The sequence below is a fragment of the Gigantopelta aegis genome, chromosome 4, assembly GCF_016097555.1.
Source record: "Gigantopelta aegis isolate Gae_Host chromosome 4, Gae_host_genome, whole genome shotgun sequence".
Taxonomy (NCBI): domain Eukaryota; kingdom Metazoa; phylum Mollusca; class Gastropoda; order Neomphalida; family Peltospiridae; genus Gigantopelta; species Gigantopelta aegis.
In genome coordinates, this window is record NC_054702.1 from 75230689 (window position 1) to 75292940 (window position 62252).

The 62252-nt window shown below is 37.3% G+C and overlaps 2 protein-coding genes across 2 annotated transcripts; both read left to right on the forward strand.

Moving 5' to 3' along the window:
* The first annotated feature begins 4039 nt into the window (after positions 1-4039).
* On the forward strand, positions 4040-8005 carry LOC121369992 (acanthoscurrin-1-like). The gene is made up of 4 exons (XM_041495074.1): positions 4040-4110; positions 4855-4937; positions 6176-6471; positions 7872-8005. Exons 1-4 carry the CDS (start codon positions 4040-4042, stop codon positions 7989-7991), a joined length of 570 nt encoding a protein of 189 aa, XP_041351008.1. The 3' UTR covers positions 7992-8005.
* A 26134-nt stretch (positions 8006-34139) lies between these two features.
* Positions 34140-58381, forward strand: LOC121371092 (leucine-rich repeat-containing protein 74B-like). Its single transcript, XM_041496735.1, has 13 exons — positions 34140-35133; positions 42425-42905; positions 43486-43655; positions 44882-44989; positions 46910-47003; positions 48205-48254; positions 49177-49258; positions 51665-51750; positions 52164-52358; positions 53059-53154; positions 54017-54295; positions 55604-55689; positions 57581-58381. The coding sequence occupies exons 1-13, from the start codon at positions 35062-35064 to the stop codon at positions 57627-57629; spliced, it is 1848 nt and encodes a 615-aa protein (XP_041352669.1). The 5' UTR covers positions 34140-35061; the 3' UTR covers positions 57630-58381.
* Positions 58382-62252: the final 3871 nt, after the last annotated feature.

A 62252-nucleotide genomic window follows, 5' to 3' on the forward strand; every position in this document is an offset into this window, starting at 1 on the left:
CGTAATTTTCTATCATTTGCACCTATATAATTAGTTTTTATGTCTTTCGCATATAACGGTTACTTAACAGTTTTGCATTTCACATAACTGTAATAGTCTAAGAGGTAGATGGCTTCAATCAGACTTTTAGGTAAGGAAGGTTTGACAAGCCTACCTCGTGTAAAAAGTGGTACTGATTCCAATAATAGCAGTCTTGTTGAACCCACTTGTGACGGAACATGCGCTTAAATTTGTTTTCGCCTGTGGCGATTTTAATTGTGTTAGAGGGCCGTGTGCAGTTTAATTGCACTTAAGCGCAGGTGGGCAACTTGTTACGTAATACTTCGCGCGATCGGGCATTCCAATATGCACTTAGTCCAGCTGTGGAGGCCATGTGGCGAGTAGTTACGTAATACCTCTGCGAGTGCGGTTTTTACAACCGTGATTGGCGACGATGGCGTCAGTAAGTCTGACGATCAGAGAGAAATATAACGACGCTAGTAGAGGTGAAATATCAGATGATAGGGGGAGGTACCGCCTTGTACCCCCAGGCCAATTCTGATTTATAATAAATAGCTAGTTTTTAGAGATATCGAGGAGAACCAGAATAGGAAGGCTCCGAGGGAACGTTAGTCCGTTTGGACTTTGGTAAATATCATTTCTGCTCTGTGTATAACCTTGATGTGATTGATGTGACTTTAAATATTTTAATACTGTATTATACCAATATTCTTTAGACAGTGTCTTCGGTCATCTGACGAAGTAAATCGTAGACTTTTTGTTCTAACATTATACGAGTATTTGGTAATATAAAGCTTAGCCAGTCATCCTAGACGACCTAGGTAAACTGTAGGTTATTGTCTTTATTGTGATAAGTATTAATTCTGTGTTACAAGGTTACTGAATGAGTAGTTAGGGTTAATTAAAAATTAACCAGTTAGGAATAGAGCTGTAATTCCTTTATTAATTAAGTTCCCCTGGAAGCGTTCCTAAATTATCACACGTTACTGAACGAGTAGTAAGGGTTAATTAAAAATTAACCAGTTAGGAATGGTGTTGTAATTCCTTTATTAATTAACTTCTCCTGGAAGCGTTTCTCAATTATCACACGTGTGGGGTGTGGTGTAACGGTGAAGTGATTCGCATATTGTGTAACTAGACACCTAGAGATTAACTAATTAAGTGATCAGTTCTGGGTTGTTATTATTGCTGTTATTAATTAACTACTACGGCTGTACATTTGTCAGCGTAGATTAATACAGATTCCAAAGTGTATTGTGTTTTTGTTGTGTTTCTAGAGAACTAACGTGCTATATTAATATATACTTTATATAAGATCGTATCTCTGATCATACCTAGAGACGAGCCATACTAGGGTTTAACATCCTGTTACAGAGAGATCTAATAGATATACAGTTAGGAGAGATATTTTGATAATCGTGTTTTATTCAGTTACGGGTATTATAGAATCCCCGTGACACCACTTTACGACAAAATTCACATTTTGTAATTTTTTTGTTATATTACTGGTCTGGTGTTACCATACTGTATCTAATAAGCCTCTAAATACTTTATAGTACTATTTTGTGATCTAGGTCTGACCAAAGAATACTAATATCATCAATGTGGCAAATGTGTGGACCAAAATAGTTATTTGCCATTGTAATACTAATTATATTGTACTCGATATGGATAGTATGTAAAACAAAATCATGAAAAATCTCATTTATAAAGCAAAATACAAAACAAAATTACAATCTGATATTTTACAACTATCAGTGTTCAATTTTAACCAACATACTGTGCATGAAATATGCTAAATAACTTATATAGCAGGGTTTCTGCCAGGAGGTATGGAGGGTAAAATTATCCTACAATCTTGGAAATTAATATATACATTTTTATATTTTTAGCAAGATTAGAATAACAGAATTAATGTTTCAAATTTGTCAAAGTACATGAAATGTGGTGTCCAATTTCAAAAGATTTCAGACCTATAACACCTAACAGAGGCATTAATGATCTGTTTTGTTATCTCAATTAACTATAATATTAACATTCTGTCCTGGTGTTGTTTTTGACACCACTCTGAAATGGTGCATCTGGTGAGCATCCGTTTACAGCCGTTTTATAGAGAAGACACTGTTCTACAAGAACAAATAATTGGATGTTTGTGTTATACTAGGTACCGAATTACATGTATTAATAAATAATACTAATTTTTATGGCATATCTGAACCGTTTTTGACATAATGTATCTACCCATGAATGTAATACTTATGTTTATGCCTTTTACATACCGGTATAATGTATACTAAAACATTTTGCCTTTCACATAACGGTAAAAGAAAAGGTGTACTTAATTTACCTGTACACTGTTTTTGGTCACAAGAGTTGACCAATACCAACATACCATATTACAATATCTGATATAGTACAAGCACACAGTGCGTACATGACTGTAGTCTAACCAAGTAAAGAAAATGTCATTAATTCCACCAAGCATAAAACTGAAAACATTCACACCATTTGTTCATACAGCCCTATTAATGAAAGGACATAGATACCACCCGTGTCAATTTAGTTCCCCCAGAGATGTGCGTTAATGCCGTGCTTGCCAGCACTGCTGTTATTACGGAAACGTGCATAGATTATCAATAAAGCGTATGCTCAAAATAAGCAAACTCAAATGAATTACAAACATGTTAACATCAAAAGATTTCATATTAAAATCAATGGAATGTTTAGCTGTAATTAGATTAAAGTAACTTGAAATGCATTTGTGAATATGTACAGCATTTACCAATTATTATTAACATTACTGCACTAAAAATAAACTTGGTGTCCTTCGAACAGACAAAAAGCCTGTCGTTAACAAATGAGTGTGATCTAAAGCCTTGCACATAGCAGACGTTTGCTGTATTTTAGTGTTTGTCTAACAGAAAGGCATTAAGAGAACCACTAAAATATGGGATGTTAATGACCTGTCTAAGAGGTTCCTAAATGCTGACAGATGGTGGAACGTAAATGGAAAGTCCCAAAGCAAACACATCTCTATACTTTGCTTGTAGAGTGTTCTGCATCTGTGAAGCTGGATTGACTATAGCCAATATATAGGTCGTCTTCATGCAATGTTCTCCACAATTATAAGAAGAAACACCTTTGTACAATAATAAAACAATTAATAATAAAACAGTAATGATAACTCGGTATATTGAGAAGACAACGAGAACATTAAAAAGTTACTACTTGTGTCAAATTATTGTTCACTATTAAGAGTTTCAGTGTAATACAAACCATGTGTGAGATGAGTGGACGAATTGAAAGATGGACGAATCCTCTGTGGAAGAAAATGTACAATAAAAACGTGAACGCAGAGTAGAAATGTTAATTGAACACTAGGTTTGTGTCTTAGATAGTATACGTCTAGACTAAGTGTAATGTCAGTCATTTAATGGTAACTTAACATTAAGTTTGATTCTTAAATAGAGTACCACTAGACTAAGTGTAATGTCAGTCCTTTAATGCCACAGGAATAATAAATTATGTATGCAAAACTAATATGCGATCCTAGTGGACAAAACATGTATAATGGGCACACGACCACGTAAAATAAACTGACCAGTAACACTTGTAACTGAAGCTTTAGTTTGTTTGATATAGTGTACTACAAAACAATGATAATTAACTTCAGTATCAAACAAATAACCATTTAGAGTAGTTAGTGGACGAAATATACAGTTGATAAATCGTTTGCGCACGAAATGTACGGTGGACAAACCGTAGATACGTCACTTAGTCCACTTTGACAGCACTATACTCCACACTGATTAAACACAATCTCATATCTATACTTGCATACAAACACAAACCAAGTTTGAAACCGATGTCTTTCGTTCAATTGCATCTCTAGCCATGGGTTTCGATCAAATGGAAGGTGGTATATATTATCGTTTCCGCAAATACCAGTGTTTTCAAGCTGTCCTAGGTACAAATAACATTCACGTGTACTTATAAACAAACATTGTGGTTTACCATTATTCGTGGTTTTAACTTCAAAATGACCCAGCTTGACATTGCGTACAAACAAGATAAATACGTAAATTCTTCCGAGACAGCTAAAGGTGACATGTTAATACATCTTAATTACGCGCTTTGCACGTCTCACATTAATATATGGGTCACCTGAGATAGCCTTTGGCCTGTCAGTGGCACAAGGTGGACAGTCATTATAATTAACTGTTTGTAAATGTGAAATGTACTATATAAGGAAGGTGTTTTACGTTGGTTTCTTAAGACGAGTATCGCAGCTTGCAGTAAGTAGCATTATAGCATATCCTTAGAGAGAGGTTTTACAATTTTCGCTATCTTAGTTTTTTTATTATTATTATTATTATTATTATTATTATTATATAATATGGCTGAATTGTAATTAATATAATAATTTGGTTTAATTCTGAATTTTAATTGTCTTAAATATCACAGGTTTAATTGTTATATGATGAAACTGGTCATTTTTACAATAATGCACAGGACACTGGTCATTTATACAATAATGCCCTAGACACTGGTCATTTTTACAATAATGCACTAGACACTGGTAATTTTTACAATAATGCACTAGACACTGGTCATTTTTACAGTAATGCACTATATACTAGTAAATTTTACAATAAATTTCATGTTCTCTTAAATGCATGTCATATCTTTCATCTACTTGTTTGCTATGGTAACTGCATATTACATTTACGTAGGTACGTTTTTCTAGTCAAGGCGAACCACACATTATATTAATATATATTTTGTATTATCTATGTTTCTCAAGCAAACATTTTGAAATGTATGTAAAGAACGCTCTGTGTACTCTGTTTTCAGCACCAGTACAGGCATGAAGTTACCCGTTCTTCTTCTGTTTGCGTTGTGCGCCGTTCTCCTTGATACCAGTTCCTATGTACAAGGTAGGTTAACCTTCTACATAGTGGGTTGGGTTTTATCCACTCCTTAAACATAATTTGTTTTTAGTTGTCAGCTGATTGGATCTACGAAATAATACCATCACATTTGGTTTCAGACGAGAATTTAGCGGTACATTTACATACATTTACGTAATTTTATACCTAATGGTTTAAGTGTATTTATACTAAGGTATCTCGAAACATATTGTAAAGTTTAGTTTGTTTAACGACACCACTAGAGCACATTGATTTATTAACCATCGGCTATTGGATATCAAACATTTGGTAATTTTGACATATAATCATCAGAGAAAACCTTGTTTTTGAGGATATGTGAGAAATAGAATAATACATTCGTGTCCGTTAGAAACCATTTATCTCACAACTCTTTGTTTAAAAACGTATCAAATTCGCTTTCGCTCGTCAGATACATTTTAAAACTCGTTATGAGATAAATCGTACCTAAACGGCCACTCATGTATTATTTTCTATGTATTCCTAAAAGCTAAATGTTTTCATTGTGATCTGAAATGTAAACAGTTTCAGATTTCGGCTAAAAGAAACTAAATTGATAAAATAATATTCGATAGAGAATAATTAAACGATTGTCTTTAAAAAATATGATATAAAAAAATAGATATACTTTCATAAAATGAAGACCAAATAGATCTCAATCCACAGCACTTTTCCGATATATTATTTTTGTTAAAGGGACATTCCTGAGTTTGTTGCATTTGTAAGATGTTTCCCACTAATAAAATAGTTCTACGAATAAACTGACATATTAAATATATTTTCTTGTTTAGAATATCAGTGTCTGTATATTCAATGTGTTTCTGGTCATCTCAATATTTGTAAGAAGCCTAAACTGGGTTTTGTCTTTAAATAATTTCGTACGTACGAAAAAATAATTTTTAGGAAATAAAATGAAATTTAACCTAGTACAAATATTAGAACGACCAGAAACATGTTTAATATACAGCCACTAATATTTTATGCAGAAAAATATATTTGATATGTAATTACAATCGTTAAAAAGTCTCTGTTAGTCGATAACATCTTAAAAATTGCAGCAAACTCAGGAATGTCCCTTTAATAGTTGAAAATATAAAATGCTATTCGATATTTTGTTGTTGATTGTTTTTTTAATTATTTTGAATTTCGTGTTTGTTTTTGTGTCGTAAGGGTACATCTGTACTGTGTCAAAGTTATTAAACATATATAATTTTATTTCCTTTCAGGTCATAAACGTAGGGGTGGAGGCGGCGTTATAGGAGGTGGAGGCATTATAGGCGGTGGCATTGTAGGAGGTGGTGTCATAGGAGGTGGTGGTGTTATAGGAGGTGGTGTTATAGGAGGTGGTTTCATAGGAGGTGGTGGTATCATAGGAGGCGGTGGCATAGGAGGCGGTGGCATCATAGGAGGCGGAGGCATCATAGGAGGCGGAGGTATCATAGGAGGCGGTGGCGTCTGGAGAGGTCGTTCATGGCGTCGTCGTTTCTGGCGACGTCGTTTCAGGCGCCGGCACCCGTGCTGGGTTAGTAACTTTAATTTTCTATTTCTAGGGACGATTAACTCGGTTTTGGTCATTCTAACCAGCCTGTGTATGTACTGACCTGTCAACGGGTAACTGTAAATAACTGAACAGAGTACCAAAATAAACTGAATTTTAGAAAATGTAATCCTTTTTCCAAACACACCGGATACAAAAATATTACATTAAAGCGATTCATAAAAAGCTCTGTTAGCAACCGTTTGATTTTATAAATTGTACTCGGCACTGGGTTAGTAACATTAAGGTCCTGATTCAGTTTTGCCCATGATAACCAGCCTTTGTGTGTACAAATGTACAACTCTATCTATGAGGAACTGCATATGAAATATCTCTTGTTGCTATGTCGGTAGGAGTAAGTCTCTCTCTCTCTCTCTCTCTCTCTCTCTCTCTCTCTCTCTCTCTCTCTCTCTCTCTCTCTCTCTCTCTCTCTCTCTCTCTCTCTCTCTCTCTCTCTCTCTCTCTCTCTGGACACCTGAACGACAACAAATTGGAACCTTAATTGGATATACGTGCCAAAATAAAGTATAAGTTAAACAATGTAATCTTATTTCCAAACACATGGAGTGTGAACATATTACATTTAAGCGATTTGTAGAAAGCTTTGTTAGCAACCCTTGTACTCGGTACTGGTTTCAATTATTAGTATACCTTGCATAACAACTGTATATATTTTAGTTTACTTTTAACTTGATTTTTGTGTTTATATCCAATTAAGGTTCATGGACACACGCCCCAGATATCTGGGCTTCTGTCCAATTCAGTAAGTTACTGGTTTATTTGTTAGTCGTTAGTCAGGGGAAGGTCTCTGTGGTAGTCGTTAAAACACGATTCATTAAAATGTTTTAGTCATAACGAATCTTCATTAAAGGGAAATTCCTGACTTTGCTGCATTGTAGGATGTTTCCGACTAATAAAATATTTCTACGATTAAACTTACATATCAAATATATTTTCTTGCTTAAAATATCAGTGTCTGTATATTCAATGTGTTTCTGGTCGTCTTAATATTTGTAAGACGCCCAAACTGGATTTTATCTTCAAATAATTTCGTACGTACAAAAATATATATATTAGTCAATAAAATGAAGTTTAACATAGTACAAATATTAGCGCGATCAGAAACACGTTTAATATACAGTCACTGATATTTTATGCAGAAAAATATATTTGATATGTAATTACAGTTGCTAAAAAGTCTCTGTTAGTCAATAACATTTTAAAAATTGCATAAAACTCAGGAATGTCCCTTTAAAGAGAATACTTTTCAAGGAAAATGGAAATCCATTTATTCGTCCGTCTTTCCGTCTCTCTTTGTGTCTATCTATATATCTATATGTCTGTATATCTATCTATTTATTTATTTATTTATTTATTTATTTCAGCGCATGTTCTGTCCACGTGGAATGCGCTGTATCCGCCGAGGAAGGCGTGGTATCTGTGTGTGGTGGAGACGACCCGTGTGGCCACTAATGTTCAGTTCTGATCAGAGTACAGACTCATGACATCTTAACGTTACATAGGGTTGTGAATAAAAGTATTAATTATCAAACAGATTCAGTTTTGGTTTTATTTTGTTTTAAATGGTTTAATCCCAATTCCAGTATGCCTTTTACAAAATCTATTTGACCTATCCGGTTGTGTCAAAATAATGAATGAATGAATGAATCTTTAAAGACACCACAGCACAAAAACACAGATAGGCGTTTTGTGTTAGAGAAAGGTAAATATGTCCAAATAATGAACATATATCTGGGCTCAAACTGGTACACATTTTGTGTAAGCCAATTGTTTGAAAAAGATTAAAATGTGATTAATTTAAGGACTATTTTATTACCCAAATAGTAAATGTTGTAGCCACTTTGTATAAAAATTAACGATTGGCATAATTTGGCAACGTGCCGGGTGAGCCCTGATATAAGAGTGAAGGTCTTGAATGTTTGTGATATTAGTTACATTGTATAATTGAAAGAATCCAATCAGAATCTGTAATTAATGCATTTGTCGCATATAGTTAACGGAATTTCTGGTTCACATCGTGTTTATACACAAGACGCTCAAACTGAATGTTACATTACAGGAGCCAATTTTACATCATACGTTTACGTCTGCGACTAACAGCTACACCGGTCAGGCGTTTACATCGTCATGTGTTTGGCATTTATTTTACGCAGAAACATACACTATTACAAAAGATGGAGCATTTTAAGGACAAACGACAATGAAATATGTGTACTATGTTTATTGTACTATAATAGTAATAAGAATTGCGGTTTAGTCGTAAATGTACGTTTACGTGCAAAAGTAGGTTCACCATGTTTTGTCAAATTGGCCCGTGGACTTTGTTTCCCACTTCTGGACTGTGGTCTATGAGATCTCAGTTTTAGTTACTTCTAAACGCTGACGTGTGGCAAATTGTTTATTAACATATATTACCTGCACAACCTGTATGACTTAATTCAATAAACATTTGAAGGTGTGATGCTCTTGCATCTTTGTGACATTATTCCCAACGTCGTCGGTGAGACCATTGGGCTATTTCTCGTTGCAGCCAGTGCACAATGACTGGTATATCAAAGGCCGTGGTATGTGCTATCCTGTCTGTGGGATGGTGCATATAAAAGAGCCCTTGCTACTAATGGAAAAATGTAGCGGCTTTCCTTTCTACGAATATATGTCAAAATTACCAAATGTTTTACATCCAATAGCCAATGACTAATAAATCAATGTGCTCTAGAGGTGTCGTTAAAGAAAACAAATTTGAAGGTATAATTGAAGACATCGTTTCAGAATGTGTACTTTGGTGCGTTCTACCAGTGTAAGTAGCAAGGTCTATGTAGTTTATATCGTGTTTACCTACCGCGTGTTTGACGTATCATACTGGTCATATTCCAGTGATTTGTCCATAGAAATAACGTTCTAAACGCTCGTCAACCATTAAAGGCCTTATTCTTCCACTTTGGAGATGTGGGATGTAGCTCAGTGGTGTAGCTCTCGTCTGAAGTGAGAAGAGTCTCACAACTGATCACTATCTGTGGCCTCGTGGTTTTCATTTATAGTTATTTTCAGGCTTATATCCACTTATGTTCAAGCACGCTGTCCTGGACACACACGTCAGCTATCTGGAGCGTTTGTCCAGGAGAGTGGATTAGTTGTTAGTTGTTAGTGAGAGAGAAGTCGGTGTTGTGGCCTTACACATTAAGGCATTAATTTTGCTTTGGATGGGAGTCGAGCCGGTACCGGGAGGTGAACGAAGTTTCTACCAGCCTTACGACTTATGGCTTAACCATCTGAACTTGAGACAGTTATATGACTGAATTGAAAGCTACTATTCCACTAATAGAGAAATTCATCAAAATAGTATTATGCTGTTAGTAAATAACACTGGCATAATGGTAGTTTATCAAGTGGTTACGAGTGCTTTTTAACAATTTCAGGAACGATCAGCGTAAATACACATAGGGAACGAACTGATATATATAAGTCTATGGACATCCATTTGAATATTTTAATTGGGGAGGGAGGGGAACAAGAAGGAAGAAAGACGTTAACACTGACATTAACATGTTATTAAATTTTTTCAGATTTTATTTTACATTTTAGATCTGATGGGATGGTGCATATAAAATATCCCTTGTTACAAATAGACAAATGTAACGGGTTTTCTCTCTAAAACTATAAGTTAGAATCACCCAATATTTGGCATACTATAGCCAATGATTAATAAATCAACGTCTTCTAGTGGTGTCGTTAAACAAAAAACTATCTTTAACTTTTGATTCAGATCTCCCTTATTCCCTTTCGGACTCCCATTGCACGAGCGGAGTACATCTATGTCGGACTCTAAAACCTGCACGTGAATTTGAATAAGTAGTTACACAAGAAGCTGCTCACCATGGGTCGCTGTCACAATGGGAAGAAGATTTTTATTTTTATAAACTTTCTAGTGCACCACCCCTAGAGATTTTAGAATTCCCGACAGAACAAGAAGTGGGTAAAAATATGCTTTGTAGCTAATATCTACTAATAAACACCTTATTAATCCTCCCCGTTTACAAATAACTTAAATTAGGACGAAGTCCACAGTTCCCAAGTGGGAAAACAAAGGTCCGTAATTCTATAACGAATGAATACCGACACGATGGTGAGAGATAATGTAAGACGTTTTCTTCATTTATACCGCTGGCATTCTGACAAATATAGTCTTCTTGTGCACATTCTGACATATAGTCTTGATGTGCACATTCTGAAATATATAGCCTTCATGTCCACATTCTGACACATATAGTCTTGATGTGCACATTCTGAAATGTATAGTCGCCATGTGCACATCCTGATATATATAGTCTTGATGTGCACATTTGACATATATAGTCTTGATGTACACATCCTGACATAGTCTTGATGCGCACATTCTGAAATATATAGTCTTCATGTGCACATCCTGACATATATAGTCTTGATGTGCACAATCTCACATATAGTCGTGATGTACACATTCTGATATATATAGTCTTGAGGTGCACATTCTGATATGTATAGCCTCAATGTGCATATTCTGACATATATAGCCTTAGTGTGCACATTCTGATATACATATATATATATATATATAGCCTTCATGTACATATTCTGACATATATATATATATATATACATATATATATAGCCTTCATGTACATATTCTGACATATATAGCCTTCATGTGCATATTCTGACATATATCGTCTTCATGTGCACATTCTGGCATATATAGTCTTCATGTGCATATTCTGACATATATAGTCTTCATGTGCACATTCTGGCATATATAGTCTTCATGTGCACATTCTGACACATATAGTCTTGATGTGCACATTCTGAAATGTATAGTCTCCATGTGCACATCCTGACATATATAGTGTTGATGTGTAAATTGTGACATATATAGTCTTGATGTGCACATCCTGACATATATAGTCTTGATGTTCACATTCTGACATATACAGTCTTGATATGCACATTCTGACATATATAACCTTGAGGTGCACATTCTGATATATATAGCCTCGATGTGCATATTCTGACATATAGCCTTCGTGTGCACATTCTGATATATATAATCTTGATGCGCACATTCTGAAATATATAGTCTTCATGTGCACATTCTGATTGTTTTAATACAACGATCAGTATCAGCTATTTTCCTTTTATTGACAGGATCGAAGTTGTAACATAAATGTTGTTCAACGGTTACTCATGTAGTATTCTCTTCTCTACCAATGAACTTTGTGTACATAAATACGATAGTTAAAATTTGTTTTGGTTAACGACACCACTAGAGCACACTGAGTTATTAATCATAGGTTATTGGGTGTCAAATATTTTGACATTTTGACTTATAGTCTAGGAGAGGAAAAACAAAAAACAAACTGAATCTGATAAGCAAGGGATCTTTTTATTACACAACCCTACAGTAACGAGAAGACGTACCACGAGTCTGATATACCTCGTGGATCAGAACTGGAACATTAGTGGCCACAGACAGGGATCGATCTCAGACCACACACATCATACCACGCCTTCAACTAGGCGGACTTCCAGCGCATTCCAATAGGACATGGAACTTTTTAGTCAGAAAAGTAGAATGAATAAACTACGCAATATAATATGTAGTCGACAGACACTGTGGATGGATTCTAAAACAAAATTAAAGGCTACTACACATAGGTATTTTTCTGATTTAAAGAACCGGACGAATCAAATAGTCTTGCCCTTTTCTTTGATCAGTATTTTCTTTAATGCATTTAGATTCGGAATAACTTAAAACATGTGAATGAATGTTTTTATTCAATAGCTCCACTTAGACTTAGGCCACTTTTACGAAATGAAAGATGAACTGATTAACACGACTGTCATTGGGACAACAATAATCGCATTGTTGGACCCTCATGGGGATGTTACCACAAACAGTAAGTTAAACAGGTGAAGTAAAATAAAATACAGTGTGTGATTGGAAGGGGCACTAGTCCGGATGCCTTAACTCAGCCACGCCGAGTACATATTTATACAAATAAAAGGGTTGTTAACAGAGTGTTTTATGAATCGCTTAAATGTAATATTGTTGTACCCGATGTGTCATTGTAAATAAAACAAAAAAACCAGATTACATTAATTATTTTAATATTGGAGTCAACGAGGTTTTATGGACAACATTTTGGGTACGCTGTTCAGTAATATGCAGTTTTTCATAGAACAGGATAAGTACATACACAACCCTCATTAGAAATGTCCAAAACCTGTAATTCATCGTCTCTAGAAAGAGGAAACCAGGGTTACTAACCACAGCACGGGTGCCGGCCTTCCTCGGCGGAACAGCGACGTCGCCAGAACACGACGACGCCATGAACGACCTCTCCAGAGACCCACTAGCCTCCTAGATAGCCACCGCCTCCTATAAATGCCACCACCTCCTATGCCGCCACCTATGATGTCACCGCCTTTTCTTTAACACCGCCTCCTATAATACCGATTCTATAATTAAAACATGTAACACCGAATCCTTTAACACCGCCTCCTCCTAGACTTAACTCTTACTCCTGACATCACCGACTCCAATAACAAAACCTCCTATGACACCACCGCCTATAACACCACCGCCTTAAGTATAACACCGAAGTCCAATAAATACCTATAACACCGCCTCCAATAACACTAGCGCCTCCTATGACATCGCCTCCTATAAGGCCGTGTTTACGCTTACGTTTATGACCTGTAAAGCAAATATACTAATACATATTTTTAATAGTTTTTGCAAGAGTACAGATGTACCCTTACTATATCATTTGTAATTGGGTGCCGGCGCCTGAAACGACGACGCAAAAAACGACACGACACCGTACAAAAAACCAATCCAACCACCGCCTCCTATGATGCCAAAACAATTAGAATGTTCACCTCCTATGGCCACCTATGATGCCATATTTTCCAATAACACAATCCTATATGTTCAACTATTAACAAAAATAATATCCTATGAAACCACCGTCCTATAACATCCTCCTATATACACCGCCTCCTATCTATACCACCGCCTCCAATATATCTATACCTCCTATATGACACCACCGCCTATAACACCATATATGCTATATACACCGCCTCCTATAATACTATCCAATAACACCGCCTATATAATGTATATATATATATATATATATAAAGCAAATATAATGTACATATTTTTATAATTTTAGCATAGTACAGATAGATACCCTTACTATATCATATATAAGATAGGTATAGATATCAAAAATCATTACACAAAAGTATATATAGAGACAGATATAGAACAATAGATATAGATATAGATATATATAGACCACACATACATATAGACATACATACAGATATACAAGATATAAATACCATGTCAACAACATAATATAATCGAAGGACAAAACAATTAGAATGTTCAATAAGATATTTCCAGTAAACAATTTATATGTTCAACTATGTGTGTGTATATTATGTGTATATATATGTGTGTATGTGTGTGTGTGTACATACGTTTTAATTATCCTTTCCCGAAGTCCTACGTTACTTTTTTATGACTTAATTATGCAGCGATGTTATTTGGTTTCACAGAAAATAACTTGTCTCCAATGTATCGAACATTATTTTATACGTTTAGTTTCTTTTACCAAAACCTGAAACTGTTTACATTCCAGATCTTTTTAACAAGTCCCAATAAAAACAGTTAGCTTTTAGGAATACAAGTCATTTCAAATATTCCGAAATTATGGTGGTCCTTTGTAAAACAGCAATTTTTGTTTAGTCTACAGCTGACGCAAATTTTTTCGAGGGGCAGGACCTAGCCCAATGGTAGAGCGCTGGTTTGATGCGCGGTCGGTTTGGGATCGATTCCCGTCGGTGGGCCCATTGGGGTATTTCTCGTTCCAGCCAGTGCACCACGACTGGTATATCAGAGGCCATGGTATGTGCTATCGTGTCTGTGGGTAAGTGCATATAAAAGATCCGTTGCTGCATTAGAAAAACATGTAGCGGGTTTCCTCTAAAGACTATATGTCAAAATTACCTAATGTTTGATATTCAACAGCCGATGGTTAATAAATCAATGTGCTCTAGTGGTGTCGTTAAATAAACTAAACTTTACAATATGTTTCGAGATACCTTAGTATAAATACACTTAAACCATTAGGTATAAAATTACGTAAATGTATGTAAATGTACCGCTAAATTCTCGTCTGAAACCAAACGTGATCGTATTATTTCGTAGATCCAATCAGTTGACAACTAAAACAAATCATGTTTAAGGAGTGGATAAAACCCAGCCCAATATGTAGAAGGTTAACCTACCTTGTACATAGGGACTGGTATCAAGGAGAACGGCGCACACAGCAAACAGAAGAAGAACGGATAACTTCATATTTGTACTGGTGCTGAAAACAGAGTACACAGAGCCTTCTTTTACATACACTTCAAAATGTTTGCTTGAGAAACATACATAATACAAAATATATATTTTAATATAATGTGGAACTAGAGAAACCTTTTCTATGTGAATGCAATGTAAGGTTACCATAGCACAAAGTTAGATGAAAGATGCAGCATGTACTTAGGAGCACATGAAAATTATTGTAAAAAGTTACCAGTATCTAGTGCATTATTGTAAAAATTATCAGTGTCTAGTACATTATTGTAAAAATGACCAGTGTCCTGTGCATTATTGTAAAAAAATTAGTATTTTTACGGTTCAAAGTTAGGTAAAAGAGTATTTTGCTGACATGTACATGTATATATTTAAACTTGATCAAAATTATTGTAAAATGACCACTGTCTACTGTACCCAATTTTATTAAATAACAATTAAACCTATAATATTTAAAACAATTAAAATTTGGAATTAAACCATATATGTTAATTAGAATTCAACCATATTATATTATATTGTAGTAATAATAATAATAATAATAATAATAAATGAACGAAATTCCAAGACTAATCTGCACCCATAATGCTACTTACTGCAAGCTGCGATACTCGTCTTAAGAAACCAACGTAAAACACCTTCCTTATATAGTACATTTCACATTTACAAACAGTTAATTACAATGACTGTCCACCTTGTTCCACTGACAGGCCAAAGGCTATCTCAGGTGACCCACATATTAATGTGAGACATGCAAAGCGCGTAATTAAGATGTATTAACATGTCACCTTTAGCTGTCTTGGAAGAGTTCATGTATTTGTCTTGTCTGTACGCAATATCAAGCTGGGTCATGTTGAAATTAAAAACACGTGTAATGGTAAACTACGTAATGTCTGTTTGTAAGTGCACGTAAGTGTTCTTTTACCTATGATTGTTTAAAATCACTGGTATTTTCTTTAATAAAACCAATATTTGCGGAATCGTTAATGTACCACATTCCAGTTTACCATAGCTAGAGATGTAACTAACCAACAAACAAAAGGCATCGGTTTCAAACTTGTTTGCGTTTGTATAAAATCATAGATTTGAGATTGTGTTTAATCAGAGTGGAGGTTAGTGCTGTCAAAGTGGAATATATAATGCTAGGTTCAGACTACCAACTGCCAGCACAAAGCTGGCCAACTTTCTACTGTCACGACTTCTACGACTGTCCAGTTGCTAGTCTGAACGCTTTTACAATTCGATTCTCGTCGTATAACCCATTAGTTGTTAATCTGAGCGCACCCGTCTTAAGTCGGGAGTTGGGAACATTACAACGCAACCGTCGACTTGGCCAACTTCGTCGTTACAGCTGACAGTCGGAACCTAGCATAACGTAAACGTTTCGTCCCCAGACGATTTATCCAGCGTATATATCATCTGCAAATAATATGGCTGCACAGTCCATCAGCAATATCACTGACGTATACTAAAAAGAGAAACGGGCCCGTTATACATGTACATGTAATCTATTTTGTCCATTCGGATCGCATATTAGTTTTGTAGATATAATGTTATTCATATGGTATTAGAGCTCTTAGAATACACTTATCCTACTGGTATCCTATCTAAACACACACATTAGTGGTAAGTTATCATTTTCAATCGCTTTTTAAAGNCTATATTTCGTCTACAGATGATGTTCAACAAAGGCCATGGTTTCGTCTTGCCTGTGGGAAAGCGCAAATAAAATGCTGCAGCCCATGTAGTGGTCCAGCGGGTTTCCTCTCAAAATCTGTGTCCTTAACCATATGTCTGACGCCATATAACCGTAAATAAAATGTGTTGAGTGCCCCATTTCCCCCCCCCAATCGCCCCCCCCCCCCGTTCACCTTGCAATCCCCGCCTACGCTCCCACCCCCCGTCAGTGCTCGAGCAAATCCTCAAATTCGGGCAAAAACTATAGAAATATTAATGAGCTGGCCTGAAATCTTTTCAGCATGTATTTCCATCAGGGGCGGGGACGTGAGCCAGTGGTAAAGCGCTCGCTTGATGCGCGGTCGGTTTGGGTTTGATCCCCGTCGGTGGGCCCATTGGGCTATTTCTCGTTTCAGCTAGTGCACTACGACTGGTATATCAAAGGGCGTGGGGTGTGCTATCCTGTCTGTGGGATGGTGCATATAAAAGATTCCTTGCTACTAATAGAAAAAAGTAGCAAGTTTGCTCTCTAAGACTATATGTCATAATTACCAAATGTCTGACACCCAATAGCCGATGATTAATAAATCAATGTGCTCTAGTGGTGTTGTTAAACAAACAAACTTATTTTTTATTTCCTTCATTCCTCTCACAATATTATATTAATTGTGTTGGGTTTTTTGGTTATTGTTGTTGTGGGTGGTTTTTTGTAAAGTGTTTTTATGGGGGGGGGGGGGGGGGGGGGTATATGGGTTTTTTTTGGTTTGTTTGTTTTTGTCCTATCCAGGGCCTCAAGGTTGGTATATTACATTTCATGGTACATGTATATGATGGTTTTCTGTGTGGAAAGGTATATGTAGGAGAGAGAGAGAGAGAGAGAGAGAGAGAGAGAGAGAGAGAGAGAGAGAGAGAGAGAGAGAGAGAGAGAGAGAGAGAGAGAGAGAGAGAGAGAGAGAGAGAGACAGACAGAGAGAGACAGACAGAGAGTATATATGTGTGTTTGTCGGAACTTAAAATGAAAAAGAAGCTGGCGTCATATGATGTGCATATCGTCAGTATAAAACTATATAACCATTAGCATATCTAGAATTATCTTCCAGTGTAAGACAAAGATTAATGATCACCGAACACTGGCAGGTATTATTGTAATGGCGAAGAGAGTGTTAACACTGATCGAAACGTTTACATTATTAATACCAAGACGGTTATTGCTCCCTGTTGCGTGTCTTAAAGTGAATATGAAATTAGATTATTTAAAATCAGTAAGTTACAAGTCTGTGGTTTATAGCGGAAACAGTATCAGTATATACTGAACAACAACAAAAACGCCAATATTAATTTACTTCCCTCTAATTTATTTGAAGTTATTCAGTTTGAATCCTATTAGTTTATGTGCCCATTGGGCTATTTCTCGTCCCAGCCAACGCACCACGACTGGTATATCAAAGGCCGTGATATGTGATATCCTGTCTGTGGGATGGTGCATATAAAAGATCCCATGCTACTAATGGACAAATGTAGCGGGTTTCCTCTCTAAGACTATATGTCAGAATTACCACTTTATGTTTGACATCCGAACAGCCGATGATTAATAAATCAATGTGTTCTAGTGGCGTTAAAGAAAACAAACTTTGTTTTAGTTTTTGTGTCTATTAAAATGATCAGTGTCTTGTAAAAATATGTTTATTTTTTCGAATTAATTTTATCATCAAATATATATATATATAGATATAGATATAGATATAGATATAGATATAGATATAGATATATAGATATATACATACATTAATATTCACGATGCATTTGTTTGTATTTAACACTGAGTAGTATGTCCTATAAATGCAAGTATAGACTGTTCACTGATAAACCTTCAGAACCTTGTCACTGAACAGAAAGGTTTCAACCTGGATAATTCTACAATTACAAAAATATAGTAGCTCACAATCTGATTAAATCGTTCTATGTATAAACTATTGAAAACTTAACACAAAGTTACTGAATAAACTGGTAGTTTATTTAGAACGAACCCATGCTAGTCTAAATAGTAACAACTAGAAACTGTTGACCACAATATACGCACTGACCAAACTACGCATACTGGAAGTTGTTAAAGTGACACTGTGACACATTAAAAGATTTCTGCTTGACACGATCGCGTGTAGTAAATCACGTTGACGGTGTCCGAGTGTCCGGTGTAAGTTCAAGACGCTAATCTTGTCGTAATAATAATATTATAAAATGCCGAATGTGAGTACAATCCATCAGCAATGACCTCACTGTGGGGTCACATCCGGTAGAATCAATGGATCATAGATCAGATGAATATTATTACAATAGTAATGTTTTCGGGGATGATGGTTTGTTTTGTGTTTTGTATTTGAATCGGACAATCCTGAAAACGGGAATTGCTAAAAGGCGTGTGGTTAGTCCCTATATAAAGGTCCGAGTAACTTTCGGTTTCTAGACCAATACATCCCCAACCCATAATGTTTTAACTATACGACACGTGAGAATAAAGGTTCCAATTAGTTCAAGAGGGAATGGCATACAATTTCATATTACCTTTTTTCTTAAGAAATCCCAATATATTAACAAATATCTAAATATTATGCTCCCTTACGGTCTAAAAAACCAGGTGCAACTGTTTTGTTGGCTCTGCTTGTGGGGGGGGGGGGTGCAATCTTGCGTAATTAAACACTGCAAATGTACATAACAAAATCACGACACTACACTAAATGCATCAATATTACAAATATGTGTTGTGCCAATGCCTCCCATGATGACACTTGCATATACATTATATATTATGTACATAATATATAGTATCAAGTCGGAGTCATGATATTATTATTATTATTATTTATCCATAAAAAATAACCAAGAAAACAGTTTCGTCAAACTATATAGTACTGTAATTGTTTACAAGTTCCAACTGTATCAGCTTTAGCAGCAGTTGTTATGTAACAAACAATAGCTTTAATTGGTCGATACACTGCATGATGAAATGCTTCAGTCACACAGCTGTGGTATAAGGTGTGGGAGATCGGGCGATCGATCCTTTCGGTGTATCATAATAGTCAGTCTCACGGGTAACGCCTTTTTTCATACTATGAAATTTGCTACGTTATTTATTTCTGAGCCGATTGATTTCCAAATTGCATACACAAATTGTAAAAAGAAAAATTCCCAAAACACCTTTACTTTTCTTCTTATTTCAAACCAAAAACAAGAAACATTTTTGTAGGAGGATGGGACGGACTTCAGGTTATTTTTCACCACTAATATAATACAGACTGTTGTTTGTGTTGTATGAATAGTATTATTATTATTAAGAACCACAGAATGTTCCTAATCGAAATCTGACATTATAAATGTGAACGACAAAAACGTAATACATCGTCAAGGTCGTATATCTGCACAATGCTTCTCTTGCATCGCTAAAACGAGGACTGCCATTCCTAGACTAGTTTACTAAATCAAAACTAGCACCAGTCAGCGCTCATTAGAACATGCACTTATGAATCACTGTCATATCAGTAATAATATCAGGTGTTCGCGAAAGGTGAGCATATACTGCCTCACTGGTGACTCCCATCACAAATCCTGCCACCAGCTGTCGTCTGTTATTTTATCTATAAACACACACACACACACACACACACACACACAATTTAAAGTTTTGCAATTTTAAATGGAAATTTATGAAAATGAGAAATTGTTTTTAAAACGTTGCGTAACCTTTGACATTAATCTCCTCCTTCCCCTATATCGTTTTCTAACGCATCCCATCATACCCAACCCCTAGAGCGTTATGCAACCAACAGCTGAATGGCACCATTCCTCTCATTTTACGATGTTTTATGATTATTTTCAAATGAGCCTAAACTCTTAAAGATACTGAATTCAAAGTGAATACCCGTTTTAGAAAAGATATGAACACAAAATTGAAATGACATTTACATATAAATTACGCAAATGACTCGAAGACGACTGCGTGTACAGACAGACTGACAGACTGACAGACAGAAGATTAATATGTGAACTCTTCTGAGATAGCTAACTGTGACATACAAATAAATATGAATTACATGCCTTCTATGTCTCACTCTAATATATGGGTCACCTGAGATGACCTTTGACCTGTCGGCAGAATACTGTCAGGTGACACTATGCAAATTACACGAAAACAGCTAAAATGTAATATATAAGGAATCTCTGACCAGCGGGTTTATTGGAAGGATATGGCAGCTTAAGGTAAGTGTCCATGTATGTGTGTGGGATTTTGTTTTAGTCTTGCAAAATTAAATTATTTCAATTTTTAATCCACTGGCTTGCAATTAAACCTAAATGGTCAACTGTTCTAAATGATTACAGAAAGTGTGCTTTATGTGCTTATGTTTATACAACAAACAAACCGAGTTTTAATTTACGATACATAGCAATATTTACATATGTCTTGATATATCAACAAAATGGTATTGTAGTGTAATATAAACTTATTTTCCTATTACCAAAAATATTAATAAAGAATGCTCGTCCATAAGACGATTTGTCTGTATGTTACACAGCTTATACATGTACATGCATATTAAATTTATATTTCATTTATAATGTACAGAAAACTGAATATGTGCTGTTATATCATACTATATAAATGTGTCACGTGTGTTCGATATTTCAATATCTTGAATATATATATTACAGAATAATACAGAATTGCCATAATTCCTTTTTCAAAACAACAAAAAATCCATTCCATATGCATAAGTATATATGCATTTCCTGTAACTTTTTGCTAGAAACAATGGAACAGATATTTTATAACTGTTGTTATATGTGTATATCATCATATAATCATTTTAACAAATGCTTCTAACACTATAAAGAAGATGCATTTTGCAAACTGAAGTTTTCTTTTTAAAATATGTGATTTCTTTTTGGCACATCTATACAACAGTTAAGAAAACCAGTCGAATCTAACAACGAACTTTTAAAAAGTTTGCTTTTGTTTAACGACACCGCTAGGGCACATTGATTAATTAATCATCGGCTATTGGATGTCAAACATATGGTAATTTTGACATATAGTCTTAGAAAGGAAACCCGTTACATTTTTTCATTAGTAGCAAAGGATCTTTTATATGCACCATCCCATAGACCGGATAGCACATACCAAGGCCTTTGATATACCAGTCGTGGTGCATTGGCTGGAGCGAGAAATAGCCCAATGGGCCCAGCGACGGGGATCAATTCCAGACCGACCGCGCATCAGGCGGGCGCTTTACTACTGGGCTACCACTGTACAGAGGATATGGACTCGAGGATACTGGATTGAAATAGATGTATAATATTATATTATTTTCTCCATGTTACGATTTATTTATGTTTGTAGATGAATGTTTGAATTTAATTTCAGGATTATTAGAAGCATGAAGATAGCTCTCATTCTTTTGTTTCTTGTGTGTGTGGTTCTGTTAGACTCCGGTAGCGATGCACAAGTAAGTCAGGCTTATTCATAATGTTATGTGCTTGCTCGTTTTGTTGTATTATTTTCTTATTTTTATTATTATTTTATTTATGTTAATTTCGCACTGACTAGTATAACCCATGCGGTGGTAGTGAATTTCTTTTTAACACTGTACAAAGTTTCACAATTATTGTAAATTAGTTACCAGCCAGCCAGTCCATCAGAACAAAACAGAACTTTATAACGCACAGGCTGATACACAACGGCATATGAGATCCATGATAGAATGAATGAATGAATGACACCCCAGCACGAAAAATACATCGGCTATTGGATGTTAAACTATGGTAATACAAACAAATAAGGTGATGATCAACATCAATATAAAAATTCAAGATTTAAATAAAAACAGTGTAAAGAACTGTGCAAAAATACAAATATCACAGATAGATATTGACTTTTACTAAAAATTTCAATTTGTGCTGTATTGGCCATTCTCAAAGAGAAGAGATCTATGATAGATAATCTGTAGTGACAAAATAGGGTTTACAGGAGACAATAGTCAGTAAAATCAAATCAAATCACAGCAACTCAACACAACACAATCAGTCGATCAAGTAATCATTTCATTTTCATTTCAACTTATTTTCGTGCTTATATTCAATTTAGGTTCAAACACGCTGTCTTGAACACACACCTCAGCTATCTGGACTGTCTGTCAAGGACAGGGGGTTAGTGGTTAGTTGTTAGTGGTTAGTGAGAGAAAAGAGGGTGTAGTGGTTAAAACTCGCTCTGGGTAGGAGCCGGTTCCGGGCTGGGAACCTTGTACCTACCAGCCTTATGTCCCATGGCTCAACCACGACACCACTGAGGTCGATTTTAAGAAATCAATCCAGCAAGCAATCAATTAATTAACTCGTGCAAACATTCACTAAACTTATGTTCAAGCACGTCTGTCCTGTGCACATCCTCAGTTTCCCTGGTAACGTGTCCACGATAAGTATATGTCAGACACTCAACAGCCGCTCGTTGATCGGTGACTATTCCTTTGTATCGTCGAAGAATTCCTTTCCTACCTACATCGTTAAGTTAAAATGTGTGGGGTGGGGGTAACGACACCACTAGAACACTTTGATTTATTAATCATAGATAATTGAAGTCAATGGTAATTTTGTCTGGGACACATATTATGATCGTTGATATGTCAGCCGTGAGACACTGGTTGAGACGGGGAGAAACAACAATCCGGTTCGATCCTAAGACACAACCACCTCAGGCGAGCGCTGTAAATACCGACTGCGCTAGATTCTGCCCCCGATTGCAATCAAATTGTCAATGATCTTGAATTAACTGTGTGTAGATTGTTTGGACGTTAGTATGTACATCTGTATACCATAAAGTAATTAATTAACTAAGTAACGATACCAGACCACAGTAAAAACAAAGAAAACGTGGTGGGGTGGGGACACACAGAGAAACCGATCGGTAATATTTATGTCAAACGTTAGTACACGGATTTATTTATGATGGATTTTGATGACTTTTAATTAGGTCGTGGAAGAGGAGGTAGAGGTGGAAGAGGTGGAAGAGGAGGAAGAGGAGGTGGGGGAATGATCAAAGGGGGACGACGGGGACGAGGTGGAAGAGGGGGAAGAGGTGGCATGGGACGAGGTGGAAGAGGGGGAAGAGGTGGCATGGGACGAGGTGGTTTCGGGCGAGGCGGTTTCGGAAGAGGTGGCTTGGGGCGAGGTGGATTCGGGAGAGGTGGATTCGGGCGAGGTGGATTCGGACGAGGTGGATTCGGAAGAGGTGGATTCGGCAGAGGCGGTTTCCGGAGAGGCGGCTTCGGCCGAGGTGGTTTCGGGAGAGGAGGTTTCGGGCGAGGTCGTTTCGGGAGAGGTCGTTTCGGAAGAGGCAGATTCTGGCGCTGGAACCGCTGCAGGGTTAGTAAAACAGAGATATTTCATCATTCACATCGTTACTTGTGTAAGATATCCAGATTGTATTCAGGCTTGTTAAACAAAAATGTATATATAAACTTGTATGTGTTTTATACTATTTTAATAGTAATCGAATCATTAATAGTAGAGTAGTAGTGGTAGTGGTGGTTGTCGCCGCCGTCGTAGTGGTCGTAATAAACGCAGAAACAGCACAAGTAGCCAATGTCATCGTTTGCTGGGAGTTTGTGTGTGTGTGTGTGTGTGTGTGTGTGTGTGTATGTTTGTGTGTCTGCGTACGTGCTTTTGTGTTTGCTTTCTCGTGTGTGTGTGTGTGTGTGTGTGTGTGTGTGTGTGTGTGTGTGTATGTGTGTGTTTCTTTGTGTAGTTTTGTTTTTGTGCGTGCGTGTGTGTCAATTTATTGCTATTTTTAACATTGGTATTTCTAAAATTATTTTTGTAATTAAGCATATCATACAGACCACACTATTTAATGATATCAACTCTACTAAATATTTTATTTAAAAGTGTCGTATACATTGATTTACCAAAAAATAAATTCAAGTGATCAATAATCACAATGTGAATATGTGTTTATAGTAAATTATATGTTAATAAAATGTTGTTTGTTATTTATTTCAGTCCTGGCCCTGTAGAGGCGCTGGTGGGCGGTCGTGGAGAAGTCCGTGGTTGCAGGGAGGACTATGGCAGGTGCCCCTTATGTTCAGTTCTGACAAGAGTTCAGACACGAGTTCAGACTCATAAGTTTGTTCGTCATGGATCGGAATAAATCTATGCAACAAAACAATGCATTAAGTGTCTTTTCTTAGGGCTGGTCAGAAACTATTAAAAGGGAGCGCAATTAGGTATGGATGTTTCTAAAACTTTAAAGCCCATACCCTTGGACCCATGCTGCTAACTGAAAAATGTAGCGCTTTTCCTCTAAGACTACTTATACAATGTGTCAAATGTTTGACATCCAGTAGCCGATGATTAATAAATCAAGGTGCTTGTCACGGGGATCCTATAATACCCGTAACTTAATAAAACACGATTATCCAAATATCTCTCCTAACTGTATATCTATTAGATCTCTCTGTATCGGGCAGTTATACCCGAGTAGCTCGGCTCTAGGTTAATCAGAGATAAGATCTTATATAAAGTGTATGTAATATAGCACGTTTAGTTCACTAGAAAACACAACAAAACACAATACACTTTAGAATCTGTATTAACCTTACGCTGACAAATATATTTGCCGCAGTTAATTACTTACAACAACAATAATAATAACAACCCAGAACTAATCACTTAATTAGTTAATCACTAGGTGTCTAGTTTACACAATATTCTAATCACTTCACCGTGACACAACACCCACACGTGTGATAATTGAGAAACGCTTCCAGGGGAACTTAATTAATAAAGGAATTACAACTCTATTCCTAACTGGTTAATTTTTAATTAACCCTTAACTACTCATTCAGTAACCTGGTAATACAGAATTAATATTGGTACCTATCACAATAAAGACAATAACCTACAGTTTACCTAGGTCCTCTAGGATGACTGGCTAAGCTTTAATAATTTTAGCACAGTGAAGCCTACAATTTACTTCGTCAGATTACCGGAAACACTGTCTAAATAATATGTTTATAATACAGTATTAAAATAGTTAAAGTCACATCAATCACATCAAGGTTATACAACAGAGCAGAAATAATATTTACCAAGTCCAAACGGACTAACGTTCCCTGGGAGCCTTCCAATATGTTTCTCCCCGATAAATCTAAAATCCTAGCTATTTATTATAAAATCCCAGACTGGTCCGGAGACAGTACGCGCGACCGAATCTTATCGTGAATTTCCACCACTCCCAGAGTCGATATATTTTCTTAGATGACCAGACATACAGTCGCCAGTTCGCCAGAAATCCCCCGGTCATAAACCATTCTACCGGAGTTATTACGTAACTACTGGCCACATGGCCTCCACACCTGGTCCGGGTGTGTATTAGAGGGTACGGTCGCGCGGAGGTATTACGTAACAAAGTGCCCACCTGGTCTAAGCGCATATTGGGACTGCACACGGCCCTCTAAAACAATTAATATCGCCACAGGCGAAAAGAAATAAGAGCATGTTCCGTCACACACCTCAAAAAGGATATTTCCTCTACTCTAGGAATAGGGAAATATACTACAATAAAACAATGTGCGTTAACCGACACATCCGGGCATTTATAACACATAGTAATAAGGTGACTACCAGTAATCACACTGAGTCTCTGAGTCCCTGGTATACAATAAAATATATAAAAACAAAACAGAAATCAAGAACGTCAACACATTATCATAACGTTCAACTTCGGGACAGGGCATCAGCGATTACATTGGATGTGCCCTTGATATGTTCAATGGTAATTGGGAATTCCTGGAAAAGAAGACTCCATCTCAAAACTCTCTGGTTGGTGGCTTTCATTCTGTGAATGAAGGTAAGCGGATTATGATCAGTAAAGACCACCACTTGATGCAATGCCGACAACACGTAGATCTGAAAATGCTTCAGAGCTTGTACCATGGCCAAAGCTACCTTCTCTATAGTGGAATAGTTCACCTGGTGTTTGTCAAACTTTTTGGAGAAGAAACTTACAGGATGGCCCAGTCCATTTTCGTCTTCTTGGAACAGCACATAGTAATAAGGTGTGTAAACTAGACACCTAGCTCCCACGTCACTGGCATCCACAGCCAGCTTGAAAGGCATTCGGTAGTCTGGTGCTGCCATCACGGGAGATGAGAAGCGCATCTGCTTGAGACGGTTGAATGACTTCTCGCATTCATCTGACCACTGGAACTTCGTTTCCTTCTTTTTCAGTGTCGCACGTTTTCCAGGTTTTCTCCCATAGGCATGCTGTCGAATCGGTGTAGCGTTGGGTTCCAAGCGCACATCCTGGCTTAAGGTATTGGTAACCGTTGGAAGGTCCTGACAAATGGAAACATTGTCTTGTATCAACGTAGTCAACTTTGCTCGCTGGGGGCTCAAGTCTGCTAGAATCTGGCTGTTGGTTAATTTGATCTCTGCAGTCTTGACGTCATCACATGAAATTGAGTGACTCTCAATTTGGACAGGTAATACTGGAACTATCGGCAGTCTGTCAAAATAACCTTTTAGCAAATTGATGTGACAATACCTACTTTTCCTAACCCTATCAGGAGTGTTTATTACATACCCTGTCTCATTAACCCGTTTGTGCACAACATAGGGCCCGAAATACCTGTTCTGCACAGAACCCCGTTTAATGGGAAGGTACAGCAGCACCTTATCCCCTGGTTTAAATTCCCGACTCCTAGCCTTCCTATCAGACACTGATTTTATTTTGCTCTGAGCATGGCTCAGTTGCTTCCTAGCCTTCCTATCTCTAACTCTCTTATTCATTAATACTTCCTTGTCCATATAATAACCTGACATCTGATCATCCATCTCACCCTCAGTTAACAAGGTAGTGCGAACTGCCAACAAATTTGGATCAGCCCCCTGCTCTAGAACTAACTCTTGTCTATTACAAGGTAAGTCCCCTCTATCAACCACAACTGGTTCATTTCCCCTCTGCGGGAGATCAACAGGTTCCACCACATTTAGTTCCTCAGTTGACTTATCTACCATTTTACTGATAACCTCATCCACTCCAATTTCATGGCTCACACACGTATCAGACAAATCACAAATATCCTCTGGGTCTCGTGTTACCCTTCTGGCCATAGCCCTAATCTTTACACACGCAGGATATCTAATCTCATCAACCTCACTCTCTTCTATTGGTAAAGGGCTGTCTTCAATTAACAATTGGTCACATTTCGGCTGACAACACTGACTAGTCAAATCATTACCCAACAAAACTCCTATGTTTTCAACAGGCAAGTCCTTTACAACACCCATAATGACTGGTCCCGTCACAAACTTCGAACACAAGAAAACATTATGTAACCGGACAACCATTTTGTCTCCAGTAACCGAGGTTAAGGCCAAACTACGTCCTGTATTTGAATTCTCAATACCAGCTAAACACTCCGACGTGATCAGTGACTGGCTACACCCAGTATCTCGATAGATTGATATTGCCTTAGGACTCAATTCTTGTTTCACATCACAAACCATACCAGTGGACACATACGGGTTTACTTTCTCTGCCATAGGACTAACCATTAACTCTCTCGATAGCGGAGCTGACCTCACTAACCCGACCACTTACGTTATCGCGTTTCCTTTTAAAACAGTACCTGACAAGATGGTTATCCGTTTTACAGTAACTGCAATGTGGACGAAAAGTTCGTGCATTGGCTGATAATGCAGGTTTATCCTTACTTTGCCCACCAGGTGCATTCCTTGCCTGACTAGCTGACCAACTAGATGACTCTCCCCGATAGTTACTTTCCCGGGAAAAACCTGGCTGAAATTTCTTCTTATCACCCTGTTGTAAAGAGCTACCCTGTACTGCCTGAGCTTTGTGTATTAACACGTAATCATCTGCCACTATGCCTGCCTCTTCTATCTTTTTGACATCACGATCCTCTAAATAAATACGTAAGCTAACTGGTAATCCATTTTTAATGTCCTGTAAGATCAACAACTCCCGTAACTCGGTATATGACTCTACCTGATGAGAAACCACCCATTTATCAAACATCCCTGCCTTCTTAGCCACAAACTCACTATAAGACTGACCCTGCGTTTTTCTCAACTCGCTATACCGTAAACGATAATCCTCAGGTCGTAATTCATAAGCCCTCAACACCGCAGACTTAACTAGGTCGTACTGACTTGCTCGCATATCACTCATTGAATTATAAGCTACGCTAGCCTTCCCCTAAACTTAGACACGGCTAACAATGTCCACTTAGACTGCGGCCAATTTAGCTGCTTGGCGGCCCGTTCAAAAAGTTGGAAGAACATATCTACCTCCTGGTCGTCAAATACCGGCACTGATCTATAAGCCTCCGACATGTTAAACCCATTTCCATCTTCCCGTCTAACTTCTTCAGTATTCAACTTTAACTCATGTTCCACTTTTAATTTTGCTAACTGGAATTCTCTATCCCTATCTCTCTCTCTCTCTCTCTCTCTCTCTCTCTCTCTCTCTCTCTCTCTCTCTCTCTCTCTCTCTCTCTCTCTCTCTCTCTCTCTCTCTCTCTATATTTATAATATATATATATATATATATATATCTTCTCTATCTCTATCTCTATCTTCTCTATCCCTCTCTTCTCTTTCTGATATTTCTTTTCTCTATCTACTATCTTCTCTTTCTCTCTCTCTCTCTCTCTCGCTCTCTCTCTCTATCCCTCTCTTCTCTTTCTCTATCCCTCTCTCTGTCCCTCTCTTCTCTTTCTCTCTATCTAATGTAACGTTCTTCTCTAAGCTTTTTCATACTCAAGTCATTTATCCTATCTCTAGCCACAAATAACAGACTATCACCAAAAACTTCCTGGATAATAATGTGTCCTTACTGACAATTTCCCGCTCACTGCGTGCTCGCTTAATCTCCACTATCACCTCGCCTATCCAGCAAATTACTTATCCATGTTTAGATATGACGCACTTATTATTAATTAATTTTCTAGTGAACACAACGTTGCTACTTCTAGTTAATTTGTAAAAATAATTTAAAGCCCCCATTTACAAACACTTTTTTAAAATGCATGTCCCGTTTCAGATCCGGGACGACCTGTCACCCGTAACTAATACGATTATCCAATATCTCTCCTAACTGCTCTATTAGATCTCTCTGTATCGGTCAGTTATACCCAAGTAGCTCGGCTCTAGGTAAATCGATCTTATATAAAAGTATATGTAATATAGCACGTTAGTTCACTAGAAAACACAACAAAAACAATACCCTGTATTAACTACGCTGACAAATATATTTGCCGCAGTTAATTACTTACAACAACAATAATAATAACAACCCACTAATCACTTAATTACTGCCTTACTCACTAGGTGTCAGTTTACACAATATTCTAATCACTTCACCGTGACCAACACCGTGTTGCTAATTGAGAAACGCTTCCAGGGGAACTTAATTAATAAAGGAATTACAAATTCCTAACTGGGTTTTAATCAAACCCTATCACAATAAAGTTTCCCTAGGTCTAGGATGACTGGCTAAGCTTTAATAATTTTAGCACATTTGAAGCCTACAATTTACTTCGTCAGATTGAACCAGAAATAATATGTGTGTAATACGTATTAAAATAGTTCGTCACATCAATCACATCAAGGTTAACAATAGCCCCGGACTAACGTCCTAGCCTTCCAATATGTCCCCGATAAATCTAAAATCCGGCTATTTAGTCCCAGACTGGTAGTACGCGCGCGACGAATCGTATCAAATTTCCACCCACTCCCAGAGTCGATATATTTTCTTAGATGACCAGACATACTGTCGCCAGTTCGCCAGAAATACCCCGGTCATAAACCGTTCTACCGGAGTTATTACGTAACTACTGGCCACATGGCCTCCACAACTGGTCCAGGTGTGTATTAGAGGGTACGGTCGCGCGGAGGTATTACGTAACAAAGTGCCCACCTGATCTAAGTGCATATTGGGACTGCACACGGCCCTCTAAAACAATTAATATCGCCACAGCCGAAAAGAAATAAGAGCATATTCCATCACAGTGCTCTAGTGGTGTTGTTAAACAAAACAATCTTTTGACTACTTGTAAGGCTGGAATATTTATCCTTGTAAACGTGTATGTGTTGTTTAAAACCAATAAACAATTTGTAAACGGGTACATAAAACGTGCGGGACGTAGCCCAGATGTAAAGCGCTCGTGTTTTCTGCGATCGGTCTGGGCTATCTCTCGTCCCAGCCAATGCTACTCAACTGGTGTAACAAAGGCTGTGGTATGTAATATCATGTCTGTGGGATGATGCATAAAAAAGATCCCTTCCTGCTACTCGGAAAGAGTAGCCCATTGCAGGTTTTCTCTCTCATTATCTGTGTGGTCCTTAACAATATGTCTGACGCTATATAACCATAATAAAAATGTGTTGAGTGCGTCATTAAATAAAAAATTCCTTCCTTCCTTCCTTCCTTCTGTGGTACACAAAAATAACTTACGATGAAGGTAGTTTAGTTCTCGTTATGATCAACCATTTAATAAAACGGTTAAGGATTCTACTGACATCTGAAACTACATGTCACAGTGTAAGAATTTACAATGGTGTGTCAGTATACAAACAAGGCACACGATAGACTTTGAGGACTCACTTTGGTCAACAAGAAAATATGGCGAGAAAATTCAAATAAACTGTGTTCTACAGAAGTGGACGTACATGATGAATCATTTGCATCCATTTACACAGCCACACAAAAAGGACATCCTTATCGTATCATGTAATAGTAGGTAATAGTATTCTGTATGTCGTAGTACACATATAAGGTACATGTATATAGTACTACGTACGGTGTGCATAAGCAAATTATATAGGTAAACAGATACAAGACAAAATGCCATCATATGGGGGTGGTACATGGTCCCGTACTGGATCAGTCTTTGATACGTAATTATCCATTGTTATAATGTACACGCGTGTTAGTTTTGCACAGATCCATGTTTGAAGGAAGGAAGGAAATGGTTTATTTAACGACGCACTCAACACATTTTATTTACGGTTATATGGCGTCAGACATATGGATAAGGACCACACAGATATTGAGGGAGGAAACCCACTGTCGCCACTTCATGGGCTACTCTTTTCGATTAGCAGCAAGGGATATTTTATATGTACCATCCTATAGACAGGATAGCATATACCACGGTCTTTGATGTACCAGTCGTGGTGCACTGGCTGGAGCGAGAAATAGCCTAATGGGCCCACTGACGGGGATCGATCCCAAACCGACCACGCATCAAGCGAGCGCTTTGTCACTGGGCTACGTCTCGCCCCCAGATCCATGTTTGAAGGCTAATTATTTGGAATAGGAATTAAATTCTTAAGCTTAGTGATAGCCAAGGAGTTATTTTCAAAAATGACAATTGGTTTGTCACCAGCATTGCAAACGGTTTAGTTGTAACGAGGCTTGGTATTCATACACCGGGTTTTCCTTGTGACAAAAGTGGGCCACGATAATTTTGTGGTAATTTTCAAACAAACTGATTTTGTGAAAATTTAATAGCTAAACCTTTATTCAAATGACGGATTTTGTAAGGTTTCATGAGCAAAGTTTCCATAAATATATATGTGTGTGTGATATCCGCTAGGGTGTGGTTTGTATGGGTGTGAACAATGTCCAAAATGCACCCAAAATCATGCAGTTTGGATATACTATGATGAAAGTAACACAAATATTGAACTAAAAATATTTTAAATAGTTCCTCTTTATAATTATGACCGTTTTTGTCATTTCCTTGAGACTAAAAATACCTGTATTTTTCTTTATTTTTAAACCATAGGTGGGCATTTAGGATGCCACGGGCTGGTATGCATAAATCTGAGCTGAAGATTCACAAATAACTGTGGTCTGCTACCTAAGATTAAGCACAAAACGCCGTTTAAATGTTTATTTTTGGGTATTGCTTTTCCTGTTAACGTTAACAAATATGTGAACGCCCAAGCATCATGGCTGTTCCTGAATTGATCAAACGGGTGAGGGAGGCTGGGGACACAGCAATTATAATATTATGTCCCGTTGGTCTACTGTAGTATTTTCCCAATGAACCATTCATACTTGGTTTAGATAAAATATCATTTTGTCGGTGGTTGGTATACAACGCTCTAGCTGTCTGTGAATGCAGAACCGATTTCCATCCCAGGAAATGAGTTCTATATTTAGAGAGCGTCTTATTTGTTAAATCCATTTATAACATATCTTGTAAACGACATCAACAACGTGATTATACATGCATATGTAATGACCTGCTTGATTGCACGTCAACGTGCTGAGGGAAAAATCATTAGTGACTTAATTAGTGAGGAAATTGTTATTCTGCCGCAAAACAGATATCAAATTCTGCTGTTGCTTTGTTGCTATGGCAAACACGAAACCTAATCGACGTCATAATGGCTTCGTCTAAGCAAACAATGGAAGTAACAACGGAAAGTAATAGATATTTCGATTCGAATATGCTTTAAACATTTTTGTTAAGATAAAAAACATTTCAGTGTTGCCAGTTGTGTCGCATTCTTTTTAGTATATTATTCTATACTTGTAATCCAATTTAAAGCGAAGAATGGCGAGTTACGGGGGAAACTAGTTCGAGTTCGAAATTGCAGCTATAGACCTAAACTATAATACTGATTTGAAAATTGCCGAAATTAAGTTAGATGGCGTATAACGCAGCTTTAATGTAACAGACTAGTTTTTAAAAACTACGGCGTGTCTTTCACTATTAAAGCCGTTTGTGACAATTGAAATCGGATATTAGGCTACTTACATTTTATTGTTTAGATTATCCCTTTCCATAAATCCGAAGTGTTTTTGATCATCCTAGTGTTTCTAATACCACAAAATGTACTTTTCATATTTAAAAATGCACATACCTTTGACAAGTAACGATTATGGAGACGAGTTCTAGTCTATTTTTAACTAATAGTATTTCCCCGTCACAAGCCCTTGTTTAACTGTATTGTAATTTTATCTATATGTTATAGGTTTGTAGATTAACCAAATATAATGTTCATTTTCACTTGTTGAAACCAGGGTGGGCAACTTTAATGCTGCTTATATAACCTACTTTGTGAATAGGTTTTATAGGGCTTATGCCAAAATAGATACATGTTCATCGGGTCCTCATATCATGGTATTAAAAGTATATAGCATAGGCTTGTTATGAGATATAACTGCTGGAGCTTGAAATATTTATCATTTCCTTCTTTTTATGCTTAAGACAATAATAGTGGAGTCATTATTGATATTCATAATTGAACGGACAGACACTAATTGATATACACTAGGCGTCGGAAGCGGGAGGGGACAAGGGGTACAGCCTCCCTAACTCTGAAGATAATGCATTGTTCCCTAACCATGTCAGACAATAAATACCCGAAGGTTAAAATGATATGACGTGTCATTAAACACATTCCTTTTCTTTTATTTATTACATAGGAAATCTTCTCCAGAAACAGCCAAACATTGCATCTACCCTACTATAAAAAATCTAATTCGTGGCAATAATTTATCCGTTAAATGTTAGCTTTTGGGATCGATTCGAGCGGGTGCACACACCCAGCACGCTACTGGATCCGTGCCTTCATTACACTAGGCTATACAATGTCACAACACGCCAAGCTACACAATGCCACATAATAACAAAGACACGGCATAATACATAACGGAGTTAATAAATGGAGCATTCGAACAATAAAATGACGTCACATATTTTAAAAATGATTTTTTCTCTCTCTCTCTCTCTCTTCAACATCTAGCCAAATATTATTTCGACATTGAAAACACACATGCTTGAAGAAAGCGGCTCGTTTCATATACCACCACTAAATCAAAACTTGACATACGGTTTGAATAACGATATCGATATTGATTACAGGGGCCTAAATGTCTGCGCGTATATACGCCACACAAACACCTTCGCAGAATTGCACGTCTGTCTCTGCGAGGTCGGCCTGTTTCCTTTGACGACGCTCTGCTGTGCTATATTATTATCTGGACGCTCTGTATTTTTTCACATGGCAAATAGACTCGGTATCATGTATGCGCATGTGGGTGTTTATTTGCTGGGGGCCGCCGCGTATTAATATGCATTAAGTGCCACACACAATCGGCTGTCGTCACTGCCTGCCCATTCATTCACTTGGTCACCCCTTAACAAGTTTCGGGTTTCAACCATGAGCAAGCAACGGCATGTGTGTTTGTGTTTTTGACAAAGGTTAGATGATCACCTTACACGAGTTCAACGGAGAAGGCAAAACGGAGTTACCCAGGATAAAGTTGTGAACTGTCAGCTAACATTATGTAACTTAGTTGGAAATAAACAAACAGAACAAGATGAAAAACTTGGATTAACGCTGTGCTTTAAATACAACAACAAAAATCCAACAATAAGATGACGTCACTAGCAGACACCACCGGTGTTGCTAATTCTCCTGTGTCAGGGTTTGTACGTCTTGATGTTCTGGTAAGTTTTCGTATTATCTCCCTTTCGTTACTATGGCAATTACGACGCTGGGTTTGTGTATACGGTTTCCTTCAGGTTTAAATGTGTTATCTTGTGACCTAGTTTATATCACATATTTGACTAATACAAGTGAGAGAACAATCTGCGCTGACAAAACGAAGTGCAATTTCAACGGCAAAGCTGAACTTCTTTTCTCATATGAAAGCAGCAGTTCTAAGTCACTTTTCTTGTATGCTACCGTGAGATCAAGATAAGTTAGTGGACAGAATATGTGGCATTAATATCGCCTGTCAACGAGGTATAAAACAATTTTGAACTCGTTTCCCCTCTGTCCTGTATTCAGGAGAATAGTTAAGCTATAAATGTATTCGCCGTTTGCCGTGTCGTGAACTATACATGCAGGACGAATTGTTCTTTTTCATTCTCACCTACATAGAAACATAAATACCTTTTTTGTATAAGCACCGATACAAATTAGAAGCAGGTTTCGCGTTCCTGTCTATACATATATACCTATACATGTTAGGTTTATAAATAACATCAATGTTAAAAGTTCATAATACATTTATGTACACATTAAAAATATAATATCATTATCTTAGATTGACCTTTCTCCTAATATATGTTAATATTGATTTTGGTTTTTTTATGGGAATTAATTTTGAATGAGGCAAGTAAAATTTTGTCTTAGCAAAATGCCTTTATATTACAGAACATCATGGTGTGCTTTGTTTTTGTTATATCTAACATCAGGCGCCCTAGCAGGAATTTATGCAGGGGTAGGTCTAGACTGTAACAAGTTAAGTATATAGGGGGTCGGGTCATGCTCACCCAGAAAATATATTGAAAAAAAGGAGAAATTTGCTGAGCGGGGGATTGATCCCCGAAGCCCCTCCTTTCGCACACTCGCCTGAACATCTGCTGTTTGTTTTTGTAAAGTGTGTAAAGTCACACGACATGTGAGCTACTACTAAAGGCGAGTCTCGTTGATTACGTGACTTGAAATGTACTCTATGTATGTTCCTCTTCAAATAACGCTCGCTACCATAAGCTGTTTTGTACAAATTTTAAAGTTTAGCGTTAGCTAAAATTGAACAGATTTTTTGTCTCCTGCATTATGGCTTCGTAGACATAATTCAGTTTGATAACAAGTATGATATTCATGATTATTATGTTGCTGGCTGAATAGTGTACTTTTCGGAACAATTTATATATGTGTGTATATATAGGCTCTGAGAACCGTGCATGTCATTCTTGCCAATATTAATAGCACAGTGTGCAGATAATCATAACTTTCAAACTAATGTAAAATTGACCTATCTTTTTGTATGGATTATGTCCTTTGTTAAAATAAGTCATTAACTACTCTCAGCATCTTGGTTAATGGTGTTAGAAACAGGAAAACTTCTTCTCGTTTTGTTTTCATAACCTGGAATAGAAATTCGATGTTTTTGCGCAGTATGAACTTTAAGATCATAAATTGTGATATTAAACAGTCAGACAAAACTAATCGATCAAAAATAGTCACATGAGACAAAACTAATCGATATATGATTTTAATAACAGTTAGAAATTCTCAATAATATTTTGGCTTGCAGTGTGTAATTTAACATCATAAACTGAGATATTAAATAATCAGACAAAACCAATCAATAACTCTTTTTGTGCGTCACAGGGGCAATACTCGGTAGTGCTTTACGCACAGTATTTAATTCAAATAATAATAAAAGAATTAAACAGAAAACGAAACATAAACCAAAACACCTGTATTAAACGGCCAGTTATTGACTTCCAAAATGAGGCTTTCTAGATAAGTGGTTGCTTAATTAAATGGCTCATGCAGGTTTGACTACATGCCCCTTTTGTTTCGCAAAAACATATCTTTACTGGAAATATCTTAAGTTTTCTTGTTAAGTTACAGATGGCAATCTCTTAAGCCAGATTGTATTGACAGAACGGGTAAGGTCTGGTACGTGTAGTAATGTCACCTCTCGGTGTGGCCACGGGGTTCCATGACAGTTATTGAATAATTAACGGTAAAAGCGGATTTCGGTGTGGATTTCACTAACAAAGTCGGGATTTACTGATCACAGGCGTGACTGCCGTTACCACCTTAATTACGTTTCAAGCTTTGTACCGGCAAGTGATTATAGATTATGTGGAAATGGTTCTTAGTAAAATGTCAAGAAACTGGGAGATTAAGAGAAAGGAAGCACACATACACATTGTAACACAGAGAAAGATTGTGAGACAGAGAGGAGACAGCTTGAGAGAGAGAGAGAGAGAGAGAGAGAGAGAGAGAGAGAGAGAGAGAGAGAGAGAGAGAGAGAGAGAGAGAGAGAGAGAGAAGAGAGGTGGGAGCGAGAGAGAGAGAGAGAGAGAAAGATAGTGGGAGGGAGAGAGAGAGAGAGAGAGAAGTTTTGATGGAGAGAGAGAGAGAGAGAGAAGCGAGACAGAGAGAGAGAGAGAGGAGAGAGACAAAGAGAGAAAGGGGGGTGGACATGGACCCAATGTGGAGAGAGAGGAGAGAGAGAGAGAGAGAGAGAGAGAGAGAGAGAGAGAGAGAGAGAGAGAGAGAGAGAGAGAGAGAGAGAGAGAGAGAATGTTTGATGGAGAGATTATAAGACAGAAAGATTGTGAGACAGAAAAAGACAGATATTGTAGAGACAGTAAAAACAGAGAGAGAGAGACAAAGAGAGAGAGGGGGAGATTTTAAGACATACATTGTGAGACAGAGAGGAAACATATAGAGAGAGAGAGAGAGAGAGCGAGAGAGAGAGAGAGAGAGAGAGAGAGAGAGAGAGAGAGAGAGAGAGAGAGAGAGAGAGAGAGAGAGAGAGAGTTTGATGGAGAGATTATAAGACAGAACGATTGTGAGACAGAAAAAAAACAGATATTGTAGAGAAACAGAAAAACAGAGAGCGAGAGCCAAAGAGAGAGGGGAGATTTTAAGACATACATTGTGAGACCGAGAGGAAACATCGAGAGAGAGAGAGAGAGAGACAGTGAGAGAGAGAGAGAGAGAGAGAGAGAGAGAGAGAGAGAGAGAGAGAGAGAGAGAGAAGAAAGAAAGAAAGAAATTCGATTGTTAATAATAGTTTTAACCATTGTAATAAAAGTAACTCAAATAAAACTTAATATACCATACAGAACAGAACAAAAGTGTGTTTTTTAACAACGCATTAGTGCATTTTACACTAGAGCGACTATTATGACACTTAGTGTAGAAGGTGAGTGATGAATACCCCTTTAGCTTCTTGGGCTGCTCACACGACCTCTAAGTACACCCCTCCCCTATACGATTCCTAGATGAAATAAAGGAAATACAAAAGACCCAGATACAATCACTCTTTATACTGATAATGCAAAGTCTAAACAAAGTTAAGATCGATCCTTGCATATATCTGATATATCACCAAACGTGAGTGCATAGATCAGCTCAGAACCACTACCATAGAGTCACAATGAATTGTGATTCGATTAACTACCCTTGTTTCATCTCAACTCGTAGATATACCACTGTTATTGCCCACTACAGTTTTACACAGGGGTGCATTAATACAAGATTGGCACACTCTGTTAGTGTTAATATGGCTGGTGTGTGTACCCCGTGACACGGGATTAAGTCTAACAAAGACGTACACTGGTAGGTTGAGGGACTATGGTTTATACCTGTCAAAGCAGTTGTCCGTCACAGCGATTATTATGGTGCATGAAAGATATGGTGTTTTGGTGTTTTTAAGAACCATTTTCATATAATCTTGCTGCTTTCTGGCGTCAGAAGATTTCCTCTCTTTTTCTCTATCGGTCTGATGTTGTTTTAACCATGTTAGACACCAAGTATTCCTTTAGGCCTATTTTCCACTTATTAAATAAAGGATTGTGCATAGGCGTCGAGCGGGGTGAGGTTTTGGGGCGCAGGCCCTGCCCCCTCAACTCTATAAAAATAATGCATTGCTTCCCCTAGTTGAAAAGCAAATTAATATATAGCTCCCCCCCCCCCCCCCCCCCCCCCCCCCTCCCAGTCGTTGTCATCGTCCGACACCTATTCACAAAACAATGATTTACAAAAACAATTGTGCTTATATTGAACATAGTTTAACGAGGTAACTCTGACAGGTCCTGGTCCTGTACTCTATTGACGTGTCAGTTTCTTATTCAAGGTTCAGACACGTACAGAATTTAAACAGGATAAAATACGCTATGCACTTTTGCCGTAACAAGACAGCATAACCATAGTTGTAAAATAGTATGATGATGTCGGGCGGTCACCAATCCAAACGTAATCTGGGTTATCCGTGGAAACTGGTGTGTGGATTTTTGTCCGAGTTAAGAACCAGACCATAAAGTCGCAATCCCCATCAAGATTAGTATACTTGGTTAATAGACCAGAAACAGCGTATGGCTTTATGCACTCCGTGGAGTCCATTACAGTCAAAGAGTAGAACAGAATGGAGCTGTTAGGAACGGAATAATTGATATTAAGGAGAATGGCTATGTCCACGTAGTTCCGTTGTTGTGTAAATATACATTTGTCAGAATCAAAACAACCAAAATCATGATCAGTGGTGTAAATAATAGCTGGTAGTAGAAGAAATCACTTGATATATATACGAAAAGGTCAGCTTGCAGAAGTGGTCTTATATGAGACATAATTCTGGTAAAAGCCTGTTTTCATACTTTAAAGGCTAAACATTTTGCAAATAATGTTTGGGTAAAATATTAATATGGATTTAACTACAACTTATGGAAATTTGAACTGTGTTTCCTCTCTCTGTCTGTCTGTCTGTCTGTCTGTCATGTTGCTATATCGGTAGGGATAGCCTGTGTGGAAGTTGCAGGTTTCTCTCTCTCTCTCTCTCTCTCTCTCTCTCTCTCTCTCTCTCTCTCTCTCTCTCTCTCTCTCTCTCTCTCTCTCTCTCTCTCTCTCTCTCTCTCTCTGCCGAATTCAAACTATTGACTATTTAGCCATTACAACTTGTCATATATCTGGTATGAAGATTCCTTTCCTGCACTGTTACTTCCACTAAAGGTTAAAACAGTCTGTTTTGTTTAACGACACCACTAGTGAACATTGGGTGTCAACCATTTGATCAGTTTGACATAGTCTTAGAGGAAACCCTTTAAATTTCCCCGCCTTTTATATACACTGTCCCACACATAGGGTAACACATATCACGGTCTTTGATTTATCAGTAATGCAGCGCTGCTTGGGATTGGTGGGGGAATCCACTAAAGGAGGCAATACATTTCAAACTGACGCCATTTTAAAGCTTTTGGTTGTGGTTCTAGTAATATTGTGACTTATTTATTTACTTTATCACTGTTAGTAATAAAGAATCTTGTTTAAAATATCCGGGTCTGAATATCCCGCGTTTCTGAAGTGATGTTGTTTGTTTGGTACAAACCCAACACGAATGTTACATGCAGAGTTTAAGTAGCGCGCCTCACATTAGCCACGCAAAACGACCAGTCTGTTATATGACAGGGTAGTGCCGCGGTTTATTACACGCGAAGACATTAATCTATATAATTCTCTACATCAGTAGGTAATGTTATCTTCGGATTTTTATTTAACTCAGTCCAGTGGCTTCAGATCCTATCATAACAAAAATAACTATTTTCTCTACCTTAACGAGCTATGTCCATTCCACTTTAAATCATGGTAACCAAAGGAAAGGAATATTTGTTTAACGACACATCAGCACATTGTCAATAGCTGCACATGAAAAAAATAGTTTTTTTGTAATGTCCAAAAACCCTTTTATTTTATTTGTACGTGAATCTAAACGGAAATACTTACCAAAAGCACATTTAGTGGGGGCTGGTACAAGGTATAGATGTATTTGTAACAATAACATTAAAACGATTACTGATTCAGATGTAGGTATATAATATTATCACTGAAATGGCAATCTGTGTAGCTAGATAATGTATACGATTTACAATATGTTTGTTCTAGAGTACTCATTCCGGAGAGGGGCGGGACGTAGCCCAGTGGTAAAGCGCTCGCTCGATGTGCGGTCGGTTTAAGATCGATCCCCGTCGGTGGGCCCATTGGGCTATTTCTCGTTCCAGCCACTGCTATATTAAAGGCCGTGGTATGTGTTTTCCTTTCTGTGGATGGTGCATATAAAAGATCCCTTGCTGCATTAGAAAAATGTAGCGGGTTTTCTCTAATGATTTTACGAGTTAGCATTACCAAATGTTTGACATCCAATAGCCGATGATTAATAAATCAATGTGCTCTAGCGGTGTCGTTAAACAAAACAAACAAAAATCATTCCGGAGAGGGTTCTTAAGTTTTTTGTATTAAACATTTTGGCCCTTCCTAAATATGCCATGCGTCCGCACATGGCTGGGGATCTAGTAAAACATACTACTTACTTATAGCTGCTGAAAAGTTACTGAATTATAAAAGTAAATAAAACTCAACGATCAATATCCGTTTGGAAACCACACTCCCTGGCAGTGTATATTGCTATATGCCACGTAACGCCAACACTGTACCACTCACTACCAATGGATTCTGTGCTTACTGTTCTGTTTGGAGCATCTGGTAGATTTTAGCAGGTTTAAAGCGCAACTCGACCTGAATTGGATATAAGCATTAAAATATGTCAGAAATGATGTGAAATTACCATCCCCACTGTAATTATTCTTGGCATATTCCACGACAGTCGAACCTGCTGTAACTGACATAAAATGTCATAGCAACTGTAAAGGAAACTTCACATATGACTCAGGACAGAGCCCCCGATAATTATATGAATGTAATCACAAATATAGATTATGTTATCATCTTGAGCATCAGTTTTCTAACTTTCTTACATAAGTGTAATTGAGATAATATCTTCAATCTGATTTGTGAATTCTGCGTTATCATTATTACTCAAACGTGTAACGAGTGGGTGGATTGCACAGTTCCAGAAACTGATACGTTACACAAGTTACAAACACGAACAAATGTGCGAATACGTATATGCTGGCTATGAAGTGGTATATAATGGTTATTAAATGGTATGTAATGGTGATAAAATGGTGTGTAATGGTTATGAATTGATATGTAATTGTTATTAAGTGATTTGTGATAGTTATGCAGTGTATGTATGTTGTGTTATGAATTGGTATGTAATGGTTATGAATTGGTATAAATGTAATGGTTATGAATTGGTATGTAGTGGTTATGAAATTGTATCTATGCGCATGTTCTATATGAAACATGTTTTCAAAATGCAGTAATTGTGGTATTGTACTGGTAAATAATTATATATATATATATAATTAACAGCATGAAAAAGAGGAAGAAACACTAGTGGAACATGAAGAAGCTAGTGACTGTTCACCTCGGCTATCATCGCGACTTCCCGCCCAAAATACTCACGCTGCGCTTTCCCGAACACCTGTTTCCCAGCAGCCTGACTTGCTTCAGGTAAACATAGAGGAGCCGGACAATGTGTTGATAACTGAGTTAAAAGAGGATGCACAAGTTAAGCAGACTGATGGCGAACTTTCTCAAACTAATGGCGAGTCTGTCCAGCCAGAAGACGAGTCTCCCCAACCACAAGGCGAGTCTCACCAACAAGAAGGCGAGTCTCACCAACAAGAAGGCGAGGCTGATCAACTTGAGAGCGAGAATATGTTGGGAACAGGTATTGATGGACCGTTAAGCGAGAGGTATGAAACAACCGATACTGATGCCGTGAGTCAAATGACCGTGGTCGACATTGAACTGACAGATGAAGATTATGACACAGATCTAGAAAACGAATGTAAGTTCTTAAATTTAAGTGTTCGTTATGAGCAACACACATAAATTCAAAAGTTTTTTGGGTTTTTTAAAGTTAAATGCATTTTTTTTTTTTCGTTGGGGTTGTCTACTTTGTTTTAAAAGTAGTGATGTGAATTGTGGTTTTAGGTACTCAAATATGTTTATACGCACTAAAGGCAGAACTGGAAGTACTTAGGGTTAGGTGGGGAGGGAACGATAATTCTAAAAAGGGATATCTTGAGATGCGTTGGGTCATTGTATCACTAATACACCCCGACAATCTTAAGCACCCTGCGAGATATACATGTATACCCATTCGTATGAATGTAAAGTAAAAAATGGACAACCTCTTCATGTAATTTCAATATATATGCTCGAACAAAATGCACATTTCCAGCCAAGCATGGACCACAGACACGTGAATGCGAACAGTGCCTATAATCTGATCTACTAGAAGACTTCCAGCAGGCACGTGTGCGGGAAATGTATAGGGAGTCATGCTTCCCCGGAAAATATATTGAGAAAAAAACACAATTTGCTTGAACATCCTTTGCAATTGTAATGTTTATTATTATATTTAGTTCCCGATGATGAGAGTGATCCAACGAAGTGTCTGTATTTTAAAATCTGCGAGCACCTCGATATCACACCAGTCTCCTACTTCCTACGTCACATCAATGACAAACACATCACCATGAGGTACCACAATCTCTCTCCTGACGAGGTCAAGGCCATTGCACTTGTACTCAAAGTATGTTTCCCACGTTTCTATAGTTTTAATTTCCATTGGTATCCGTCGTAATGTTACAAATGTACCCTCATACAAACTGTTCCGACTTACTACATTAAGTCTCTATTGTGTCGTTCGGTAGCTGCGGCAGTGGCAGCGGGTTTTCCAGTGGAGTGCAATACAGGGCCGAATTTCACAAAACATCGTAAGTCTAGTTTTGCACGTATACGTAAATCTACGACTAAAACACAATTCTTATTACCATCATAGTACAACAAATATAGTTTTAAGTAGACATATTTTATTTTCTCTTGTCATTAAAATGCTCCAACTTCCGTAATGATGTAATTTTCCGTGTGAAATGGATGCTAAACAGTGACACGTGTAAACGTAGGACCGGAATAACTGCTAGTAGCAGACGTAAACTTACGATGTTTAGTGAAATTGGCCACAGAACTATGGATTGGGATGTAATGGTGCAAACTTTACAATCTTAAATTATGCTTTTATAAGGGGGCGGGGCGTAGCCCAGTGGTACAGCGCTCGCTTGATCCCCGTCGGTGGGCCCATTGGGCTATTTCTCGCTCCAGCTAGTGACCACAATTGGTATATCAAAGGCCGTGGTATGTACTACCCTGTCTGTCTGTGGGATAGTGCATATAAATGATCCCTTGCTGCTAATCGAAAAGAGTAGCCCATGAAGTGGCGACAGCGGGTTTCATCTCTCAATATTTGTGTGGTCCTTAACCATATGTCTAACGCCACATAACCGTAAATAAAATGTGTTGAATGTGTCGTTAAATAAAAACATTTCTTTCTTTCTTTGCTTTTATAAGGCATTTCATGGCCAAATCTGGTTTTCGTTTTTATTCTGTCTGATTTTTTCTGCTTATTATTTTTTGTCTTTTTATTTATTTTAATTTTATTTTGTCTTTGTCTTTTTGTCTGTTTTTTAAGGTGAAATATTTGGCGCTTTGTTGGTCATCTTCGCTATTGACAGTTAACGATTTTTGTTTAATGTAGTTCGAAATACAATCCTGATGACTGTTCAGCAAACGTATTGGATTGGCCATTGTCGAAGAGATCCTATCGGTTCCGCTTTTTATGCACTAGCATCTAATGTCATTTTCGTAGCCTGCAAATATTTTATATAATTCCATAACCTGGGGGGGGGGGGGGGGGGGGGATATATATATATATATATATATACATATATTATTGGCATTAACAGTATGACTTGTTTTTAGGACACGGTGAACGTGGAGACGTTGAATATCTCCGGTAACTACATCAAAGACGACGGGTGTTACGCCATGTGCCGGATGCTGGAAGAAAATGACTACGTAGTGGAAATTGTAATAACATATTATATATATATCCTTAGCCAAAAACGTTTTGCAGTTTGGTAAATGTGCTTAAATAAAAGAAAACTCGTAACTTAAAAAATAAAATCGGACACTGGATTTTATTGAGGCATCATTTGTCAGTATAAGTAAAAGGAGGTTTCCAATACAAAATGAATGTGTGACCGTCACATCGTTAAATGGTGCTTGGGGGTCTATACACGAAAATCTGAAAATGTTCAGTAAATAGAAAATATTTCATGTTTTTTGTCAAATAGTATTTATATCTCATTGAGAGACGTTTGCAATCATATCTCACGAGTCGCGTTTGCATGAAGTTTTCTATTTATTATATAACTTTTGGCAATTTACCTTTATTTTTAAAATGCTAGCAGCAAAATAGTTCCAGCTTTCTTACAGTGAAGATAATACTTTCTACAGTAACGATAACACATTTTAGAGTGAAATAGTGAAATTTTCCCTCTAAAAGGTGTTATCGTCACTGCGTGACTGATAACACGTTTATTTCACTGATATTTTAAGATATTTCACAAAATGTTATACAATAAAGTATCTGAACACATCGGGCATTGACAGTGGTACAAGGTCGCCTCGTGCACTGAACGTGACCGATGGGGTGGTGGGATCGTTTTGGTGTGGGTTGAAATTCATGACATCGGATAAAACAACCTCATTGTGATCATGCAGCAGCATCCAGGCATTTTGTTTCACCAGGACAATGCATGCCAGCATTCAGCCAGACTAACGACTGGACTTCTTCAGAGAAACAATACTGAGGTACTAAACTGGTTTGCAAGATCGCCTGACTTGTTCCCTGTTGTGCAGATATGTAATTTTTTGAGTCGTAAAGTGCGAGAGAACCACGCGCATATTCACAACGTCTACAATGTTAAACAGATTTTAAGTCATGAATGGATCTCTATCACTATTCCAGAGACCTACCGTCTCATCAGAAGCATGAGTCGACGTTGTACCAGTCAACATGCAATGCCCTATGTTCTCATAAACGTTACTGACAATTTTCTGATTTTCGTGTATGGATCCCCCCCCCCCCCCCCCCCCAAACACCATGTAACAATGTGACAGTCACACATTTACTTTTGTATTGAACAACCTCTGTTACTTATACTGACAAACGCTATCTCAAATAAACTCAGTGTCTGATTTTATTTTGCAAGTCGCAAGTTTTCTTTTATTTTAGCACATTTACCAAATTGCTAAACTTTTTTGGCTAAGTATATACTAACTAATATATTGTACTATAGACATGTCATATTAGTTTTTATTACACACCAGTGTAAGATATTGCTCATGTCATAACAATCACTCAATATCTAACTAGTGTAATATTGGCCTGACGTGAGCGTGACGTAGATTACTTGCTGACCCAATTCGTAGACAAATAACGTGTAATAGGTTTTGACATTTGCTTATTTCTGTATAAATAATAAATAAATAAAATACTAAACTAGCTTGCCTGTCATACCATTTTTATGAAATTCATGAATAGTGTTGGTATCTGACTCGCTTTCGCTCGTCAGATTCCAAAACTGTTCACTCATTCACTCTATATGTATTGCGACAGATCTGAATATTATTAGTGAAGAATGTTGATATCAAGTACTCTTGCTGACAGTAGTTAGAGGAATGAACTAACCTTTTGGCTCAATTGGTAGATTGCTGGACTCTAATAAAGGGTTCATCATCATCATCATCATCATTATCATCATCATTATCATAATTATTATCATCATCACCACCATCATCATTATCATTATCATCATCATTATCATAATTATTATCATCATCATTATCATCATCATCATCATTATTATCATCAATATCGTTGTTATCATCATCGTCATCATTATCATCATCATAATCATCATCAATTTTAACTTATTATTTCAGGGTTTAGCCGATAATAAGTTAACCAATGTCAGCGCAGAATATTTATGTCAGATGTTTCGCGTAAATTCTGGTATCAAGAAACTCGATCTGTCAGGTAAGTTCATGGATTTGTAATTTCAATATATAACAATGATATCAACGTAGATATGCTACTGGATCTGTAGAAATTACTTCAATACCACAAGTAGATGAAGATTTGGTACGGTTTCAGAATGTCAAGTCATTTCTTCTTACGCTGTACGCATAAGCATACGAGACAGGGGCGGGGGAGGAGGGGGGCAACTGTCCCCCTAGTGCTGAAGCAAAACCTCAAATTCGGGCAAACATTATATAGATATTTGGGTAAAATGTGCTAACCTGAGACCGTTTTACCCCAAAATTAGCTGTAATCCATGCAAAAATGCGTATGATTCGTTTGCAACCCTATATAGCTGTTTGTTAGTAATGCTAAATGTTATGCAAATTCGGGTGTATTCGTTTCATTCTGGCAAACGTCACCCTGCCCGTACGCCTATGGGTATACGCACCATAATGTTCACTATTATAGATATCACATTAAATGGCTCATAACCAAGTATGTATGGTGCTAAACTGTATTAGTCTACTATGTCGATGTGTATACTACATGTTGTATGTTACAACTGATTTATAGTGAGGCCAGAGTTACCACCATGTCTACCGTTATCTAAATACGCTTTGAAATAGCATATACTTATCTGTTAATCAAGTACTGGTTGTAACACTAGAAGGCCTAGTAGTTTTTCCACAGTAGTGGATTGTTCATTATTACCAGCCTTCCACTGCAAATCCATGACAAAATGCTGCTAAATATTGTTAGATGAACATTGAAAATTAAAGCTAAGGTATTTATTGTTCTGTAGTTTTCAACAAATTCCTCAATATACTATACCCAAATGCACTATTTCAAACACAGCGCCGCCATGAAACATTTGACTGATTGAGAGGTATGAAAAGGTAAATAGTATTTTGTTGGAAATTGCTGTAGTAGGCTGACACAGATCTTGATTATTACGGACAAGACTGGACTAATATCAGGGTCGTACCCTCCGGGGGGGGGGGGGGGGGCAGCGTTGTACCCTCCGGGAGGAAGAGGCGCAGTTGCCCCACTGATAATCTCACTTTTTTTCTCTCTTTTTTACTTCAGAAAATAGCATCTCAGGGTTTAATTTGTATAGTGTTTCATTTGTTTATAAAAAGTAGTGCCCTCAGGATTTTGATCAGGGTAGGGCCCTGAATATATTACATAAATAATAATAAACTGTTGTGTTTCCTAGGTAATGAGTTTGATGACGCAGTGGCTGAACAATTCGCAAATATGTTAGAGGTATGTAGCCCCCCCCCCCCCCCCCCCCACCCTTAACCCGGTAACCCACCACAATGTATTCAATTATTAATGTTTAGACTGCCCAAGCTTTGTATGCGCAAATTATGAAACATAAAATCGGTTTATGCTGCCTGGTCCCAAAGGATCAGAATGAAACATTTAAGAAAATAATTTATTATACAAACATTTATGATTTGGCAACGTGTTGATTTAATGTATCCGTGCTCTTAAATAGAATATCGAAGTATCTACGTCAATGTCTTTTTCTCTCTCTCTCTCGCTCTCTCTCTCTCTCTCTCTCTCTCTCTCTCTCTCTCTCTCTCTCTCTCTCTCTCTCTCTCTCTCGCTCTCTCTCTCTCTCTCTCTCTCTCTCTCTCTCTCTCTCTCTCTCTCTCTCTCTCTCTCTCTCTCTCTCTCTCTCTCTCTCTCTCTCTCTCTCTCTCTCTCTGTGTGTGTATGTGTGTGTGTGTGTGTGTGTGTGTGTAAGGGAGATGTCTTTTAATAATACTCGTATATTTGTTAGCCTTTGTATGTGTATCAAAAATACAGACGCCCGCCAAGGGAATTATAAACGTCTTTATTGAATGTGGATTTTATATGGAGGTAAAATGTATGTATATTATATACATGTGTATGCAGATATATAATATTATACTTAACGTACCAGTCATGGTGTTATTTATATCAGTCAGTCAATCGATTGATCAGTCAATGACTCAGGCAATTAATCAGTTTATTATGCTGAAGCTGAAAGTAGCCATTAGCTAGAAAATACAAAATAAATCACGTGATTCTGAAAACAAAAAAGTGTTACAATTGTACATCTAAATTATATATTTTAAATATAGCCTATATGGTACCAACTATTTGGAACTACACAATTATTATTGCTGTTTATTGGGAATTCTGCGTTCTGTTTCAGAGTAACAAATATTTGAAGGAACTGGATTTGAGTAAAAATAAATTCGACCAGGTTGCTGGAGCAATCCTTGGGCCTGCAATTGGTAAGTATAGCACGATATTAAGCATTGTAAGAGGTTAAAATCTTTGCATCCATATTGTTGGGCTCAAAACACCCAATCTGGGTCTGGGTCCCGATCTGGCGAGTGTGGCAAAGTCTGGTGTATTTTGACGTCTGCGTCTGTATCTGTTACGTGTTATTAGTATATCAATATAATTGACTGTGTTCATATCGCTAGATATATATTTTTTATATAAACATCAATAATAGTTACGATAATTCCACATTGTTCAATATATATGCATTGTTTCCTGTTGTTTATTAACAAAAATTAAATAATAAGGCTCAAACATTGCGCAGCTGCCATTCTCCAGTTCACACCAGACCCAGACCCAGATTCAGTGTGTATAGGAGCGAAATCCAGTTCAGTTGTACTAGGGTGAACGTCTGGGGTGATGTGAGTGGTACGGTCGCTTCCACATTTTAAAAATAATTAATGGTTTGGCGTTTAAAGTGGTGGATCGATACTTGTTAGTGGAGGTTTTATAGTTTAGACCCCACGCTTAAAGAAGTTACATAGCAGTAAAACAACCAATAAACAAGAGTGGTATTGACAGTCATGTCATTTGGTTTTATTTAAGAATTGACCGCAATTATTTTTTGGTTCATGCAAGTATGAACCGAAAAAACGATGAGCACATTGTATGAGCCCGCGTAGAGGGTCATACAAAAGTGTGCACATAGTTTTTTCGGTTCATACTTGTATGAACCAAAAAATAATTCCGGTAAAATCTTATAATAAAATTTATATGCATACTTTAACAATACATAACTGAATTTATTTTGTTTAGCTTTAAATACGTCTGTAGTGTTGTTTGTGTAAACTTCATTGATACTTATGTCGCGTAAGAATGCGAACGTTCATTCACTATCATTTGAATCAGGTGATTTTTTTGTAAATGACGTCATTTCCTCTAGCTGCTGTGCATTTTTACGGATTGTTTAGTTATATTGGAAAGAATTGTCCTATTCGTGTTTAGTTTATATTTTATGAAAGTGAACGAACCGTTTAATTTTCGCCAACAGCTGTAGAACATCGCTTACAAGTAAGTTACAGAAGTGAAGTTTCCTACATGATTTTTTTGGCCACCGATCGAGTCTCGTGTCATCATTAGCGAAGAGGTTGGGTTTTTGGGTGTAGTTTGTTTTTTGGTACATCAATGCGTATATATCTACATGTCTACTCTGCTATAGCATTTCCCATTAATTTATCGTATAATTTTTTTGTAGCTTTCACGTGTGTTTTCTTCAAAATATCTAAATATGATTGCCAGAATAATCCGGCTTGTTGCGCAAAAGTAGTGCGAGTCAGTGGGGGGGGGGGGGGGGGTAGTAGGCGTGGCTTAAATTTTTTCGATTCATCGAGATATGAACGAAAAAAAGTAAGCACCTCTGGACCAATCAGATTGCCGTAAAGTGTATAGATGCAAAGAAAATTTAATTATTTCCTAGTAACGGGTCACTTTCCAAAAATTTATACAGCGCTAGGCTCAATGTATGTAACAATACACAAAATAGTTCTTCCCGCCCGGTATGTGGCCAATCGAATTGTGAATCAAAAATATTATTGGCAATAAATCTTAAGGCAGAGATAAATTTTACTTATAGAATGCACGAAATTGCATTTCAGGACATCTAGTTTTCAAACTTTTAAGGGAGGGACATACCCCGAAACCCCTAGGAACTTTGCTTTGTGCTATCGATGTTAGTCAGCCCCCTCCCTCCCAATGTCTACTTGTTTCCGCCGTGCCTGAATAGGTAGCTCAATAATATTTAGGGGGGGGGGGGGGGGGGGGGGGGTCATAGCTGAGCATACAAAGATTAGCCTATGAAGCCATTAAACCGGAGAAACAACTTTTTACCATCTACTTTTGAAATATTACTGTTACCGTTACTTTATTTACGTGCTTATATACAAAAGAGGTTCAGGCACGTCCATCACACGTCCAGTCTCTGGCAAGGCCAGTGGCTGAGCATCGGACAGAACGTATTTCATTAATAGGGACAATTTTCACTTTATACTAATGCTTAATTCACATGGCGTATCCAAAAATTATAAATATGACAACTACATGTAATTCCTAATATTTTATCATCATTGTAAAAACTGCCACAAAAAAAAAATATATATATACATGTATTCCGAGAAAATTAGTAGCTAACAGAGACATTACCTTTACCATGCGTGGTTGAATGGCTTAGTTTTTTTTAAATATGTGCACGGGATATTTGAAAATATTTTGTGCTTTCTTGTTTGGTTTATTGTTTGTATTAGACTGTTATCCTGTAACATTACGTTGTAGACCAGATTCATTTTCAAACATGTAGATAGTGCATCACCAGTTGTAAGTAATCCAGTCAGAACCTGAATAATCACTTGCTTTTTAAGGATCCAACGATTTACTTGATGTCCTTGACCTTAGCTGGAACCGCCTACGTCAAAAAGGAGCAATTGCTATTGCAAAAGGAATCAAGGTGAGCGTATGTTCTGGTCGGGTTTAAGTCGGCATCTGAAACTGCAGTACAAAATCCTTTCTTTCAATTATATTGAAGGACCCATGAATGGATTTTATAGATAACTTAGATTGTAGTATCAGAATATATATTTACATACATCTCATGTGTTGATTTTCTTTCATTCGGGACTAATATTATGTGACATGCAATATACAGTTTGTCACAAAATATGATGGTATATTCCATAATATCTTGCCAATAGATAGCCAGAGCCATTGGGGGAAAGGATGATGGTGTACAGGGATCATTTGACCTAATGACGCAGATTTACACACTTGTAGCATTTATAAAGTCTACCTGGACCTTTCTGGTCCTGTTGGACGGCCTGTGGATTAGAGCTTTGGAAATGACGACATTGTTGATTTTGACAGGAAAACATGCGTTTGAAGGTGTGTCGACTCGCGTGGAACGGGTTTGGTACCGAGGGCGGACTAGCGCTGGCAGACGCTTTGTCAGCTCACGAGACACTGCTCGAGCTCGACGTTAGCGGAAACAGACTCACACTTCCGGTAGCAAACAAGATGGCGCAAGCACTATCAACAAATGATACGCTCAAAATACTGCGGGTATGTATCCATAGATTATCAATATATAAAACATACTAAATTTCACCATTTTACTCCGTATTCTATAATGTCATTAAAGTTTATGGAAATCCACTGGAGAAAGGAATGGATGGAGGATGGATGAACGACCCGACGGATGAATGGATGGACAGACGGATGGACGAGCGGATGGATTGATGCGTGGGTGGTTGGGTGCCCTTTTGTTTTTTGGTCGGACATGTGTTTCATCTTTCTCATCTATTATCTCGTATGGTATTCTTGACTTCTAAATATGAAGATATTTTGTAAAGTAGCAGGTCACAGGATCGATCGTCCTCCATGTACTTGTGGTTTTTTCTCGTTTCCACCAGTGACCCACGACTATTACATCAAAGGCCGTGGTGTGTACGGTCCTGCCTGTAGGAAAGTGCATATAAAAGATGTCATGTTGCTGTATCGGTAGGGGTAGCCTGTGTGGAAGTTGCAGGTTTCTTTCTTTTTCTGTTTCTCTCTCTCTTTCTCTGTTTGTGTTGCTCGCTCTCCCCCGCTCTCTCTCTCTCTCTCTCTCTCTCTCTCTCTCTCTCTCTCTCTCTCTCTCTCTCTCTCTCTCTCTCTCTCTCTCTCTCTCTCTCTCTTCCGCTTTCTCTCTCCCTCCCTCCCTCCTCTCCCTGTCTTTTCTGCTAATGAAATAAATAATTAGCTGTTTTAATGTTTGGTTCAGATGGGCAACAATCTGATCACCTCTGCAGGTGCAATAGCTCTCGTCACGGCAATACACAATTCTGAGAACAGCGAGATGGAACTCTTGGATCTTACGGTGAGTGTTTTACGTCTTTTGGGTGACTAAGAGCACTTTAATGGCAAATAAGGGAAGAAAAAGTGCTTCAACAATGGACAGTAATGGTTGGGAATAAACGAGATGGTTTTCCAAATCACACACACACACACACACACACACACACACACACAGACACACCACCTCAATTTAATTACTGGTTCGTCTGCATGAAAGAGCCGTAATTCAAACTGGCCTGCCTGAGTGGTCATTAAATAAACATAATTTCCTTTTCTTTCTTTGTTTTCAATCACATGGGTGCTTATATGAATTAAATGTCGTATGTAATTAAATGATGTACCGGATTCGGTGGTGTAGTGATTAAGCTATCGGACTTAAGGCTGGTAGGGTACTGGGTTCGTATCCCGGATCCAGCTCTCACCCGGAGTGAGTTTAACGATTCGATGGGGAGGTGTAAGGCTACTACACTGACGTCTCTCTCATTAACCACTAACAAATAACCACTTATCCACTGTCCTTGACAGACAGTCCATATAGTTGAGGTGTGTGTCCAGGACAGCATGCTTGGATTTTAATTGCAAATGTGGTTTATAATATTAAACTTCATTGTTGTAAATATAGACACGAATTAACATTCAAAATGACCTGTTCCTAATAACATGAAGTTTGTTTTATAAATACAGGTTTCCATGACCTTATTTTTACATACTGAATTTCTTTTTTTGAAAAGCACCAAGGTACCAAATAACCGTTTATTACACTACAAACTACAAGTCATACCGCAAGAAGGCACATTGTAGTCACATATGAATGCACTCTCATTTAGTAGTCACTCCTTAAATAAATGTTCACCTATTTTGACTTTTATAAATTCTGTTTGTAGGATGTTCCGGTCGAGTTCGAATTTCTCCGAGTGGTAGAAGACATTAAACTAAAAAAGCCTCACTTTCAAGTGATTCATGGCCCCGCGATGAGGTCGGGAAATACTCTTACCGATATCGGCAAGGCAGCTATAGAACCATTCAAAAGGAATAAAGAACCAGTGATTATTCTTAAGGAGCACATTGTGGTTAATGACATGCGTTTAATAGACATCTTAAAAAGATATGATGTTGAAAACCAACTAAGTGTTTCACCTGAACAGTTTATTACAGCATTAGATGTAAGTATTTTTCTCTATTTCTTTGTTCTTCTATGTTTTCGTGTCTTTGAAAAAGAAAAAAAACATATTATTGTCAATATTAAAGTCATGAGTTGTAGGATCAGTTCCTCTCTGTGGATTTGATGGGATATTTATCGTTGCAACGAGTGTGTCACGAGTGTGCTATTCTGTAGTCTGGAGGAATGACCACTTGGGCGTTTCCCCGATGATGGTGACAAAGGCAATGGTGACATTTAAAGCTGAGATGTACCATAATTGTATTCAATACTCAATGGTGCCCGGGTGGCACCCGGTGGATTATCGATCTAGGGACCCTACAGAGTCAAAATCCACAGAGAAAACTATTCACCGAATTATGCACACTTCAACTTCAAACTGGCATTTGGCAACTGGACTACTGTCTAGCGTACGAGACAGGGTTGGAGCAAATCCTCAAATTTGGGGGAAAAGATAGACATATTCGGGAAAAATTAACTTGTCTGGAACCTTTTCACCATGTATTTTCATCATTCTAACCGCAATATTTGTAATTCATGTTAAAATGCGCAGTGATTCATTTACAACCTTATATACCTGTCTGACAGCAATGCTAATATGAATAAATGTTGTTATCCAGATTCAGACATTTTTGTTTAATTCGGGCAAAAATGGGAGCCCGTACGCCTATGGTATTGTGAAAGGTGTTTATAAAATACGTCTATGTCTGTCGTTAATGAGAAGTGTCTTGCGTAGCGGCAGCAGTTGTCTTCGCTGATTTTTGTCTTGCCTTGATCAAGTTAAAAGACGAGATATATAGGTATTACTCTTCCAACGGCGACAGCGTCAACTTTTGCGTTTTTCCCCAACGTTTTGCCCCAACGTCAATGTCTCACAAACTATAACTATAATGAAAGTTGGTTTATAGATGTATTTCAATGCATGTGTTGTTGTTGTTGTTTAATTTATTAAACCTTTTAACAAATTATTTAATGTATTTTTAAGAACTGGATTAATCATGAATCTTACATCACAAATTATTTCTTTATTAACTGAATCGATTTATGGTAGGCGAGGCAGTTAATTCCTCAGAATTCCTTGTGGAACTTCTAAATTTTTGAGCGCGCACTCCCAGCACCACCACTCCTAGATCCGCGCCTGCGGGGACATGGTTCTTTGGGTGACAAGTGATAGAAATAAGTGTACACACCATATATATCTAGTTGCTGCATCCTAACCATTTTTCCTTCACCTAAGTATGTTGTTAGTTCCTGAAAACTATAATGCTCGATTGTACTAATATAATACATGTATTGCATGTTCTGTTTTTAGGAACTCGCGGTCCCGTACGACAAAAAGAAACTTGAACATGCTGTTCAGAGACTAGCAAAAGACCAATCAGGAAGAATATATTTTGGGTAAGTTGTCAACATGTGTAGGTGTACTTTGTTAACAGAAAACCGACGTAAAGCCAGACGAAGAGGATTCATAAATATAAAATAGATTACTTGGGTGCAAGCAGGCGCGTGAGCAGGTACTTTAGCAGGGGGGGGGGGGTCTAGTCCGTGACGAGCAAAGTATTTAGAGGGGTCGAGTCGTGCCCCCCCCCCCCCCCCCCACCGCAAAAGTATATTGGGTGAAAAAACGATTAGCTTGAGCAGTGAGGTTAAAACACCAAAAACCACCCCCGACACACGTGCCTGGCAAGCTTTAAAACAACTGAGATACCGTGAGTTACCAAGAGCACATATCCCACTTCACTTGTGAACTGGTAATATTCACAATGGCACCACTCAGCCACCCATTCACTACGTTAAAAGTATGGCGATGTTCACAATTTGGAAACATGGTAGATCCATTTGGATTTGTCTCGAGATTGTGGCCAAATTGCTTCTATTTTTTTCATCTGAAGTGCGTTATGTGCCTTTCAAACAAACTACTGTATGTCGTGTACAATTAGAGATACTCAACGAGCCACTCGGCAATACCGTTTATTATCTTGTACGAGTGAATTGATAGGGTCCTTCCCGAGTTGAGCATTTGGCGAGGGAAGGACATCAGTTCACGAGTGCATGATAAACGGTATTACCCAGTAGCGAGTTGGGTATTCCATTTATTACCCATTATCAATCTTTATCATTTTATGGAAGTTTTTCAACGATACTGTTCTGGGCCCCGTTCCACGAAAGAATTGTAGCTAAGGTTAATTGTAGTGATTTACGGTGAAGTTTACAACTGGCACCGTAAACTTTACAGCCGTTCCACAAAGCAACCTTACGGTAGTCGTAAATGCCCCTTTAATGATTAAAATATTCTTTACGAAGAAGTACGAATTAGTTAAATAATGAATTGGTTACCGACTTTTCGGAACATCTTAGATGTATTCATTGGTATCGAACATCCATGAAGTAACTTTGTCAGTTTTAATATTTCCTAAGCGATAATTGCCGAATGCATAAGACATAAGAGTTATCTCCCGTATTTTCGTGTAAAAGTCGTATGGCCTAGAATGTTTTTTTTATCGAACGCCGAGTTTTATAAAAGGTATAAATTTGCTGTATATTAGATCCATTTTTATACAAAAAGTTAGTATCCTTCTTCGAAAATGACCAAATCATCATTTAACTGCCATTTGACAGATACGTTAATGGCTTACAACTGCCTTGTACCTATTGTAAATTTTCACAGTAATTTAAGACGATCGTAAGCTACGCCGCGTTATGGAACGGGCTGGCAATGGTAAAAAAAAACGTTACGGTCGCGATGGTAGGTATTTACGGCGATAGTAGTGCTAAGATAGCTTCGTGCAACGGGGCTCAGGGCAGTAGTTAGGATTTTTTTAAATTATTATTATTTTTACTCCTTTTTTGGGTGGGGGGGAGAGGATATGAATTCTTGGAACGCATGCCTCCCAGGAACTTTCGAAATCTAGGGTTCTGAAATGCCATTTTGCTATTGTGCTGTGATGTGTTATTGTGTCCTAATTTGACATCATATCATATACACTGTCCGTCCAAGTACGAGAGAGGCCGTGCTCTTGTTGTCACAGATTTGCCGTTACCTGTTCCAGATCAATGTACACCCAGTGTTAACGTTTCGCAAATATTTGTTGTTGTTCTTAGATAATTAGACATCATTACTCAAATTTTACATTATTGATGCCTGCATGTTAATGGCATAAAGTACACTACTATACATGACATTATTTATTTATTTATTTATTTGTGTATTCACTCACTCACTCATGAAATAAACCAATAATATAACTGTACTAGCCAATCAATAAAACGTGTTTTTGTTGTTTTTCAGTGACCATGCGAAATTGGAAGAAACAACAGAAACAAACGAGAAAGCATAATTAGTTGAATCAAAGAAAAAAAACGACGATTAATATCTGGTTCATAATTAAACACAAAGTGGAGAGACAAAAGGGCCCTTATCTTGCTGTGAACGCGATGTCCATAGCTGAAGGCCTACTCCATAAAACTACTTTTCTACAACCAACAACCAATAAAAAAGGGAAAATAATCATGCAGACTTTTATGTTTTTCCCTAACAGGTGATGGGCGTGTGTAAGGTCGATAATGGGACCACAATTTCAGTATATTTCAACAAAGGCAGGCTAAAATATAATGGTTTTTAGTTGAATAATAAATGTCAAGAGCACGATAAACTAAGCTTGTTTTACAATTGTATTCATTGTACACGCGATAGTTTCCAAAGTGATACAACTCGCCGCTAAAAGTGTAAAATAAACAAGTACTAAGAAATTACAATAAAATATACAATATTCAAAATATTTTTGCATACCGGTATATTTGTATACATTTTATTTTACCTCTTTGTTTTCATTTTCAAACCCATTCATTGTTTTGACCTACTACCTCCAGAAGAAACATCTATTGTTACAGACGTACTAGCCGTGTGTCGTGTTGTAAACGTAATCTGTGTACCATGGATATCTTTCGCTTCTAATACAACGTGTCTTTCATACCCTGCAAATATACACCTCGTACACACGTTTCACCAAGTATCTCAGTCCTGTTCGTTGGAATTAGTGCTTATTTATGTCCTGTCAAATGTACTCATAATAAATTATGTGGTTAAATGCATCTGTATTGTTTATTTCTTTCACTCACTGTTCTGCAGTTATTTGTAGCATCAATGGGATATCAAAGGCCATAGTATGCGCAGTCATGTCTGCTGGAGGCGGAATTTAGCTCAGTCGATTGAGTGTTCGCTTGAGACGTTTGCGTCGCAGGATCGAACCACTTCTAACTAATTGGGGTTTTTCTCGTTCCAACCAGTGCACAACAACTAGTCAAAGGCCGTGGTATGTGCTTTCCTCTGTGTGCGAAAGTGTATATAATATACCTTGTTGCATTAGGAAAAATGTTGCGGGTTTCCTCTGATAACAACGTGTCAGAATTACCAAATGTTTGACATCCAATAGCTGATGATTAATTAATCAATGTGCTCTAGTGGTGTCGCTAAACAAAACTAAATTTTAATGTCTGTTGGAAAGTATACTAGTAGTTGAAAGATTCCTTGCTGCGTTATGGAATGTGTACACGAATGGCTCTGAAACTAAAGATTTATGGATACAGAATTCAAAAGTACTACGAAGACCTCGGATGAGTTGTCGAGTTACTAAAAACCAGTATTGGTTTCATCGTTTGTAGCAAATATTAAAGTAAGCACTTCCATATCATCAAAGACGTTTGAGGGAGAAATGACGGGGGTAACTGGATAAATCTTAAAAAATGGTGAGTATGTGGATGTATTTAAAAAGAAATAATAATTATGGTGACCCACTGAGGACGACATCGGTACATGGACAACTAACCAGCAAACGGATGAAGATAACCAGTGCAAAATATGTTCACGGTTAAATATGGATTGGGATCATTACAACTTTAAGAATAACACCAGGTAACCAGGCTAACATCACACAGCAAAGCACGTTTTTGGCGATAAAGAATTTCAGACACGATGCTACATAACATACTGCGAGCGAACTCGTCTCTCTTCATATAAGCACGTCCAAAACAGAGCGTAGGGTGATTTCCCCCCCCCCCCCCCCCCCCCCCCAAGTGTATCGGTGTTAACTCTGTTGTGGACAGCACGCGTATTTTATATTTATTTAATATATACAAGCATTATTAGAGGGACTATCCTGAGTGTATAGGCATTTTAAAACGTTTTCAAAAAAATGAAATATTTCAACATTATTAAAATGTACTTATATTTTCTAGCTTAGAATATGAATATCTTTATAACCAATGTCTTTCTGGACGTCATAGTCTTTTGTAGTATCTCAATATCGATTTTTGTCTAAAATAATTTTGCACGAATGAATTTAATTCTTCCAACGGCAAAACAAAATTTGAAATAATTCGCCCAAAAGTCATTCGGTACAGTGCATCATATTTTAAAATGTTAAAGTAAGATAATGTGGGTTTTTGTTGGTTGTTGTTGGGGGGGGGGGGGGGGGGGGGGGGGGGGTAACAGGAAAAAGCCAGCTATGTGCTATTTTGTTGTGGGAACAAACTGAAGTCTTGTTAAGATTGAAAAATAAAATCCAATCTAATTAAAATTAGCTCCACTATTACATGTGGATCTAACAGCAGCCAGTTGGAGCTCATGTCCACCAATCAAAACCTTACTTGCAGGTTTTGATTGGTGGACATGAGCTCCAACTGGCTGCTGTTAGATCCACATGTAATAGTGGAGCTAATTTTAATTAGATTGAATAAAATCCTGTCGTCCTGTCATCAGCTAATATTATCAGCTGCATCAAACCAAGAATGAAGACAAAATGTACATGTATTTTACAAAGATTAAAAAAAGATGAACACAGCAATTCGATTGGGTAAATTTATTTCTATTTCTGTTATAATATTAAAGTAAACAAGAAATAAATCTATTGCAAAGATTCCATTGCATACCATCAGTTGTAAATACCAACATAATACCCAACAACAGAATAGCCTAATTAGTGTTATCACTAAATAAATAAATAAAAATTCTAAATTATTTTAATAACTATTATAAATTACATATAACAATCACAACTAATATAAATATGTAACAAAAAACAACTAAATATAATACATTATCTAACATTAGCATAAATCACAATATACATATTACTATTGTATTGCTATGCACAATGTGACCTTTCTCTCAATCATCCAATACAACGCAACAAGGCCTGTGTTAGGCAGTCACTTGTATTAAAAGGGCACTTTCAGTGTTCCTTATTGTGTCTGCTAAACACAAGTTGAAATATCGAAAATTGCATCGAAAAACAGTAATTAGTTTCTAGCTAAGATAACTGTTTCACTGTACAAAATAATAAACACAATATACGTACAGTTCTCAATGTCATATATAACTAACAAAATGACTGACATTTTTTTTTTTACTTGTTAACAGCTTAATTTTATTTTTGCTTTAAAATATTCGCCACTGTTCCATTTCTATTAAAAAATATATAATTTTCAAATTGCTAAATCACAAAACAAAACAAAACGGCGTAAAGTCATGTTTAACCTGATCTTAGTTTTGTTTATAATGATTGTTTACATTTTTATTAAAGTTGCTAATTAGATTTCAAATAAATTAAGTACTAATGACTCATCACGTGAAGTCAGTAGTTTCATATCACATCTCGTATGAAAGATCATCTTCTCTAACCAAAGGTCTTATTCTGTACCAGTACTCAGTGGCAGATCTAAGGGTGGGGTGGGGGTGGGCAGGGGCCCTTGTCCCCCTAAATGTTGCGACAGTGAGTTATATTTTCATTTTATTTTTAAAAAACAAATTATGTTGGAGAATCTGAGGAATCCCTTCGGGAACGTTTGTGGCCTTTGGCAATATGTCATTGTAAATGGATTTTCTGCTCCATACAAACAGGACTCTTAGCTTGCAAAAATTAACAAGAGACTAATGACATGATTATACTGAAACAAATAATGATAGTTAATGTTGATTCATTTATAGCATAATTTGGAAATATATTTTTACAAATATAAATATGACTAAAACAATTAAGTTTTCAAATCTGTATATATTGGTAATGTATATCAATAAATAATTTATACAAGTGAAAACACAGCAATACAAGCACAATGAAACATGAGAAAAAGAAAAGAATCGTGTTCAGGTATATCAAAAATATGTGCAAAACATTTATAATATATTATGTGGTTTCACGTGCATTTTATATAAATAAAAAATATACATATAGTAAAATTAAATCTGTGACATCGGGATCAGTATACATTAAATATCTGACATATTGTCATTAGCAAAACAAATCAAAAGAGGTACAAATGTTGAAAAAAACCCACTATATATTTTGTTTCTGACTATTACCTTAGATATAATTATATACTTTCAAAAACATTGATCTCCCCCGACAACCACTCCGTTCAGCAAGAGAGTCTAGTTGGGGCTGTTCCATAATTAATCACATGGGAGTTAGGTGAGTGTGAAGCACCATAATTATGTTATGCCTTGTGGGACTAGTATACTGATGGAAAGAAATTAAGGATCACACAGATACCAACAAGAAATAATGACTGTATCAAAAATCAATTGATATTGTCAGAAGTTGACTGGGAATATATAAGGCAGCACATTCAACACTACAGACATTCAATCCCACATTACAACTTGGTATGAAATACAGACATCACTATGCTAGTAGGGAATTAAATTTGGTCTACAATTCGATGTGTTCCCTTATTTCTTTCCATCAGTATATATTTTTCTCCCTGTCACCCATGGCATAGGCAGAATAGGGGGCACTGGGCAATGCTCCCCCCATTAAATTCTTTTTGTAAAACTATTAAATTTTATAAAATCATACATACGTACATACATACATACATACACAGAGTGGGTTGCCCCCCCCCCCCCCCCCATATGGGTTCCCCTAAATATAAAATCCTGGCTATGCCAGTGATGTCACCCT

Excerpts from the sequence above, each read along its gene's own strand:
- LOC121369992 (XM_041495074.1), top strand. The coding sequence starts at position 4,040 with ATGACCCAGCTTGACATTGCGTACAAACAAGATAAATACGTAAATTCT. Across the intron at positions 4,111-4,854 it reads GAGACAGCTAAAGGTGACAT|CACCAGTACAGGCATGAAGT; the intron begins GTTAATACATCT and ends CTCTGTTTTCAG. Across the intron at positions 4,938-6,175 it reads TACCAGTTCCTATGTACAAG|GTCATAAACGTAGGGGTGGA; the intron begins GTAGGTTAACCT and ends ATTTCCTTTCAG.
- LOC121371092 (XM_041496735.1), top strand. The coding sequence starts at position 35,062 with ATGACGTCACTAGCAGACACCACCGGTGTTGCTAATTCTCCTGTGTCA. Across the intron at positions 35,134-42,424 it reads TTGTACGTCTTGATGTTCTG|CATGAAAAAGAGGAAGAAAC; the intron begins GTAAGTTTTCGT and ends TATAATTAACAG. Across the intron at positions 47,004-48,204 it reads CAAGAAACTCGATCTGTCAG|GTAATGAGTTTGATGACGCA; the intron begins GTAAGTTCATGG and ends TGTGTTTCCTAG.